This window comes from Lupinus angustifolius, chromosome LG20 (assembly GCF_001865875.1).
Source record: "Lupinus angustifolius cultivar Tanjil chromosome LG20, LupAngTanjil_v1.0, whole genome shotgun sequence".
NCBI lineage: Eukaryota > Viridiplantae > Streptophyta > Magnoliopsida > Fabales > Fabaceae > Lupinus > Lupinus angustifolius.
In genome coordinates, this window is record NC_032028.1 from 18,211,243 (window position 1) to 18,283,331 (window position 72,089).

Below are 72,089 nucleotides of genomic sequence, written 5' to 3' on the forward strand. Positions count from 1 at the left end.
ACATTCAACCTTAATAGATTCCAATTTTATAAAATAACATATGAGTAATGAGATCTTACGCAAATTGTTCATTCTTTCTCCTCCAATGTGCAAGTCCTTACATAGTGTTCTTGTGTTCCTCAATGATCAATGCAAGCTGCAAATACAGATAAAAAATGGCATCTCTAAACAAATTACAAAAGTTATGAAAAAGTACAAAATTAACAGAAATTGAGGAAAAAAAATTACCATTGTACGCAAACCATATGTTCTAAACTAGTGAACATATCCAAAAACCTAGAACGTCATAGCTGCATAACTTCACAACAAATAAAGATCACACTATTAGTGAAGAAAGAAAGAAATAAACTAAAATAAGATAACGATTTACCTTATGCTTGAAGAGAAAAATCAAAAATCGATAACTTGCTCGAAGAGAGAAACTAAAAACAAAAGAGAAAAAAATGTAACTTATGGAGAAGAAAAAAAGTAAGAGAAATAATAAACTGAGTGATATGTGTATTATTGTGTGAGGTTTTGTTTTTGAATTTGAAAAGATTCTCGCTCTATAAAACAAATGTTTAATAACTCTTATTAAAGAAGTGTTGTTAAATATATGAAGACCTTTAATCGTGCTTATTGAAGAAGTGTTGTTAAATATATGAAGTATGATCTTTAACAGCGCTTTATTTAATAAGCATTGTTAAAGATAACACATTTAACATCGTTTTCTTTAATAAGTGATGTTAAAGATAACACATTTAACAGCACTTATTGAAGAAGTGTTGTTAAATATATGAAATATGACATTTAACAGCGCTTGCTTCAATAAACACGGTTAAAGATAACACATTTAATAACGCTTGCTTCAATAAGCGCTGATAATTCTCTTCCGCCTTTAATTTAACAGCGTTCAACACATAAGCGTTTTTGAATGTACGTTGTTAAATATCGATTATGGCGTAGTGTCAATCTGACATCCAAAGAATGATATCATTTTCAGCTCTGCCAAAGTGGCTAACCAACAAATTGTGTAGACTATGAAAGTGAAATTATGACTGTTAGATTCAAGGAAAAAGTTATAATGTGATACTTTGAATAAGACTATAATCCATGACAATGTTTAGTGTAACTCTGCTCCAGACTAGTCACTAAACGCATTTATATGATTCTATTCACTTACTTTTCATGTAACTTCTTGTATATCAAATAACTTTTAATTTAATCAATTATTTGTTGATGATGTAAAAGTTTGATTTGCATTTTTAGATTTGTCTAAAATAAATACTCTTTTTTTTAAGAACATTTAGTCCTAGTAATTATCAAAGAAATTTATGTTTTTCTTTATTGTAGAAAACCTTATTTTATTGGTCATCTTTCAGCCACTAAATTTATATCGTCTACGAGATGAGTTTTTGTGTCAAAAATATTATTTAATAGTATATTTTGAAATAGAAATGATATTATATTATATTACATTATTAAACTATTCTTAATTTTTGGAGTTCATCTAAATTTAAAATTACATCTTTATGAATATTTAAATTTTGGTAGATGGTTTCAATGGTGATATCATTCTAATTATAATATTATTTTCTATGTTTACTTTTAGTTTGAATAATAATTTTATCATAAGTTATGTTAATGATATTATGTTATGGGAGGGATCCACTTACTTTAGGAGTAAGTGAAACAAACTACTCCAAATCTTAATAATTCATTCTAGAAATATCTAATAGTTTGAATTAGTGATTGAATCTTAACCATTAGATTTCTATTGAATGAATGATTAAGATGTTGAGTAATTTTTTCCACTTACTTTTGGAGTAAGTGGCTCCATTTTCTTATCTTATTTCGTAACCTTTTTGTCTTTTATGTTACTTATAGAACAATTATCTTATTATTTATATGTATTAATTACTATTATTATATTATATATTATAATATATTAGCTTACTATCTTATATATTATTATGTTGTATAATTATTATTATATTATTTTTCTAATTATATTTTCCATATTATATAAGTACCAAATATCTCGTGAACAAATTAAAAGTGGAGATGACAAAGGGGTGAAATGGATATGAGTAGTGTTTTCCTGTAATCATATGTAATATTTATAGCTACTCATGCGTGTAACGAGTCTACGCGGATATCTAACGAGTTTTTATGTTTTAATATATATTTATATATTTTGTAATAATCAATACACATATAAAATAATTATTACATGAATAATAAAATTTACATACATCCCAAAATATATTATTATATTTTTATCACTAAATTCATTATAAACTAATAATAAAATAGATAATATATAACTATAAAATAATATAAAAAGTATAATATATATAATATTTAATTAAAAAGTAATTTTATAAATATATGGGTACTCGCATATGGTTATCAAAATATTTGTTACCACCCATAAATTATTTTTATAAATACTTGTTGCAGATATTTTAACGACTCCCTAATTAAAAGCTACAACACCTACTAATTCTAAATTCTTATATCTCATTGCAAAGAAAAACTTTCACATTTCCTACGTTTTCTCTTCAAGATAATTACTTCACTTGCCTTCCTTCTTCATATATCTTCTTTATATATTACTCATACCTGATATAAATCCTATAAACCTTGGCCTAATCTCTCTCTTTTTTATACTCTTTATTCTCTGCTCATTATTTACTCTTAATCTCATGACTTAAAGTTCCATACAACAATCGTCCAACTAAACAACTAGGCACTCCAATCAATGGCTTCATTTTTTATATTACTTTGATTTTGTCTTCTTGAATACATGGCAACATAAAAACTACATTAGTCCAACTCTTTGGACAAAGTCAATAATACACCTTGTTTGCGTTCACCATGTAAGCTACCTTTTATGAGTTTTCTCTCCTAGTATAATACACCTTGTTTGCATTCACCAAGTAAGCTACCCTTATTTATTTTTCTTATTATTTTAATGTAGCTCAAATGTTGTGATATAAGGGTGAATTCAAATTTATTATTAATTTTTATATTGGTTATTTTTTTTAATAACTTTGAAATATTAGAATGCTTTTATATTTCAAACTAGTTTTCAAAATGATATTTTTTATGTCTGGGTTATAGTGTTTAAAGTATTTGAATTTGTTAGTATTGATTGTGGGTTGATTATTGTTTAATAAAATGATGACATGTGGGTCAAGTGGAAAAAAAAGTTCATTAATATCACAAGTGACATTTACTTGAGTAAGCATTATCACTTCATGAAACAAGAATCAAACCATAAACATTTCAAACAAACACATAGTTTAACACATCACATAAGAATGACATAAAACTGTTAATAATTGTAATCATTAGAGTTAGTTGAGTTAGTTTGTAGCTTCTAGATATAGCAAGTGGTTAAAGTTAGTTAATCTTGTTATAGAAAGTAGGATATTAGCTTGTGATAGTTTGAAGTATATGCATTATTCATTGATTCAATTTCTTTCAATCTTCTACCTCATTCTTCTTCACTTTCCTTCATCTTTCTTACTCAATTCTCCAACATTTGGCATCAAGAGCCTTGATAGGACCAACAAAGCTTTCCGCTGTAAGAAGAAAATGGCACAAACAATAGGGAATTATGTCACAACTCTTCCTGTGTTAGATGGCAAAAACTGGAGTAGATGGTGCATACAAGTGAAGGCAATACTTGGCTATCAAGATGTTGCTGACATCGTGGAAGAGGGGCTGCCAACCTTGGAAGAAGGAGCCACCGAAGCTCAAAGGAATGCACACAAACAGAACAAGAAACAAGACTGCAAGGCAATATGTCTTCTCCATCAAGTTGTAGACAATGCTCATTTTGAAAAGATTGCAGGATCTGCAACAACAAAGGAAGCATGGGATGTGCTAGAAAAGCACTATGCAGAAGCAGCTCAGCTAAAGAAATTTCGTCTACAAACCTTGAGAAGGCAGTATGAACTCATGTAGATGGAAGAAGGTGAAGGAATTGCTGATTTCTTCACAAGATTGATCACACACATCAATGTTATGAAAGCATGTGGTGAAAAGATGGAGGATACAATCATTGTAGAAAAAGTGCTAAGGTCAGTAACTCCAAGGTTTGATGATGTAGTGATAGCCATAGAAGAATCAGGAAGAGTGGAGAACATGAAGGTTGAGGAGCTTCAAGGATCACTTGAAGCTCATGAGCAGAGGCTTAATGAGAGGATAGCAGATAAATCCTCACATCAAGCTCTACAGGCACAAACTACAAGGAATGGANGGAGCATTTCTTGCTAGGAACTCAACCAAGAATCAACAAAAGTATGGTGAATAGAAGAGCAACTCGAAAAATTACTATACGAACAAGGTTGAGCAACCAGAACAATAAAAAAGGAATGACTACAAACATCTTAAAGGATTGAAGAAGAAGTTTGATAAGAAAAGGGTCAGATGCTTCAACTGTGACAAATTCGGGCACTACTCAAATGAGTGCCTAGCTCCTAGCAAGAATCAGAATCAGAGGAGGCAAGATTCAGAAGCACACCTTGCCAAAGAAGAGATTAATGAATCTGATGAGGAAGTTGTGCAGTTTATGATGACAACAGATTGCACAACAAGAAGAAGTGACACTTGGTACTTGGACTCTGGCTGCTCTAATCACATGACTGGGCATAAAGAGTGGCTTGTGCACTTTGATCCAAGCAAGAGAAGCAAGGTCAAATTTGCAGATAACAGAGTGGTGATCACTGAAGGAATGGGAGATATTCCTCTCAAATTGGAGAATGGCAAGAGAGCTTACATCACAGATGTGTTTCTTGTTCCTAAAATGAGGACATATCTCATAAGTCTAGGACAACTGCATGAAAAAGGCTTCACTATGAGGCTAAACAATGGAGTTATGGAGGTCCTAGACAACATGAAAAGAAGAATCCTACAAGCTCCTTTATCAAGCAACAGAACTTTCCAAATTCAGCTTGGAATTAGAGACTCTGAGTGTCTCAATGCAGAAGCAGCCTCAAATGAATATTTGCTCTGACATTTGAGATATGGTCATCTCAACTACAAAGATCTCAAACTGTTAAGCATCAAAGATTTGGTCATTGGGTTGCCAGAAATCAAGTCTTAAAACTTAGCATGTGACAGCTGCTTGATTAGCAAACAAACCAGGTCTACATTTGGTAAGCATACTCAAACAAGAGCCTTAGATATACTACATATTGTGTATTCTGATGTGTGTGGACCTTTTGAGGTCCCCTCACTAGGTGGAAACAAATACTTTGTGTCTTTTGTTGATGATTTCAGCAGGAAAATGTGGACTTATCTCATCAAGGCCAAAAGTGAAGTGTTTGAGAACCTGAAGAAGTTCAAAGCTCTAGCAGAAAAGCAATTATGGAAGCAACTAAGGATCCTTAGAACTGATGGAGGTGGTGAATTCACCTCAAGAGAGCTTGAATCTTTCTGTGAAGCACATGGCATGATTCATGAGGTTACTACCCCTTACACACCACAACACAATGGTGTAGTTGAGAGAACAAACAGAACTATCATGAATATGGTGAGATGCATGCTGAAATGCAAAAGCCTACCTCTTAATCTTTGGGGTGAAGCTATGATGACAGCAACATATGTTCTGAATAGATGTCCAACTAAAGCACTGATCAATCGAGTTCCAGAAGAGGCCTGGACTGGAAAGAAACAATCAGTAGGGCACCTAAGAGTGTTTGGATCAGTGTGTTATAAACACATTCCTGACCAATTAAGGAAGAAGTTGGATGATAAGAGTGAACTAATGATCCATGTTGGATACCACTCAACAGGGTCATACAAACTCTTGAATCCTATCACCAAGCAAATAAGCAGAGATGTCTACTTTGATGAGTTGAGCTCTTGGAATGAATCTCTAAAGAAATTTGAGCACAACATGATACTTACCCTGTTTCCTCTGCAAGAAGATCATGACACTGCAGAAGTCTTAGAACCTGAATCACATAATCAGGTGATCAGAGATGCTTAGTGCAGACCAACCAGAACAAGACATCTACCACTAAGGCTCAGTGAATTTGAAATGTTCTCAGATGATGTGATCACAGATGAAGGAGACCTAGTTCACTTGGCACTCCTAGGTGAGGTTGAGTCAATCAGTTTCAATGAGGCAGTCCAAAAAAGATGTTTGGTGTGATGCAATGAATGAAGAACTCAAGTCCATCAAAAGGAATGACACATGGGAAGAAGCAGAATTACCTGCTGGAAAGAAGCCTATTGCTGTGAAATGGGTGTACAAAGTCAAACTGAGACCAGATGGAAGCATTGCTAAGCACAAAGCAAGGCTTGTAGCAAAGGGTTTCATGCAAAAGGAAGGCTATGACTATGATGAAGTTTTTGCACCAGTTGCTAGGTTTGAAACAGTTAGACTTATTGTGGCCTTAGCAAGCTGGAATGATTGGAAACAATGGCAACTAGATGTCAATAGTGCCTTTCTCAATGGACTTCTAGAGGAAGAGGTATACATTACCCAACCCCCTGGATTTGAGACATCAGCAGATAGAACAAATGTGCTGAGATTGAAAAAGGCACTGTATGGACTGAAGCAAGCTCCAAGAGCTTGGAACAAGAGAATTGATTCATTCCTAACATCAATTGGCTTCACCAAATGCAGAGTAGAACATGGTGTTTATGTCAATCTGACTAGCACAGGTGAACTAACTCTAATTTGCCTTTATGTAGATGACTTGGTGATTACAGGAAGCAATGAGGCTGAGATCTTGAAGCTAAAAGGAGAACTCAAATCAGAATTTGAAATGACTGATCTAGGAGAGCTAGCCTACTTCCTTGGCATAGAGTTCCTCAAGACACCAAGAGGAATCATAATGCACCAGAGAAAGTATGTTGTTGATGTACTAGAAAGATTTAAGATGATGAATTTCAAGCCTGCATCAGTGCCAGTAGAAGGAAATCAGAAACCAAGTGAAGCAGAGCCTGAAATGCTTGCAGATGCAACTCTCTACAGACAGATGGTTGGATGTCTTAGATTTATCTGCCATAGCAGACCCGAAATAACCTATGGAGTAGGAGTGATAAGCAGGTACATGGCATGCCCTACTCAATCACACTTGGTAGCAGCAAAGAGGATCCTCAGATACTTAAAGGGAACACCAAACTATGGTGTTCTGTTTCCAAAGCAGAACCAGAAGAATGAATCAGGATTTGTTGGTTTTTCAGATTCTGATTGGTGTGGAGATAAAGAGGATAGGAGAAGCACCTCAGGGTATGTATTCACCATCTTTGGTGCACCTGTGTCATGGAATTCAAGGAAGCAAGATGTGGTTGCTCTCTCAACTTGTGAAGCAGAATACATTGCAGCCTGCAATGCCACATGCCAAGGTCTATGGCTGATACACTTGATGACATAATTGAGTTATGGAGAGTTTGAGGACTTCGAGCTAAGGGTGGACAATCAATCAGCCATAAACTTAGCAAAGAATCTTGTTAGCCATAGAAGGAGTAAACACATTGACACAATGTTCCACTTTCTAAGAGATCAAGTTGGAAAGGGAAGGGTTAAGATGGTGCATTGTTCAACAGATTTGCAAAAAGCTGATATTTGACAAAGGCTCTCAAGGTTGACAAGTTTAAGAGGTTTAGAGATATGTTGAATGTACATAGCTTTGGTGATAAGGTTGTGTAGTTGTTTTGTTGCTATATCTTGTAAAAGGGTAACTCTTTGATTAAGAGGGGTGTTAATAATTGTAATCATTAGAGTTAGTTGAGTTAGTTTGTAGCTTCTAGATATAGCAAGTGGTTAAAGTTAGTTAATCTTATTATAGAAAGTAGTATATTAGCTTGTGATAGTTTGAAGTATATGCATTATTCATTGATTCAATTTCTTTCAATCTTCTACCTCATTCTTCTTCACTTTACTTCTTCTTTCTTACTCAATTCTCCAACAAAAACGAAATCAACTTTTATAAAACCCAATTTTATCTATAGAAATATTGCAATCTTTCAAATTCTTAAATATAATCAACCTAAATAATAATAATAGTAATAATAATAACTTAACCTTACGTGGGTTATATATATATATTAAAATATTTGAAGTTTATTTAAAACCTAAGAAGCATTTTAGCCATGTTAAGGGAATAAGAAAATTAAATATAGGGAACTTACTTAGTTGGTGAAAATAAACAAGAGGTGGTATACTAGAACATAGAATTGAGGGGTGCTATTTTGTTGAGTATCGAAGAAGACAAAATATAAAATATATAAAAAGGGAGGGAAACCATTGTTTTGGAATTTATAATTGTTTATTTGGATGATTTTGTATAGAATTTTGATTTGTGGACTTGAGAGTAAGACTAAAGAGAGAAGAAACATTATAAAAGAATGAAAGATATTAGACTGATGTTTAAAGAAGAAACTGTGAGGTGGGAGTACTATATAAAATCTATAAATTATATGATAAAAAAATAAAGGAGGGAGCCTGAGATTATATATAAAAAATAAAGGTGGGAGTGCTATACATTGTAGTGATGAACTAAAAGTCATTAGCAAGAGAGGGTAATTTTCCGCTCCCTCTTCATATGTCGTGTAACGAATGATTACCAAAAATTAGGTGGAAACAAAATATTATAGAAAATTCTCTTTTGCACACTTTTGGAAGGTGTTGATCTTTTAATTAGAAATCTACATGCAAGAATCAATTACATATAAAAATGTATTAACAACTCATTAGCTCATACTAAAACAGCACATTAGCTAGATGCATAGACTTATTTTATACTTAAGACTGGTTTGTTTATTTTTTAAATTAGATTTTAATTCATTATAGAAGTGAAAAATATATTTTTTATTTTTATATCTAACAATAGTTTACCTTTCTTCTATGTATATTTATGTGCAATATAAAATTAAGATTTGCATTTAGTTGTATATATTTTAATTGTTTTAAGGAACAAAAATAACATATTGCTATTTCCTTAATAACTATTCGAAAAATGATTTGAGGAAAAAAAGTTAGTACTCATCACCTTTACTATTTCCTTAATATGATTATTTTTTGTACTTTTTATAATTTTAAAATTAACCAAGAAAATATTCAATATTTATTTAAATCTGGATTGGTTATTTACCATTAAACTAAATATTTATTATCTTTATTATTATTATTATTTCAATTAACCATTTATAAAACTATATATATTTATTATTTATTTTTAGTTCATTAAAAAATAAATTTTAACAAATAGAAGTGATCATAATCTATGAAAGATGATGAGAAGAAAAGAAGTGAAATCATGATCATTCTTCCGTCTTTGTTGTTGTTTATGTTGAATGATTAGCCATAAGTATAAAAAAGGGATTATTCTATTATTTGTTATTAAAAATATATTTTTTATAAACAAATTATCATGAGTTATTTAATAGAAAATATCAATAATTATTTTATCAACATTACAAATCATTATATTATTATTTTATTGGATACATTTAATAATATTTTTATTATTATTTATTATTTATTATTAAATAAATAAAAATAAAGTAAATAAGTATTAAGAAATGAATCATACACATATTTAAAGTGATAAATAAATAAATTTAATGAATAATGTAATAAAATATAAAAAGTAAAATATGTAAGATAGAGTAAAAAAGAATGGAAGAAAAGGACCTCATAAACAACATAATTAAAAGTCAAGATTGACACTGACCCACACACCAATGAAACATAAGATTGACAGTATGACCAATAGATGGCCAAAATCCACAAATCAATGTGAGACTAGACATTGGTGACTAAGTACGCATCTCATTATCTCTAATGTGCAATGGCTACAAGATTTTTGATAGAGAATTAGGTTAACTTTGATGAATGTGTAAGTAGAAAATTAGGTCTTTTGGTGTTTTCTCGTGTGTGCTTCAAATAGGGGCTATGAGGCAGTGTTGTTAAAACCGTACCGGTTATCAAACCGGTCAGGGTACTGGTATAATGGTACAGTGGTTCAACCAGTGGTTCTGTAATTAAATCGCATGCCGGTTAAACCGGACATACCTACTTATATTTATATATATATATAAACCTATAACAAAAAAAATTCCAAATAGGTAGCTCAAATTTATAATCAATATTTATAATTCACATAAATAACCAACTTTAAGTCTTTAACAAATTCAAAGTCTAAATTAAAAAACATATTTCAAACCAAAAGTATCACTTAACAACCGCAAAATATAAATAAATGACATAAGTTCACAACTCATTCTACAAAACAAATAAATTTGGAGTTTTAACATTTAACACCAATGAGTCAAAGTTGTCTCATATGAATATTATACTTTTCTACTAAATCCTATCTTCAGACGGTACTCTAGGATTACACAATTGTCACGTTAGGAACCAAAATGTGTAATATAAGTATGTCTTGGAAGTATGTGTCTTGAAGGGGTTGAAGAATGGTTGGAAAGATGTGTCACCTTGTAATGAATTTTTAAGTTTTTAAGTTTTTTTTTTTTAAAAAAAAAATATGTGCTTAAATCGGCCGATTTAGTAAAATACCGGTCGGTTCACCGGTTTTGACCGGTTTTTGACCAGTTTTGATACTTGGCCGGTTCAACACCTGTATCGTACCGGTTAGAGGCCCGGTTCACCGATTTTCCGGTTGAACCGGCCGGTACGATACGGTTTTAATAACTATGCTATGAGGTATATTTACTATTGAAAATATAGGGCATCGTGAAAGGAAATATGTCACTTTTAAAAAGAATATTAATTAGAATTAATAACTCTCTTTCAAAAAGTGATTGAATTTATTTATTTCTATATCAAAATAACTTTTGACAATTGATTGAATTTATTATTTTTTAAGTTGATACATAACTCTTAACAACTAATATAATTTATAATTTAAATCAACAAATAAATCTTAATAATCAATTGAATTAATTCATTTAAATCCATGATAACTATTAAAATAGGTAAAATGTATTCATTTAAAAAATCATTGACTTTTGTAAAATTAATTTTTGGTCATATTCCACTTTTGGGTGGATAAAATTATGTATTCAGAAATAAATAAATAAATATATATATATATACATTTAAAAATGTGAGAACCATAAATTAGATCTTACAATAATACATGAATGATTATGATTAAAAGTTATTGGTCAGATGATTGTTTCTTTTATTCTTGATTGTTTAAATAATATTTGATAGTCTATATTAATTATTTTTATATCTTATAATAATAATTGTTCTTACTTGGGTTACTTCCTATATATAATAATAATAATATAGTAGATATATAAAGTATAATTTTATCTATACTTCTATACTATATATAAAACCAAAACTTGAAATAACTACTACCATGGTGTAATTTTAATTTCCTATTTTGCCCTTAACACTTTTTAATTTCTACAAAAACTATATAATCATATATGACTACCGCTAACATATTAACATTCTCTCTCACCTTGAATACTTGACATTATATAGTACACCCAATAAAAAATACAGTATAAAATACATTCAATACAAAAAAGATAATCTAAATCTCTAAAACAAAATATATAAAACTTGAATACTTGACATTATAAAATTAGAATATGAGCCGGCATACACAAATTATTTGTCACTACTAGTAGTAATAATATCCATATATAGTTGGTGATAAAAGTATAAAAATAAGATAATACTTTGTCCACATAATTTATGATAAATTTAGTAAAAGTGAAAAGAAGATAATATTATTATATAAAATAATATCAAAAGTTATTATTCAATAAACCATTTACCAAAAGATAAATATTCTGTCAAAGATGATTATTATAAATCTACTTGTAAAGACTATAAAAAATATGAACAATATAATATAAATAAAGAAATAATATTTTAAATTCAAAATATATTTGTAAATAGTATGCATAAATCTATAATTATATAATTAATAATTATGTATAATTATATAATTATTAATTATGTATAATTATATGAAAGTGATATTTCTCATTTTTTAGACAGGAATAAGGTAACATATATATTAGAGTATTGTTCTCTGTTTCTCCTAATTTTAATTAAATTATATGATTCACCTCCTAAGTTATTCCGATTTCACCATGTTTAACATTTGTGGAGAAAAGTTTTTCATGATCCAACCCTTTTTCAATTAAGAATATGAACTAGGATCATTTGCAATTTCAGTGAATAGGTCTTCATATCATTACTTAAGATAGACAAGAAAAGAGGGTGCATTTTTAGTTTTTAATAATTTTCTGCTATATTTGAAAAATTAAAAGCAAAGGAATTAAGTGATAAATTAGCTAGTATAAAACTTTCCTTGCTATTATTAATACAAAAAAACTTATTTTTTTTTTGTAAATATTATATATTTCATTTAATTTAAAAATAAAAACTATATTTTTCGTTCTTTTCTTTAAAGGACCTAATTTTTTCCTTTTAATCCCTTCTCATTATTCTTGGACTACATTATAAAACAATATAATGATGTTACCCTAGTGAGATAGACACGTCAAGTCTTTGGAAGTCATTCTCGCACACAAATAGATACTTAAGAACAACATCTCCAACATGCCTTAGGTCCTTTTTAATAGTGTTCAACAATATTGTCCTACATTTGTGAACATCAATTTGACATCTAAGATTAACATCATCATTCAACTTTGATTTCTTGGAGTACAAAAGTGACAATTTTGATCTCCAATAAAAAACTAATGTTGTAATGACCACTAGATTGACTAATATTTTATAAGTTGGGATTAAATTTAAAATTTCTTATTTCCAAGAATTAAATCTACTTATTTACCAATCTTTGTACCAAATTGGTATTTTGATAGATACATTTCAAGGCACCATACCCTCCACGCTATACCTATCATTTAGGTCACATACATATCAATAGTCTGCCTTAACATGTATGTTGAAGTAACATACCATAACCATTATTTTGTTCATTAAAAGGGGAAACATTGATCTATAGTATTCATGGCAAGATTCCATTATCCAGGGATGATGGTGTTGTAGGAATATGGACCTTTTTCTCTGAATGATCCAAACCTTGACCATATTGCATATTTTAAGGGTTATTAAGCCTTCAATTTCCTCACAAAAAGTCTTTTTGGTTCAGTTTTGCTCCTCAAATATCAAGTGTCTTTAATTTCTTTGGGCCTCATAAACTGCATGATGCTTGTTTACTACCCACTATCAGCATGAGCCTGCTCATTTCCTTTTTAACTCCATATTTCGTAATCAATTTTTGAATTAGGACATTATTATAATCTATATCCAAATCTAGAGTCAGAAGTTTCAACTTGACAATGTCTTACATATATTTTTTTTATTAGGGGTCCAAAATAAATTTTAATACAAACTTATAAGATTTAAAGAATTCTAAAAGAAAGTTGTGTGAGAGATAAATTGATGTAGTAGTACTCCATGTTTGTTAAGAAGAAGAAATAGTACTACAGCCTAATCCTGGTTCAATGTCTTGAAACTTCTGAATATTATGGCAATATTCCCCCTCTTGTGGTTTTTTTTTAAATATGAATAATTGAAATATCCAAAAAATGGTTTGCATATTGTCATATTGAAGAATTGCCACCTCAATTTCTTGCATGTGGACTGGTTGAAATGGACAAAGGTCTCACATGATTTCCATCCCAAAAATAGGATTGAATTAGGGACCAATATATGTTATACAAAGAATGTGAATGCGGAATATCAACAAACAATGAGCCAAAATATAAAGACAATCCACAATAAGCAAACATGGCATGCACCACATCTACTTATAAGAAATTTAGATTACCTATAACTAATCTATATGACACTTTAAATAAATTTAAAATTGACTTCCATGTATCTTTGATGACAACTTGACAAAAACATTAAAACATTATGTATATGGGTCAATCTATTTATAAGGCCTCTAAATTATCCATAATAATTAACTGATGTATCACTTCAATGGTGCATCAATTTCATCTTTAATTTTTCTGCTACATTAATTATGTGTATTATTCGTTTCCAATTTCTTTTTTTGCACATAATCATATATCTAACTGTAAAGACCATAGGACTAGTAGTGGATTGATTAGAGACGGTAAAGACCAGTGTCCTGTGCATTATTCATTCATGTTAACAAACCAAGAGCCAAAGAGTGTCACGCACGTTGATTAAAATTGCATCCATGAGCACCAAAGTTGATTTTGCTTCCATTATCACGACCTTACAGATTATTCATTAGTGATATGAAATGAATTTGGTCCCCTCATTGGATGTTGGGGGTAATATGTGGATGATAAGTTCCATCCAAGATAAATTCTAACATTATCTTATATTCAGAATTGAGTAAATATCTATAAAGTGACAGTTTAAAGATTTATACACAGTTAGTATATTATCTACCATTCATTTGCATTATTTTTATTTAAAAGTCAACGATAATTAAAAATGAATAGTAAATGATACAATAACTATGAAAAAGTTTTATATTATTAGTGTATACATTTTTCTTTCCCTTTAAAATTTAGTTCTGTGATTTATTATGAATTTTTGTTTATGATTTATCTTGTTTAATGAGTTTAATTTGTTGTTGATTGACATTTGCATAACTTTAGATATGATGTGACTTATACCTGAGTCACTCCTAATCAACTTGCATTAGAAGTGAAGAGAATAAGTGAGCAATTAAATAGTAAAAAAGTAAAGATAAGATAATAATATAAGAGATTTGGTAATGAGGTTCAGTCAATTATGTCAATGTCTTTGGGAGTATTGAGAGACTATCACTATATATTAGAGAATTAGGATATGTATTTAGCTATTTTTTCTCCTTGTTACATTAGGTATACATAACATAAATATATAACCATCTTCCCCAACCCCTTTACATCAGCTCAAACCTATAACTTGTATTGTTGTTATCTAGAGAATATGAGTCATTGCACAATAATCTCCACCTTATCGAATATCATCAATCTCCATCTTCCGTCGTTGGGCTAGGGGCGCTCCATAGTCCAGCATTGGTGAATGTTCATTAAGCTCAGGCAATATCTGAACTTGTCCATGGTAACCGGCTTGGTTAACATATAAGCTATATTTTCTGAAGTATGGACCTTCTCTAATAGTATGTGCTTATAAGCTACCAATTCTCTGATCTTGTGAAATCTCACATCTATATGTTTGGTCCTAGCATGATACACCTTGTTCTTTGCCAAGAAGATAACAATCTAACTGTCACAATGCAGCGGAACTCCACCTGGTCAATGCCTAATTCATTTACCATCCCCATAAGCCATAGGGCTTCCTTAGAAGCTTCACCATTTGCCATATATTCTGCTTCAGTTGTGGACATAGCAACAACAGACTGAACTGATGATCTCTACATAATTGGTCCACCTGCAAGGATACAGACAAACCTTGTTGTGGACCTTCTATCATCCAAGTCTCCTGCATAGTCTGAATCAACATAACCAACAACTGAAGGCTTACTATGTTGGCTGCCAAACATGAAATTGAGACATGTAGTCCCCTTCAAATATCTGAAAAATTCATTTGACTCCTTCCCAATGTTGCTTCCCTGGTTTTGACATGTACTTACATACTTGACTAACTACTTGTGCCAAGTCCGGTCTAGTACAAACCATAGCATACATCAAGCAACTTACTATATTTGCATATGGAACGTTTGACATGTACTTCTTCTCTTAATCTGACTTTGGACACTAATATAGGGAAAGCTTGAAGTGATTTACCAATGGAATGCTTACTACTTTAGCATTGCTCATATCAAATCTCTCTAAGATCTTTTCAACATAGTTTTACTATGAGAGCCATAGTTTTCTAGCTCCCATGTGAATCTCCATCCCAAGAATCTTCCTAGAAGCCCCTAAATCTTTAATGTCAAACTCCTTACCTAACATGAATTTCAGCTCATTGATATCACTCAAATGATTAGCAGCAATCAACATATCATCAACATAAAGTAGAAGAAAAATAAAAGAACCATCATCAAGGCTTCTCACATAAACACAACAATCATACTCATAGCACTTGTAACCAAACTTCAACATATAAATGTCAACCCGCTTGTACCATTATCTGGGAGACTGCTTCAACCCATATAGAGACATCTTTAACTTGCAAACCAAGTGACTCTGTCTAGCTGCATTGAACCCTTCTAGTTGTGTCAAGTAAATTTTCTCCTCTAAATCACCATGGAGAAAGACAATCTTCACATCCATCTATTCTAAGTGCATATATCGGTTGGCTACCATGACAAATAATACCCTAATAGGAGTGTATCTCACCATTGAGGAGAAAATATCATTGTAGTTGATTCCTTCTACTGTGGATACCCTTTTGCTACAAGATGAGCCTTGAACTTTCCCGATTCTTTTTCTGATAGTGATGACTTCCTCTTGTACACCCACTCGTACCCAACTGCTAGGGGCCTTATCGAATATCATCAATCTCCATCTTCCGTCGTTGGGCTAGGGGCGCTCCATAGTCCAGCATTGGTGAATGTTCATTAAGCTCAGGCAATATCTGAACTTGTCCATGGTAACCGGCTTGGTTAACATATAAGCTATATTTTCTGAAGTATGGACCTTCTCTAATAGTATGTGCTTATAAGCTACCAATTCTCTGATCTTGTGAAATCTCACATCTATATGTTTGGTCCTAGCATGATACACCTTGTTCTTTGCCAAGAAGATAACAATCTAACTGTCACAATGCAGCGGAACTCCACCTGGTCAATGCCTAATTCATTTACCATCCCCATAAGCCATAGGGCTTCCTTAGAAGCTTCACCATTTGCCATATATTCTGCTTCAGTTGTGGACATAGCAACAACAGACTGAACTGATGATCTCTACATAATTGGTCCACCTGCAAGGATACAGACAAACCTTGTTGTGGACCTTCTATCATCCAAGTCTCCTGCATAGTCTGAATCAACATAACCAACAACTGAAGGCTTACTATGTTGGCTGCCAAACATGAAATTGAGACATGTAGTCCCCTTCAAATATCTGAAAAATTCATTTGACTCCTTCCCAATGTTGCTTCCCTGGTTTTGACATGTACTTACATACTTGACTAACTACTTGTGCCAAGTCCGGTCTAGTACAAACCATAGCATACATCAAGCAACTTACTATATTTGCATATGGAACGTTTGACATGTACTTCTTCTCTTAATCTGACTTTGGACACTAATATAGGGAAAGCTTGAAGTGATTTACCAATGGAATGCTTACTACTTTAGCATTGCTCATATCAAATCTCTCTAAGATCTTTTCAACATAGTTTTACTATGAGAGCCATAGTTTTCTAGCTCCCATGTGAATCTCCATCCCAAGAATCTTCCTAGAAGCCCCTAAATCTTTAATGTCAAACTCCTTACCTAACATGAATTTCAGCTCATTGATATCACTCAAATGATTAGAAGCAATCAACATATCATCACCATAAAGTAGAAGAAAAATAAAAGAACCATCATCAAGGCTTCTCACATAAACACAACAATCATACTCATAGCACTTGTAACCAAACTTCAACATATAAATGTCAACCCGCTTGTACCATTATCTGGGAGACTGCTTCAACCCATATAGAGACATCTTTAACTTGCAAACCAAGTGACTCTGTCTAGCTGCATTGAACCCTTCTAGTTGTGTCAAGTAAATTTTCTCCTCTAAATCACCATGGAGAAAGACAATCTTCACATCCATCTATTCTAAGTGCATATATCGGTTGGCTACCATGACAAATAATACCCTAATAGGAGTGTATCTCACCATTGAGGAGAAAATATCATTGTAGTTGATTCCTTCTACTGTGGATACCCTTTTGCTACAAGATGAGCCTTGAACTTTCCCGATTCTTTTTCTGATAGTGATGACTTCCTCTTGTACACCCACTCGTACCCAACTGCTAGGGGTGCAAGCGGTTCCGGTTTAAATCATGTAACTGATGGAACTCAACCAAACCACAAAATGTGGTTCGATATATGGTTTTAGAAATTTAAGAACCGTTGGAACCAAACTGAACCGCATATTAAAGAAATAGATACTAGGGAATGATATTCTATTATTGTTTAAATTCTTCAACCAATTTTTTAGCTTAAATTACCAAATTTTGTATGAATTGTAGTGTTATATATGTTACTAATTTTTTATTAAGTTAGTATTATATATGTATTAGTTACTAAATTGTTTCCTAGTGTCTTGATAATTTGGAACATATTTTCCAACTTTTGTGGTATTGAGTTTGAAATATCATATATCATATATTGTTATATGTATTATCAATTGTGAAATGTAAGGTTATAAATATAACTATTATATATTTTATTAATCATGAATTGTATTGTTATATATGTTATTAATAGATATATATGTTACTAATTATATTGTTGATTGTACTATTATATGTGATAATTCACTTTTTTCTCCATCAATTACATAATTGTTATAAATGTTACTAACAATCAATTATGAGATTCAATTTTTTTACACATTTATATATGATTCATAATTTTTTATAATCATAGTAGTAATGTTTTTCGTTTTATGGATAAACAATACCTCTTGTAATACATTTTGAATTTTCAATTGATGTAAGATTTTTTATAAAAAATAATTGGAAAAATTGTGGAACCGAACCGAACCATTCAAGAGCGGTTCAGTTCGGTTCTTATAGTTAAATTTGCAATTAATTGAACGAAACTGAACCATATGTTTTTGTTTGGTTCGGTCCCTAACATGCACCAAAAACCGAACCAAACCGAACTTTTATACCCCTACCACTGCACCCTTGTCTGGAGCCAATGAGATAAGCTCCCAAGTTTGGTTCTTGTATAAAGACTCAATCTCCTCCATCATGGAACTCATTCATTGTTCTTTCTCCTAGTTGTTTATAGTTTCTTGAAAGCTACATGGATCTCCTGAACTGATATGGAGAGCAACTGAAGCCATATCCTCAAAGTCATATCTCTCTAGAGGTTGGATAGGACATTTATCCTTATCTCTAACAAGTTGATATTCATGCACACCTGAACTCTTCACTTGAGAATCATCATGTTCTTGACTAGAACTAGTGCATGGTTCATTGCCTTTATTCACCTGAACAATTTCATTGCTCACTGGAATAATATTTGATCCCAAAGTCTCTCCATTGGGCACCTCTGTCAAAACTGACTGTTTCAGCATGAAATTTTCATCAAACATTGCATTTCTAATCAATGCCACTTTTATGGAAACTGGATCTCAGAACTTAAACCTCTTCACATTTTTGGTATATCCAATGAAGATACACCTTTTTGACTTGTGATCAAGTTTAGATCGTTCATCACTAGGGACATATACATAATTAGGACAACCAAATATGTGTAACATATTATAATTGTCTAGGTTACTTGTCCATACTTCTTCTACAACTTTAGCATCTAATGAAGCTCGTGGTGATCTATTGATGACATATCATATCATACTAAGTGTCTCAGCCCAAAATCCATTGGAAATTCTAGCATTCATTCTCATACATTTGGCCATCTATGTAGGATTTCTATTCATCCTCTCTAAAACAACATTCTACTAAGGAATCTTCTTCACTGAGAAGTGCCTCTATATGTCATGTTCCTCATAGAACTTCTGAAATTGTGAGTCTTTGTACTCTATACCATTGTTTGGCCTCAAATATTTGATTTTTCTACTAGTCTGGTTTTCTCCCTTTGTCTTCCAAACCTTGAACTTGGCAAAGACTTCTGACTTATGCTTCAAAATATATATCCAAACCTTGCGAGAAAAGTCATCAACGAAGGTAATAAAATACTTAGAACCTCCTAGGGATGGTTCTTGAGTGGGTCACCATACATCAGTGTGGATATAGTCTAGAATGCCCCGAGTCCTATGTTGGCCAGCCTTGAAACTAACTCTTGTTTGTTTTCCAAGTACACAATACTTGCACAAATCTAGCTTGCATTTGCTAGCTCCCCTCAACAGTTCTCTTTTGTACAGTTCTGTCATGCCACATACACTAATATGTCCCAAACGCATGTGCCATAAATTTGTAGCATCATGGTCGGAATTTACTGAAATCTCTTCAGCCATTCTAGCAACTCCACCTACAATTGCTCTATCTAAGAATTTGTAATTGTTCCCAGTAGTCCTCTTATCCTTCATCACAGTCAGAGCATCTTTACATACTCGAAGAATATCACTGTCCCCATCAGCTCTATAGCTAAATCTTTTGGCCTACAATTACTCCAAAGAAATCAAGTTCTTCTTCAAATTTGGTATGTGTCTAACCTCACATAACATCTTCACTACACCGTCATCCATCACAACTCTGATTTCTCTCATGCCAATAATTCCACATAATTTATTATTTCCGAGATACACGGAACCAAAATTGCCTACCCTATATGTGGTGAACCAATCTCTGTTTGGCGTCATATGGTGGGAACAACCAATGTCAAGTATCCACTCATCTACACTATGATTTGATGATACATATAGTATATTAACTTTATTGTTGTAACTAGAGTCATCTTTTTGTGCAACATTTGCAGATGTAGATACGTCATCTTCCCCACTGGCTAGCTAGAACTCCATTCATTGGGACAATCCTTTTTGTAATGCTCGGTTTGTTTGCACTTAAAGCACTCTACTAGTATTCTGCCCTCGAAATTTGTTCTTTTCCCTTTGGTAGAACATCCTCTACCTTGTCTCCTCCCACACACTTGGCTCCCTTTCACATATATACCATCACTCTAAGACCTTTCCCCTATATTATGTCTTCTTTGAGTGTGTGACAGAACTGCAGATGTGATCTCATCCAGTTTGATTGAGTCTTTTTTATACGTCAATATTGTCATCAAGTGTTCATAGGAATTTGGAAAAGAACACAATAATATTATTTTTTTGTCCTTATTATCAACCTTCACATCAAGTTTCTGCAAGTCATTGATCACTTGATTGAAATTGTTGAGATAATGTTGCAAATCAGAACCCACCTACATCTTCATGTCATAGAATCTCTATTTCAAATACAACTTATTTGTAAGATACTTGGACATGGATCACTTCTTCAATGTCTCTCATACATTTGTTGGTGACATCAGATCCATAACATGGTACATCACCTCATGTGATAGATAGAGCCATATGGTTTCCGCAACTTTCTCCTTCAACTCTTCCCAATCCACTTGATCCATACCATCTGATTTATTTTTGTGCAGCGCCTTTGATAAGACATTGTTGAGCCAACACATCCTTAACCCTCATTTGTCACAATCCGAAATTACAGGTTCTATCGAACTTCCCCATCTTGAATTTGACACTTGAGTTAAGAGTCATTTGATACCAATTGTTGGGAACAAGCGAACAATCAAATAGTAAAAAATATAGAGATAAGAGAATAACACAAAGGATTTGGTACGAGGTTCAACCAATTGTGTCTACGTCAAATTGAAAATACATGAGCAAACAAATTGAAAATATAAATACATGAGCAAACAAATTGAAACTCGTAACTACTTCCTAGTAACATATATAGAAATTATGTAATTTACAAAGAAGAACATGAATGATCCTATATATAACAGTACGATCTACGATTAGTAACTTATAACAATTTAATAATACAAATAGCAACTAGTAACATATATAAGAGTAATATATCACAATAAAATTCATAATTTAGTAGCATATATAACATTAACATATATAACAACTAGAGAGTTATCTGTACATTTGCACGGGTAGTATTTTTTATCGTATGGTTAAGAATATACATATTACATGTGGATTGTCTCTCTAAGTATAAGAAAGAACTTAAAATTTTCTTATTTTGAAATTTATATATCGTTCAAAATTCAATGTCCTTCATTGTTCAACTTGACAAAGTTTAAATATATACAATATCATAGTGTGGAAGAACTTAATTTTATGATATGGAAAATCAAAAATTGCAAATGAGTTTAAAAATTGGCGAGTTAATAGGTTGAATGTTTGACCCTCATTAGCATCACATATATTAATAGAATTAAAATTGTTGTGTTCTTTTTCATCACCTAATATTATTAAGTTTAAAAATACTTACATCAACAACTTAATAACTGATTGAATTGGATTATAAATATTTTTACTTGGAATTAAACTCAAAACATGCTCATTTATTTGATCAATAATTTCAATAGTTGATTCAATTATTTTCCTTGTTTATAAAAACTTTTCTTTTTTTAGTGATTTTGTAGATTTGGATAAGTATTTTGAACTATGACATCTAGTGGATTATCAAAATTAACAAATATATATGTCATTAGATAGGGAATGACGTAGTTATGAGAATTGTAAAGAAAATAATAATAATATAACATTAACTAATACAGACTAATGTTAATATATTTTTTATTGAAGCAATTATGTACAATTAATAATTTTTTATTACAATATTTTAAAATTTTAACATTGTCTTGATTATATGTTTTCATCCTTGCAATTTTTACACAAGAATATTTTAATGATATGCAATGAATGATAGATGACAAATAAGATGATTAAATGATATTAATTGAAAATATTTTAAAATCTATTTAAATGTATAATTACTACATATTTCATTTACTATATTTAAAATACATTTTCAAAGTTTCATAACAACTTTAATACATAATTTTAAACTAGAAACTAAATCATCATAATTAATGCCAATAATTTCTTAATTATAGGAAAAGAAGCATTTGGGAACTATCAACATTTATTTTTAATTAGTATTAAAAATGATTAATTTTATGAAATAAATTAAATATCATCAAATTTCGTTATTAATTGTAATATCATAGTTCATTCTATTAATAATTTTGAATTCCTCATATTAACGCACTTTAATGATATTAAATGAGAATGTTTCAAGATCTATTTAAAAATAGAATATAAATTTAAAAAATTTATATTCTATTTTTGTAACTGATACAAAGATTTTAACTATTATATTTCTTCATGAGTTTTGAATCATATGTTATAATTCTACCAATTTATATACACAATGAGAATTACTTAAAATTTGAAAATCATAAATAATTTAAAAAATATATATTTCCTATTGTTATTGTTACTATTATAATATTGCAATTGTAAAATATAATTATAAATTCTTTATATACTCCTTAATTATATTATATATTCCATAATTGTTACAAAGATTTCTTATATATTCCTTAATTTAGTTGTTCTTTGTAATAGGTCTTGGTTTATGTTGTTAATTGATTTTTTTCATTTTGTAACTGATCCACAAATTTAGATACTATTTCTGTAACTCATACAAAAAATTCTAACTATTATATTTCTTATAATTATACCAATTTATATTCATAATGAGCATTGTTTAAAATTTGTAAATTATATATAATTTAAACAAAATATAATTCAAATCAATTGGTTATCACAATCAAAATTTATTAGTTACATTTCTGCAAATTTATCTTCATAAGGAGGAATGCCTAAAATTTAGAAACCATAAATAATTTAAATAAAATGTAAATCAAATAAAAACAAAGATATTATTCTTCTGCATATATGGAGATGCTAAAAAATATAGAAGCAAAGAATAAAGATATTATATTGTGTTGTTGATAGCCCAAATAATACAAATTTCTAAGCAAATAATAAAATAAGGTAATAATGTTTAAATAAAATTTCCAAAAGCACAAATATTGAGCCAAAATGAATGTGTTAAACAAACTATATATTAAAAATCATCGAATAGAGAAAATAAAATACAAAATCCACAAGTGAGTGAATAACTAACCATGAAACAAAAAATGAAGGTATCAATAACTAACTATGATTCTTATCTTATTTCAGACACGATAAGGTCTAGGTGCTTGTGAAATATGCAAAACAAAAAAATTAAAATGGCGATTCTTTAAATAAAAAATGTATAAGTAAAATAAGAGATGCATGGAGAGAAAATTAACCTGCAGAAAAAATTTAAGGTAGAACCAAACTACAAAGAAAGAGAAAAACTGATAAAAGTAAGATAAGATGAGGAGATAAATATATTAATAACAAAAATAAATATAAGTGAATGTATATATAAACAGAGATTAAGTACATATCAAAGGTTTTGAAGGTTTGGTATTCCTTGAGGAAGTTACCATTGCTTAACATACGCTAAGGAAGATAAATGTTGGAAGAATAGATCTACAAAATAATAAGATCAGTGAGAACACATCTACAAAATAAGGAAATCAATGAAAAATAACCAAAAAATCAATGATAAAAATAAGAACAGTGTTAGGTATCAGTGGCGGAATACACCTAGAAGGGGGGTTGAATAGGTGTGGCGGAACTCAATTTCCACTTTTCTGGTTTTTACACACTTGCTGAAAAATGCCCTGTTAATCGATTAACAACTGATCTTAATCGATTAACCAGTAACAGAAACAGAATGATCAAAACAGCAACTTGCACAGTTATTAACCAGCACACAAACATATATATAACATATACTTTCATGCAAGATTAACAAGAACATAGCAAGGAACAAGCATGCAAAATATTAGTTCCAGATTCGCATTAAAACAACTTGAAACATAAAAGAGAAAATGATAGAAAAGATTGCACAGAGATTTTATCGTGGTTCGTTTTGTTGTCCACTGCAAAACTACATCCAGTCCTCCCCTCTGATTTGGGAGATTTTCCTTCTTCACTATGGAACATAATGTACGTTACATACAAGCTTCCAATTACAAAACTTGAACGCTCCCTTCTTAGAACCCAAAGAACTATGTTACCCTTGGTTTGACCTTTCCCAAAACCGCCTCCCAAGAAAACCTTTCTTATGCGATTCGGCCCCAGCCAAGGTATCACTCTCTATCCCAAGATCTCCAAGTCTTTGTGTGAAGAACACCTTACCTAACTGCGGCTAGGATTTTCCCAATCCTTTTACAATAATGCTTTGAGTTATGAATGAGTACATAATACTCGGATATTACAATGAAAAACAAAGCCTAAAACCCACCTTCTTAATAGATTCTAACAATGATGATCTATATCTTTTTCTTTGTGTTTTTCTCTCTCTTTATTCATAGCCGTTTATGCAATTAAGCCAGTATTTATACAAAACAGAATTTGGCTCTCAAAAACGGTTTTTCAGTTATGCTGTTAAAACAGCAGAAAAACACTCACATTAACCAGTGTATTTTTAATACATAATTAAATGGTAAACTACTTATGTGATATATGCTCATGCAATACATGATTTCCAAAATATAATACATTTAATGCATAAAATCAATGTATATAAATGCATGAACCTAATTATCATATATTTCTAGATGATGTCTCATTTTAGTGGATTAATTACTTTATTAAGTCTTGTTAGACTCACACCTAGGTTTACCTAACCTAGACTCAATATCTATGGCAAGCATCTTAGACTTCTAAAAAGGTAATAAAGAATAATAGCATAAGTCTAATAAGACACCACTTGAGCCTTCGGCATGTTGATTGTTGAGCCATCTTCAAGCTTTAGCTAATTCCTTGTCTTCATCAAAACATAGGCAAACGTTGCTAATGCAATCCTTGACGCTTTGCACTCTCAAACAGATCTACAAAATAAACAAAACGATCAATGAAAAATGTACTTTAAACATCAGATTTACAAAATAAGAATAGATCTACACAACAAATAAAAAAATGCACTTTAAAGATGATGATTGGAAGAGTAAGAAAATGACCATAATGAAAAGACATAATGAAATAAAAGAATGAAATGAAAGAATGATATGAAACCAAATAAAAATAAGATTGTTGAGAGAGAAAGATTGTTGGAAGAGAAAGAGAAAGTCATGGATCTCAATAACATTCAAATGCAATTTAAGGTGTAATCATAAAAAATGTAATAATTATTTATTAAATTATTGCTATAATCAAGCAAGAGCAAATATAGTATGAAAATGTACATATGATTACCATGAAACCATTTAGGAGGGAAAAATGAAGGAAAAGATGACATGTGGCAAATGATAAGGTGATAAGAGTGCTTTGTTATATAGGTAATAGATTTATGTTATATGTTATTTTCAAACTCAGTATCATTTGAATATAGGTTCTACATCATCAAGACAGTGGGATAGTAATATATATAATAATTTAATACACACAGTTGGTAATCAAGCCACAAATTTGGCCGTAGAATTCAAACAAAAAAAACAGCATTCCCATATTTCTTTCATATACATTTCAGTTCAAACATTCCTAATTTCCAAAACCATTAACCAGATTTAAACAGTTCCTTAAAAAAATCAAACTAAGCCATAAAACCGAATTAAACCACGTTTTATGGTTTGATTTGGTTCAATCCCACTAATTTCATGATTTAAATGTCAAGGGGACAAAAGGTCGTAGTTTAGTGGAACGTAATTAGTAAGACCTTTGTGTCAATGAAATTAATACTTTTTTTGCGAGTTGGTTTTTTAGGATAAGAGATGAAAAAAGAAAATCATGGGAGCCATATAATACAATGTGAGATGATTCTCAAATTTTTTATTCTCTTTCTTCCTCTAAAAGTAAACATACAAACAAATCATCTACTTGTATAAGTTAGGAGTGAGCAGAACTTGACCCTACCCGCTCAGACGTTATGGCTCGATCATGATCGGACCCAAATAGGATCAGGTCTCTTCGGGTCTAGGGCCGAGTTTGAGTTCAAAAATTAGACTAGGTCAATATTTAGTGATAGGTATGGGACAAATGTAACATGTCATATCTTGTCTCATGGTCACTTACTCATTATGTTTATATGTGTCTCTATTCAATTGTGTACAAAGTAATGACACACATTTAGTCGAAAGTATAATTGATTCTTTAATTTTATATATCAAATTACATATTCATTATATAAGTAATACTGAGGAGACTTTATCTAAAATGAGTATGTAATATATTTAATTAGGTTTATGTTCGCATTCAAAGGCTGATCCAATCAACATTTAAGATCTGGTTAGCTTTGGGTTTAGAGCCAAATACAGGTTCAAGAAAATGATCCGACAAACATTTAACATTAGATAAGGGAGAAGTCTAACCCGATCTAATCCGACTCATGTTCACCCCGAATATAAGTACAATGATGAGAGGGAATAGAAGTAGCTCCCAAGGTGGTGCAGCAATAATTAGACATGTACCTGCTGGCATGACCGAATCACCACAGGTCACGTGGCTACATGAGAAAACTGGAAAGAAGCCATGTCCACGTGCCCTGACGTGTAATGCCAAAAGTGTTGTGTTTGCAATTATGATTTGCAAATTCCAATCCATATATCATATGAAACTCACTTTTCAATCTCACTTTTTTCTTTATGATAACATTGAAACTAGTAAACTCTAGTTAACATCACATACTCACATATGCTAGTTGCTACTATTAATAAGAATATGTCTTAAGATTTATGGATAGAGGAAAGATAGAATAACTATGAGGTTGGGGGGAAGTTAAATTATTTTCAATTCAAAATATGACACACACTTATGTTACATTTGGGTAGAAAAATATAATAGAAGGTTTTGTTCAATGTTGAAGAAAGGGTATCCGTATCTGAGTTGTTTGGTTCCACATCATAATTAGACATGTATTGGCCTTGAATGATGATAGAATCTGGGTTGTTTGGTTCCATACTAACTATCAAATAAGAGTAAAGATTTTTACATGTTTGGTGTGGCAAACAAGTATAGGAAAAATAGTTTTATCACCTCGGTAGGGAATTGCCAAATTATAGCATTTCAAATGTTTATTGTTTTAAGTTCAAATTTGTTTTGGGTTGTTTGACACAAACACTTCAAATATAATGTATGAATTAAATGTAGTTGGGGTTGAAGTTCACACCTACTCTTAGTTTCATACTTGATCATTTGTTTCATACCATTTAGAAGGCCATATGAATTTATAAATCTAATCTATGAATTTATAAATGTAGTATGACTAATGTCTTAGTCAATTAGTCACTTATCCAAGAAAGCCTTATGTCTAATAATTTCGATATATAAGGATAAGAAATACGACTTACAAAATCATGCTCCTCTAGTGATTCATGAATGCAAGTTGAGTTCAAATGCAACACCTCAAATGTAGTAGCCGACAATGTTTTGGTCTATAGTAGCACTTTATCCAAAATAGATCTATGCCTAGTAATTATAATGATAAATTCAGTTTTATGAACATTCAAGTATATCTGTATGTATAGTAATACATACTATTCAGTTTGAGAGTTGCAAAATCATAATTTAGTTCTTTGTCTAGATACCAAAAAGTGAAATGCATATAATGACAAATAACACAAGTTTATATTTAGCAAATGCACTATTTATTGAGTAATGTAGATCTAGAATAATACAAAGAGTAACTTAAGCAAATATTCTCATTTCATGCCAAGAGTTGATCAATACAAAATGCAAGCAATAAGTAAAGACAAAACTCAAATGAAATCAAACTTCATGGATTAAAATTGAATCAACTATTTACATCAAGATCATGCTGCATTCAACCTCAACTAAAAGATGCTTAACTACTCATATCCATACAATGTAAGTATGATAGAGATAATACACTCATGGAGTTGCAGAACCACACACAATTGAGTAACGATTATCGCTTACAATGCGTACACTTAGTTTCAATGAAAAAAGTTCTAAACTATCTAAAATTTAGCTTAAAGGAATATTAAAATTCGAAGAAGTAAGTAGTGTCTTCAATGGAGTAAAGGTAATTGAGGCCAAGAAAATTGTATAAGATATGTACGACGATTGATATCTCATTCTGAGTAGGACATTATTGATATGCCATTTTCCAATGATACATAGCCAACACTCCACCTATGCTGCCTCTACCACCCCTTGTACTGACTTCTGAGTTGAGTTGAAGATGATAACATTCATAGCAAGCGAGATAGACCAAATTGTTGCTAACCATTTGATATTCGAGAACTTCCTACATTTTTTAATTGACATATATCCATGTGAATAGTAAAATTATTTTTTTGGTTTTAGAGATAGTATGATGCAAAGATCCAACCAATTGTATATTAGTTGCCAAACTAATTAAATAGGTAAACCTGCAAGAAGAGAAGATGTATTGAGAAGATTCAAGATGACCATAATTACCCTTCTAAGTAATGTTTCCATAATTGGTAGCCTGTCATGAAAGAGTCTCAATATGAAAGTGGTGACCTACAGAGGAGCCTTCGAGGTCTAATGGAGATTGAAATTAATGCTTTGAGTGTGTTCCCCTCGGTATGCCTACTTATAAGCTTATTTGATTGAATAAAGACGTGACTTGTCATGAACCAATACCCACTAGTCTGTTGTATATATTTCTGTATTGCGTAATTTTATAGGTCCTGCAAAAGAGAATTGATTAGTTCAAATTCCCAACTAAGAAATTGTCTCCGTCTAATTAGATTACATTCTCATTTCTCATCCAACCATCTTAGGTCACTTATAAGAGTATCCTTATAAACAATGAATGACATATAATTTTTTTTAAGACAAGTTTGATATAATCTCACTCCAAACTCATCAGATATTCTGCTTTCTTAATTATATTACAAAGTACAAACAATGAAGAGATGGAAGTGTTGGTTTTATTTAAATCTTAGTTTTTGATGGTTAAATTTTTTGGATTTTACCTTTTTCCTTGACCACTAATTTTTTCATGGGCCACCCATTAAAAGTAATAGAAAATATACCTAGTACCTACTATTCTCTACTTGGAATTTGGAAGTAAAAGTGAGGTAGACATTTTTGCCCTAACTAACAGCCACTATCAAGTATCAAAGCTAGCGTGCCCTTTTGTGCTGGTTACCATGAAATAAGGAGAAGAATCACACTGTAAAAAGTAATTGAAAGTAATAATTTTTTTATATACATCATTTATTATTCATGTTAATTATTATAAATAATTAGATAAAAATAATAAAAATTAGTGAATATTAATTATAAAAAAAATTATATTATCAATGAATATTAAACTCTTATCCTATAAGTTTAATATGAATATGCTCACAATATAATAATTTTTATAATATTAGTATATTTTATCACGATTGTATTTTTTGATAATTTGTCTATACCATATTAGTTATATCAACTCATGAATAAAATTAATATAAATAATCAGAGATAAAAACTATGGAATTTATATATATATATATATATATATTCATAATATTCAGTGTATATAACATAGATATTAAACTCTTATCATGTCATATTTATTTATAAGAAATATAATATTTATTTATTATCAATATAATTTTTTTATATATTCATTATATTATTTATTATTAATTTAAATTATTTTTATCGGTGAATAACCATTAAAATTGAATAGCGAATATATAAACTTATAGATTCTATTTTATATATTTTTTTTCTCTTTATAAAAAGCTTACAAAGATCTGACATTTTCACTCCAACGCCCCTCACGCCGTCGGAGAAGCTAAAAGCGCGTAAGCACTGGGCCCCACGTCATCCAATGAAGTCTCTGAAAATCGGTGTCGACGTCACGCGCCAGAAACTCGGTGTGGTTGTAAAATTGCCGCCAGTAACAGTGTCCCCAAATAAAGTTATCATTATTATTTTCTTTTCTTTTTTAAATTAAGAGGCTTCCATGTACATATAAAAAATAAATAAAAGATAACGAACAACGTGCGTGGAACAAAGTGAGGGAATTTCTATTCATTTCAGTTTTATTTGTGGAAAGAGTCATAAAACCCTATTTTATCATTCTAATCGACCCAATCTTTTGTTTTTTATTTTCTAACCAGAGAAATGAGAATCTAATCAATAATTGAGTATTAATTTCTTAGTATTGTAGGTGTAAATATACTCGTTCCGACTCAAATATGAGTCAAAATGTAACATTACAAGCAGTTTATAATTGTTCGTTAACATCATTTAATGTTTTTAATTTCTTTTGAAAGACTAAAATGTAATTGTTTAATTTTGAGAACGATATTTGTTAGGAGTGATAATTAAGAATTCTGAAATGAATTAGCTTTTTATAAAAAAATGTGAAAAATACTTTTGTAATGCAAAAAAAAATCTGTGTTGAAATTTTCATAAAATGTATGTCATGTTACTTATTGTAATGATCTTTTAAAACTCAAGAATACATTACAAATAAACTTTGTCAAAAAATAAATGCTTTAGACTTTTCTTCATGATTGAATCTGAAGTTAGCTATCTAATATCAACAACCATTCCAATATTGTTGGTCATTTCTATTTAAAAATTAAATTAACTTGTAATTTTAATTTTTTTAGGTGTAATTTTTAACTTATATTTTTCTGTATCTTTTTTGTGCACTTTATAAATAAAACCTTTCTTCTAGTCACAAGTTACATTCTTCTTGGAACTTAGCTTATGTTATGTTATGTCATTTCTCTCTCTCTAACTAAAACTCTATAGAGAGAGAGAGAGAAGAATTCACATGAATTGAGTTGTGATTGAATGATAAATCTCTCTCACCCTTTTTCCCTTCTCTTTCCATTCTCATTCCCTCTTTCTTTATCTTCTTCCCACCAATTGTTACATTGGAAATCTCTTAAAGACTCAATAATTCTCATTTCATTTGTCCTTTACTGAGTTGTTTCAATATATGTCACCAAATTTATTCACTTTTAATTTAATCTTATTTTTCAATGATGCAAGCAATTTTAGTAAACTAGATTTGTGTTTGATCTTGTGTGTGTTTTGTGTTCAAAGCAATTGTGGGGTTTTCTTAAATTTTTTGTTTTGTGTGTGTTCATTAATTAATTATTATAAAGTTCAGATTTTTAGTGTTTTTATGTGATTGATTAATCATGGGTTGTGCAAGTTCAAAGCAAAAGAGATGCAGCCATTGCCATTCTCACTTTTCCTCTGTACCAAGAAGCAATTCAATGCATGTTCTTCATCCACCACAAAGCAAAGATGATAGTTACCATTTTGTGGCACTCACATCAACCACTTTAGGTTCATTGGATGAGACATCACACCACAACAACTATGGCAACAATGGTTTCATCAAGGTCAGTGATAATGACTGCTTTTTAAGGACACAAAACCATTATGAGAATAAGAATGATTTTAGTGTTGATGTTGCTGAAGAAGCGAAAGCATGGTCTAATATGATTGAGCAAAAGTTACCAAAATCTATTGTTCCAAGGACTCCAATCACAACACCACCTTGTGAGCCTGAGACTATTAACACATGGGAACTCATGGAAGGACTTGAAGATTCAAGCCCTTTAAGATCACCAATAAACTTTAGGAGTTTCTCTTTTGATGTTGATAGAAATAGTAACCATGTTATTGTTGAAGTTGATCCACATAAGTGTAGTTTCATAGAGAATGGATCAAATATCAAGCATGAAGTTTCAGTTTTTGATGATCATGTGGTTTCCTCATTGTTGCAAAAGGCGTTGAAGGAGAAACAAGAGAGCTTGGCTGTTAAGGGGTTCTCGTTTGAGGAAATGAAAATCAATGGTGATGATGGTGTTTGTGTTATGGATTTTAAGGCTGTTAGCCCGTGTCGGAAGGAAAGGGATAAGGATAAGGTAGTGTTGTATTTCACAAGCCTGCGTGGGGTGCGAAAGACTTATGAGGATTGCTGTCATGTGAGGATGATTCTGAAAGGATTGGGAGTGAAGGTCGACGAGAGAGATGTCTCGATGGATTCGGGGTTCAAGGAGGAGCTCAGAGATTTACTTGGTGAGGAATTCGGTAAGGGAGTATTATTGCCGAGGGTGTTTGTTGGGAGAAACTATATTGGTGGAGCAGGGGAAATTCATAAACTGCACGAGGATGGGAAACTCGAGAAGTTGTTTGCTTGTTGCGAAAAGATTGATGACAATGATGCTCTATGTGAAGCCTGTGGGGATATAAGGTTTGTGCCTTGTGAAACTTGCAATGGAAGTTGTAAAATCTACTACGAAGACGACGAAGAAGAAAATGAAGAAGAAGATGGTGAGGTGGGCGAATACGGATTCCAGCGTTGTCCCGATTGCAATGAAAATGGACTAATCCGATGCCCGATATGCTGCTACTAGTTCCCTCTTCCATGGTGACAATTTAATTTAAATATAACAAAGGTACTTGAATCAGTTTTTGATTTGTGTCTTCTTGGTACTTTGTTCATAGTGAGGGTTTTTGTTGTACAGTGAAGTTTTTGGTGTGCTCAATCATATTAGAGAACAGCAAGAGAAAGAGTGAATAACATGTTCTGATCAGTTCATTTTTGCACAATTAGTGCAGTTTAATGCATACTGTATACTTTTCATTTTTCTTTCTCAGAAAACAATGAAGCCTTGTACACAACTTCAGTTCTTGCAAAACTAACAAATGCATAAAGTTTAATAATATCATTGTCTGTTTCCTCATTTAGCCTACGCACCACATATCCGATTCGGCATACCATGTACATGTGTCAGGTTTCTTATAAAAAAGGTCTTGTAATAATAATATAAAAAATGACGAACCAAAGCCGCGTACCATGTAACTATGATAGCATTTACATTATTTCAATTCATAATTTGTTTAATCTCCTTTACACAATTTCAAAACTGTACTATAATCTTTTGAATCTGATTACAATGAGGTCTTGACTCTTGAGGACTTGAATGCTTCCTAGGCCTAGTAGAGTTGAACCTCCATATTGCACTATGGTGCTGGTGTTTCTGAGTTCAATGCAACAACTACCATGTTTGTGAATCTTGTTAGCTATCAAATGTTTGCCTCTCTGCCCTAAGGACTTCACATATATTTTCAGATGATTGTATGCAGTACCTAGGCTGAGCAAGGGTCGGGTTGACACGAGTTAAGGTTTATCCTTACTCGACACTAAATATTGGAGGGTCATTTTTTTGAACCCGGTCTGATCCTAGACTCGAAGCTAACCCGACCCTAAATAGCGATCGGGTCAGCCTTTAAACCTGACGTGACCCTAGACCCGATTAAATATAATGCATACTCAGTTTATATAAAGACTTCTCAATATTATTTATTATTATGAATATGTAGTTTGACATATAAAATGATATATGTATATATATTATTAATTATATAGATATTATGAAAAAATTAAAGAAGAAATGATATTTTAGATCAAAAGGTATCATTACTCTTTACACATTTGAGTAGAAACATGATGAGTGAGTGACCATGGGACGGGTAGGGTCATGTTTGGTCCTTACTCGACCTTAAATATTGACCGGGTATATTTTTTGAACCTGAATTCGGCCCTAGATTCAATCAGACCCGATCCTATTCGAATTCGTCATGATCGGATCATGTCAGGTAAGCAGGTAGGGTCTCACCCCTAACTGTATCATACCACATATTCACTGCTAGTTTGTTACTAATTATGGTTTTCAATCAATTGGTGACTGCAATTGCAGCTGCATCAACCAGATTTTCGTACTATTTTTGTAATTGCGGCAAACACAATGTAACCATGACCGACAACAAAACCACATTATAAAATTATGATTGAAAAACTCAGGATAGTTGATAATAACACATGGTTTTGGTTCAACTTAGGCTTAGAGACCTTGTGACTTTGTCAAATCACGTTTCTTTGGAGTGAAGAATACTGAATAATAATCCGTGACTGTTGTTATAATTTCAACCCAAATAAGACCATTACTCCTGGAACCTACACACAACAGTTCAAAACTCAAAAGCTCACAAGTATTTCTTTTATTGAGTGAAAGCGGTTCAAAAAAGTAGAAGCTTTAATTTAGTTATTTACTAGCTCTATTTAATCTTGATCTTTTATGATTCTTTTACATATCCTCAACAACCATCTACTTCTAATTTATTGCAATTTGAGCCTTCTGAATTGAAGGTTATAAATTGCACTAACCATTGGCATAAGATAAGGATTTATTGTTTTAAACCATGTCTCATACTAATAAAAACATGTGTTAATTAAAAAGTTAATTGTTCATTATTTTTTTTTATGTTTTTGTTTCAATATCATTAATCCGAGACATAATTTGGATACAGTAGGGACAACAGATCCTTCATTACTGAACACAATTATAGTATTATGTCCACAAGTGCAGGAATAGCCGATTTAGCACTTCTCATGAGATTTTATAGATAAATGCAAAATTTATGGCTAACTGATATTCCTTGAGTAAAGATTTTATTCATTTTATGTATAATGAAATATTATATTTGTCATTGAAAATACTCGAAAAAATAAGTATTTGTTTTTCCATTAATGAAGAATGTACTTATTCATATTCGGTTCAGTTATTATATTTCTTCTTCTTGGTGATGGGGCAAAACAGATTGCCAATTTTGACTTTAGGTACTAACACATGATACACTTCTAAAACTTCTAAAGGGGCACCCTGAAAGTTTGAAAATAAATTTTCTACACTATATGATAATTAAATGACGGTGGCTAAGTTGAGACACCTATTTATGTGAAAATGACCTATGGATTCAAAGAATTTAGAATTCCATGTGGTGCCATTTAGAAAAGGATGTAACATTATGAATAATCTAATGATACAAATGATTTATGCCAAAGAAGCTAACTTTTTCTCCACCAACTTATCTCCCTTTTTAATCATGTTCATGTGTTCATGTAGTGAATGGGGCCTATAGGGTACAAGTTCCTTCATTTCTCATCCTATCAAAATCGTAGTATATTTTTTTTTTACACAACATGAACTTGTGCTTATAAGATAATGAGCAAATAAAAATAGATTCTTATTTGATTTTCAATCTAAAATGCATCATGAAGTTGGTTGATTTCTGCAGGCGAAACATTCAAATAAATTAAGTATTATGTTATGCAAAAAAATCAGCATAAATAAATTAAAAATATTTCAAATTGTATAGTAATTTCAAATAAAAATTAAATATTTTTTGCTCTATTAATTTACAATAAAATAATATCCGTATCAACACTATAGGATGAACATCACACATTTTTAACACTAAAAAATTACAATTGCTCTGTAAATTATATAAATATTTTGAGGGTAATATTTATAAATTGTTAGTGTAAAGATTTATACACATACACTACCTCATCACCATTCATTTGCATTTTTATTACGAGTCAATCATGATTAACATGAATAGTGAATGATGTAATGAGAATGTAAAAAACTCTTATACTGTAATCATCTTTTTTCTCAAATATTTTTCTTCATATTTTACATAAAAACTCAACGGTTTTACATCAATTATAAGTTTCTTCTTCAAAAATGCATTGACAGTTAATGCATGACAAAGGTTGTGGAAAATGCCATGGAAAATAAAATGGTGAGCTTTATGTTAAAAAAAGAAAAGAATTAATGTTCTTTTGACATGTTCCTCCAAAGAAAAAGCACATAACCGTGTTGTAGTTATAGCTGTTAAAGTCTGTTTCTAAATTCTAATATATTAGAAAGAAAGTAACAAGTACACGGCTTTGTTAGTCAACATATAGATTGCAATTAACTGGCACGCATGTGTATACAAAAGAGAGCCTATTCTTATATTTATTCATAGTACTTTATTAAATCATTACCCCTACTAAGCATAATATGTCACTTGTACATTAGGAAATAAAATATAATTTGATTTAATTATCCAATAACTAAACTTTCTATCAAATGTCATCTTATCATCGAACATATACTAACAAGTGCAATTGCTAGGAGTTAATGCATCATAATTAATTTTAACAAACACATTTAACGGTGTACATGTTGTTAATTGCTAGGCGGAAATTTGGCTATAAATTCTATAGTGTTCCATATGGTGATAGGGGTGAGTGGGTAGGGTAGGTGAGCAGTAACAAACTCTACCCACTTACTCGATATGGTTCGATCATTAGGGATGTAAGTGGTTCCGGTTTAAACCGCAAAATATAGTTTGGTTTCGTGGTTTAGTTCGGTTATTTTTTTAAGGAACCATTTATGTTCGGCTCGGTTTATGATTTTAGAAATTTAGGAACTGTTGGAACCAAACCAAACTGCATATTAAATAAATAGTTACTATGGAATGATGTTTTATTGTTGTTTAAATTCTTCAACCAATTTTGTGGTTTAAATTATCAATTTTGTGTGATTGTAATGTTATATATGTTACAAATTATTATTATGTTAATATTATATCTGTTATTCCTTACTAAATTGTTTTCCAGAGTCTTGAGGATTTGGAACATATATTCTAACTTTTGTGGTATTGAGTTTGAAACTAACATATATCATATATTGTTATATGTATTACTAATTGTGAATTGTAAGATTATATATGTAACTATTATTATATTTTACTAATTGATATATATATATATATATATATATATATACCATTATGAGTTTCAATTTTTTTCTCATCTATATATGATTCACTATTTTTTCGATAATAATAATAATAGTATTAGTTTTTTTTTCCTTTTATGGACAAACAAAATCTCTTATAATACATTTTGAACTTAAGATGTTTTATAAGAAAATAATTGGAATAACCATGAAATCGAACTGAACCATTCAAGAGCGGTTCAATTAGGTTCGGTTCATATACTTAAATTTGCGGTTAATTGAGCTGAATCGAACCATGTGTTTGTGTTCAGTTCGGTCACTAAAATGCATCAAAAATCGAACTGAACTTTTACACATCTACCGATCATGATCAGATCCGAATATGGTTATGTCTCATTGGATCTAGAGCCGATTCACGTTCAAAAATTAGATTCAACTAATATTTAGGGTCGGGTATGAGATAAGCATGACCTGGCCTGACTCGGCTCATGATCACTCACTCATCATGTTTATATGTCTCTATTCAATTGTATATAGAGTAATGACATCTCTTTAATCGAAAGTATCATTGACTCTATAATTTTTTCATGATATATACATGATTAATACTACATATACATATATCATTTTATATATCAAGTTATATATCCATAATGATAAGTAATATTGATAGGATTTTATCTAAAATAAGTATGCATTATATTTAATTGAGTTGATGGTCGGGTTCGGGTCAAAGACTGACCCGATCAACATTTAGGGGTTAGCTTCAGGTCTAGGAATGAGTCCGAGTTCAAAAAATGACCTAACCAACATTTATAGTTGTGTAAGGGATAAATCTTACTCTGTCCAACCGACACATGCTCACCCATAGTATTCCATATATTAAGTCTTACTTAATTCTAAGTAAATCTAAGAACTTTTTTTTACAAGATGGTTTTATGTTCATTGATTCAACTTGTGTTATGTAGCAAACATTGTCGATTTGCATACATTTAGCAACATTTTTTTGTAACATATGTAAGAATATTTTGATATTAATTATGATATCAATGGAAATAATCTTCATTAATATTGTTTATTAAGCAAACGATTTCATACCAAATATAATGTACATTTAATTTCTGAAATCAATCAATTACCATTAATTTTAATATTGCACATTGATGGTTATGTGACTATTAATTCAAACGTTTTGGGATCCCTAAACTTACTCACACATTCAGAAAATCAGCACCATCTAAGGGTGAGGGAAAGAGCTTAGAAGAACCTTGAAATCACTCTCCGGAGTCGGAGTCCGAAGCTTGCTAGAAAAAGCAATAATGGCAGGAGGTAACTATAACCTTTTTGCTTCAGCTTTTCGTGTTCGTATGGCTTAAAGAACTCTTTTAGATCATTTCTAGTTCTAACATTTTGTACTCAGAGCATCTAACTGATTTACCTTTGTCTTGTTTATAAATTTTATCACTTTAATTTACATTGTTTATAAATTTCTTTTTGGTTCTTCGTTGGGGGACAATGTTTTTTCCATGTGTTACACCAAAATACTAGTATTCTTTTCATGATTGATTATACATGGTCTAATAAATTCACTCCACATGATATTTTATTAAATTTTTGTATATTTAATTAGGATAAAATACCAAATTATATTTCCTAATCAACCCACATGTATTAGGGAACAAAATGTATTTTGATAGTTTTATCATCATTGCGTGAATATAATGGAATTAGAACTTTAGCCTACATGCAAGTTTTATGTATCTATATCATTGGAAACATGATTTATATTGGTAAAACATGATATAGTTATTTTCTTCAAAACAAATTTATTAAGCATGTTGTTCATATTTTTTTATTTGCAGTTAGTCAACCTGTTAGTTTCTCTGACGTGAAAGTTGATGTTCCCAAACTCAGGGGTGATAATTTTAAGGTGTGGAAGGAAGGAGTTCTCCTTCATTTGGGATGGATGAACATTGATTATGCCATAAGAAAGCCGGAACCACCTGTAAACACCAAGGTGTGTACCCTAGATCAAGTAGATCTATATGAAAAGTGGGAGAGATCTAATCGCCTCTGCTTTATGTTCATAAAGACCAAAGTATCTACTAGGATTAAGGGTTCTATCGAGCAGTATGACAATGTTCGTCTCTTAATGAATGCAATAGACGATCAATTTGTCACTTCAGACAAGGCTTTGATAAGTACCTTTATCATGCAATTTTCATCCATGAAGCATACCATTTTGGGATGTGTGTGTGATCATATCATGCGCATGTGGGATATTGCAGCTTAATTGAAGGCCTTGGAAGTTGATATGTCAGAATTTTTTTTGGTTCACTTCATTTTGTGCACTCTGCCCCAATAGTATAGCCCTTTTATGATTTCTTATAACACACATAAGGATAAATGGTGAATTAATAAACTTCTGACCATGTGTGTTCAAGAAGAGGGAAGACTGGCTATGGAAGAGGGTGAGAAAGTGAACCTGACCTTCTTTGAAAGGAAGAAGAAAGGTCGTGTCAAATTTAAAGGCAAGATCTTTGTCAAACCGGACATTAAGAAAGACTCAAAGTGTTTCTTTTGCAAAAAGAAAGCATACATGAAAAAACAATGCTCTAAGTTCAAAAATTGGCTTGACAAGAAAGATATACAACTTTTGTTTATATGTTATGAATGTAATCTAACAAATGTTGGTCATAATACTTTGTGGATTGACTCTAGTTCTACAATCCATGTCTCAAATACCTTGCAGGATATGCAAAACCTTCAGAAGCCAGTGGGAAATGAGAATTTCATACGTCCAGGAGGGAGATGAGTTCACCGTGGAGGCTATTGGTTAATGTGATTTGGTGTTAAGCAATGGCTTTATTTTATATTTGGAAAAGACATTTTACATTCCTAATTTTTTGAGGAATTTAATTTCAGTTTCAAGACTTGTGTCTTATGGTATGGATTTTACTTTTGGATAATGGTTTTACACTATTTAATAAATCCGAAGTTAGTGGTCATGATACATTGTCTTATGGTCTTTATTTAATTACATTACAAAATAACATTGCTTATAACTCCATGAATGTTATTGTTGGATCAAAACATTGTATTATGAATGAAAGTTTCTCTTTATAGTGGCACCAGAGATTGGAACATATCTCCGTTTTGAGAATAAAAAGGTTAGCCAATGAAGGAATACTTATTGCTCTTGATTTTTCTGATTTTGAGACTTGTGGATTGCATTAAGGGAAATAAAACCAATAAGTCTCAAAAGGGTGCAAAGAGGAGTATTGATTTGTTGGAAATCATACATACATATATTTGTTATCCTGATATGGATGCAAGTAATCCAAAATGTTTTATCACCTTCATAGATGATTTCTCACGATTTATGTAACTCCATTTACTTCGTTCTAAAGACGAAGCTTTAGACTCCTTTAATGTTTTCAAGGTTGAAGTAGAGAAACAATATGGTAAACAAATTAAAATAGTGAGATCAAATAGAGGTGATGAGTATTATGGAAGATACACTAAGAATGGACAAGTACCTAGTCCATTTGTGAAGTTTCTTCAAGAACATGGGATTGTTTCCCAATACACTATGCTTGGTAATTCAGACCATAATGGTGTACCAGAAAGAAGAAACCAAACTTTAATGGACATGGTGAGAAGTATGATGAATAACAAAAACTTCCTCAATTATTATAGACTGAAGCACTAAAGACATGTGTGTATATATTGAACCGAGTTCCATTCAAGGCTCTTTTAAAGACCCCTTTTGTGGTATTCAAAAGACAGAAACCCAATTTGCGACATATACGCGTTTGGGGATGCCCGACTGAGGTTATAATCTATAGTTCATAATAATAAAAAATAGATCTTAAGAGTATTAGTGGGTATTTCATTGGATATGCCAAAAATTCCAAGGGATATAGATTATATTTTCCGTCTCATAATACCAGGATCGTGGAATCAAGAAATGCAAAATTTATCGAGGATGACTTGATTAGTGGGAGTGACTAGCTGCATGACTCAATCTCTGTGTTGGATTACAATGAAACTCAACCTTCTAGTTCAAGTGATAGACTGATTGTTATAGATACACCTCAAATTCAAACGTATGTAAGACAACCGGTTATTGAAGTTCCACATATAAATGATATTGATCCTTTAGATCAAGTTGTTAATCAAAACAATGTTAAACAACCAATTGAACAATTGGTTGAACAACAAGTTCCTCAAGAAAACGATGTAACATTAAGAAGATCTACTTGAGTGAGGATACCAACAATTCCTAGTATTTATGATGTATACTTGTAAGAAATGGAATGCACCGTTGGATCTGAGAATGATCCTGAAACGTTTTCACAAGCTGTAAGTTCTAAAGAATCTAACTTATTACACAAGGCCATGATTGAAGAGATGAACTCTATGACAATTAATAAAGTCTGAGATCTCGTCGAGTTGTCTGATGGTTTAAAAGCCATTGGGTGTAAATGGGTTTTTAAAACAAAGAAAGACTTACAAGGCAACATCGAGAGACATAAAGCAAGACTTGTAGCCACAGGGTTTAGTCAAAGAGAAGGAATCAATTACATAGACACATTTTCTCCTGTATCAAAGAAAAAATCTCTCTACACGATTACGGCATTAGTAGCTCACTTTGATTTTGAGCTACATCAAATGGATATGAAAACGACATTCGCTAACAAAGATATAGAGGAGAAGGTTTATATGAAACAACTTGAAGGATTCTCCTTTAGAGATGGTTAGAATTTAGTATGCAAACTCTATAAATCAATTTACGGTTTGAAACAAGCCCTCGCCAATAGTATTTAAAGTTCCATGATATCGTCACATCATTCGGTTTTGAAGAGAACGTCATGGATCAATGTATATACCAAAATATTAGTTGGAGTAAGGTATGTTTCCTTGTTTTATATGTGGACAATATTTTGTTAGTGTAAATACCCAATTTTGATCGGGGGTAATTTAATCAATAAAAAAATAATTTTTGAAGTAAAGATAAGGCAGGAAAATTTTGAAAAGAAGTTGGGCCCCTTTGGCCCAACCAGATTAGGGTTTCCAACCCTAATCCCACCCCCTTATATAAGCCTAACTTAGCAACTAAGTGAAACCTAATCTGAAAATTGAAAAGGAAGCACAAACCTTGTTTTAAAAAAGAAGATAGAAAGGAGATGAAAGGAGAAATATGAGCACTAACAAGCAAAAGAGTTCTCACCCAAATATTCACTACCTTCAAGCTCTCTTCTAGGTTCATTCACTTTTCTTCTTCTTCTTCATTGTAATGTATTTATTAGTTTTACCATTGAATGTGTTACTTTTTACATTTAATTTATTTTTCCAGCTATTATTTTTTGAAGCGGGGCTGCTTGACGGTGTTGGCTCAGCCTTAAGCCATCGTTGCAGCCCACTGTGGTAATGGGGAAGGACTGGACAGCAGCCATGGAGGGCTGTCTATCCCTAGCCGCGCCCAAAGGGGCTGGATCGCCCTGTCCAGCGGTCGTCCTTACAGCTGGCTGCACCGTCGCCGCCCTGGATGGGCGGCGGTGCACCACCGCGGCCGGCGGCCAAGTTACCGCAGTCGCTGCCCCTTCCGGCCACCAACCACCTATGTTGTCTCCATAACAATACAAACCCTAAACCCCAATTTAATTTTACCCTAACCCTAATCCCCAAATTGATTTTAAAACTTAATCCCCAAGTTGATCTTAAAACCTAATACCCAAATTGATTTTAAAACCTAATCCCAAATTAATTTTACCCTAACCCTAACCCTCAAATTTATTTGTAACCCTAACCCTCCCTAATTCCTTTTATTATTTACCCAATTTATATTCCTTTAATTTAATTGAATTCTGTTTTTTTAATCTTTATTTCTTTTATTATTATTATATTTTAATTTTATTTAATTATTTACTGTTTGCAATTTCGTTTTATTTATTCATTTTGTTTATTTAGTAGTATAGATATATTTATATATGTATGAATGTAAATAAACAAAAATATTTTTAAAATAATATGAAGTAGTTTAACTATAGGTCTTGTGTCTTGTCGCGCTACTTCATGTCGTCTATAATGAGGTAAAGTAACCTCACTATATGCCTTGTGTCTCGTCGTGTTACCTTATCTTCTAAAATAAATTTTCAAATAAGTTTAAATGTGACGTGTAAAATGCAATAAATAAAAAATATTTTTAAAATAATATGAAGTAATTCCACTATAGGTTGAGTGTCTTGTCGCGTTACTTCATGTTATTTAAAATGAGGTAAAGTAACCTCACTATAAGCCTTGTGCCTTATCGTGTTACTTTATCTTCTAAAATAAATTTTCAAATAAGTTTAAAGGTGACGTGTACAATGCAATAAAGAAAAAACATTTTTAAAAAGTAATGTCAAATAGTTCCAATATATGTCGAGTTCCTTGTCGCACTACTTCATGTCGCCTAAAATGAGGTAAGATAACCCCACTATAGACCTTGTGTCTTGTTGTGTTACCTTATCTTGTAAAAAAAAATCTTCAAACAATTTTAAAAGTAACATAAAGTAGTTCCACTATAGGCTGATGGCCTTGTCGAGCTACTTTATATCGTCTAAGGCAAGGTGAGGTGGCTTCACTATGTGACTAGTACCTTGTCGCACCACCTTGCCTTTTTAATTTTTATATGAATAAAATAAAAATAAAAATATATCGACTAATGAACTATTTTCTGAAAGAACTATGTAGCCTAGATTTCTCTATTGCAGTTAGAGATACATATGAGGAGATATTATTAATATTTTGAGTGAATATTCACTTTATTAATCTAGGTACCATTTTTTTAAACGGACGGTATGAGGTGCCTAACACATTCCCCATCTGTAACCAACTCCCGAACAAATTTTTATATGTGAGTGAATCAATCTTATTCTCAAAAATTGGTTTTTCATGTTTTCTCTTTAAAAAAAACCTCGATGAAGACTCCATTACTTTTATTTGCACATCTATCGTCGCACCCACGAAGATAGGGTAGCGACAATTAACAAATAATGATAATGAAATGCTATATGAGGTGAAACAATTCCTTTGAAATGAAAGATATGGGTGAGGCATCTTATGTCATTGCCATTAAGATCCATAGGAAAAGATCACGAGACATTTTAGGTTTATCCCAAGAGACCTATATCAACAAAATTCTAGAGATATTTCATATGAAAGATTGTTCACCGAGTGTAGCACCTATTGTGAAGGGTGACAAATTCAGTTGGGATCAATGTCTAAAGAATGACCTTGAACAAGATCGAATGAAGGATATTCCATATGCTTCAGCTGTAGGAAGCCTTATGTATACTCGGGTTTGTACCAGACCTAACATTGCATATGTTGTTGGAGTATTATGTAGATATCAGAGTAACTCAGGTCTTGACCATTTGAAAGCTGCAAAGAAGGTTTTGAGATACCTTCAAGGAACACAGAACTACATGCTTATGTTCAGATGGAGTGGTGAATTGGAGGAGGTTGGCTACTCTAATGCTGACTTTGATGGTTGTATGGATTCAAGAAAATCCACTTCAGGATATGTTTTTATGCTAGCTAATGGAGCCGTGTCTTGAAGCAACTTCAAGCATACATTGATTGCTACTTCCACAATGCAGGTTGAGTTTGTATCGTGTTCTGAAGCTACATCTAATGATGTTTGGTTGAACAGATTCATATATGAGCTTAGAGTTGTTGACTCTATTTCTAGGCCACTAAAGTTTTACTATGACAATTCAGCATATGTTTTCATGGCTAAGAATAAAAAAAGTGAAAGTCAAAGTAAGCACATTGACATTAAGTATCTAGCCATAACAGAACGTGTTAAGGATGGTAAAGTGGCCATCCAACACATTAGCACTACTTTGATGATTGCAGATCCTTTAACTAAAGGCATGTTACCAAAAAAATTCAAGGTTCATGTAGAAAACATGGGACTTGGTTCTATGATGTAATTGTTGTTGTATGAGTATATTATTTTTCAATAAACTCTCATTCACTTAGATATTTTCTCATATAGTTGAGCACTTTCATTTTAGTTTATTGAGAAATATAGTTTGCATTGACCCATAATAAACATATGGTTTATTCACTAAAGAATAAAGACAATTAGTACAGACTTAATATGTTGTAACACATGGAAGATAATACTCACTCATAGAGAACTTATCGTCATGATTCATACATTTTGTTTCTGTTATGTTGAATGCTTCGTTATATGGACTAAGTGGGAGAATGTAAGAATATTTCCATATTAATTATGATATCAATGAAAATAATCTTCATTATTTCCATATTAATTATGATATTAATGAAAATAATCTCCATTAATAAGGTTCATTAAGTAAACGGTTTCAGATCAAATATAACATACATTTAATTGCCGGAAATAATCAATTACCATTAATTGTAATATTATTCATTGATGGTTATGTGGCTATCAATTCAAACGTTTTGTGGTCCTTAAGCTTACTCACACATTTAGAAAATCAACACCATCTAAGGGTGAGAACTAAGGGTGGCAATATGGGCCTGCCTGCCCTGGCTCTGCCCGTACCGTCTTTGACGCGCCAAAATATGGCTCGGCCTGACCCTTATTGCTAAAAGGTCTCAAAATACTAGCCCAACCCATATTTGGCAAGGCTGGTAGGCCGGCGGGTTGGTCCGTTATTTTTTCAAAACATACATTTATAACCAACTCAATCACAATTTTAGAAATAAATAATCATCACGCCTCGTAAATATCTTTTAAAACAAAAAATCACAAATCAAAATTCACAATCTCACAATAACATAATCCATCTTATTTTAAAATTTGTAATTTCTAAATAAAAAGCTAGCATAGTCTTCAACTTTTACACTCCTAGTTCATAATAAAGCCTCTAATTCCTAAGTTTTAAACATATCACTACCAATGTCTTCCAAAAACTTTTCTTCTTCATCGTCTACATTATCATTAGAGCAAATAAATGATAATTACATTATTGATCATGGGTTCATGAAATTTTCATAGGCACATTCTTGTTGATAAAATTTAATGTATTTAAATGATAATTACATTCTTGATCATTGGTTTCATAAAAAAATGAAAATGATTAGAACAAATAATTTGATCTTGGGTTGCCATGAAGAGGTACCACTAAGGGTGGCAATATGAGTCAGCCCGCCCTAGCCAGCCAAAATATGGGTTGGTCCGACCAGACCCTTATTGATAAAAAAGGCTCAAATCCCCAACCCGACCTGCTAAAAATGGCAGGCCAAACGGGCTGGCCCGTTGGACCAAACTCAAATTGTCATCCCTAGTGAGAGTAAGAGCTTAGAAGAGCCTTGGAATCACTCTTCAGAGTCTTAGTCCGAAGCTTGCTAGAAAACGCAACACTGGCGATAGGTAACTCTATCATTTTTGCTTCCATTTTTCGTGTTCGTATGGTTTAGAACTCTTTTAAATCGTGTCTAATTCTAACAATATAAGCTATTGATTTTATTGAATATTATGCACCAAACACATATCCCCACTTTCACTAAAACATAAAATGCTTTGACACTCATCACCTTCACCCTCCCCCTCACTTTAATACAGCAAACCTCACTCAATCTGCAGTGTCGTCACACAAAATTCAAAAGTTATATCCTTTTTCCTAGAGTTCATTACTACTCCAACACTATCGTATATAGTCATTTTACTACACTTTTTCAATAAAACAATGTTATATTTAAGGATTCTATAATGCTTTCTTGAAAAAGTGTTATTAAGTTCCCCATTTGAAGTGAAGTAAGTTTAATCTTCTACTATATTCATATAGACAACATTTGTAAGCATTGTTGAATTGTTATTTTAAGCATCAATAGAAAATTTGGCATAATAAGCCTATTAAAAATTTCGAATTGGTTTTGCTAATTACTATTATATATTTTAATGGGCTTATTAATGTAAATCTTATAGTTACTAATTCGTTTTATAGTATTATTACTTTAGTGATTACTGAAAAATTCCTTTAATTATAGCAACTAATTTATATTTAACTCAAATAAGGAAATAAAATTGAATTTAGAACGATTGAGAAATTAACAAGAATAATTATGAAAGTATTAAAAATGATTGAAATCTAATTTGGGGAGAGTTCTCAAGATAAGGGTTACCGCCGTTACACTCGCAAATCCTTGTTTTGCTCCTTTTTATGAGCTTTAAGTTGTAAGGATGAATTGCTCTTTGATATATGTCATTATCTCTCGAGGTCAAACACGTGTACTCAATTGAAGTTGCACCTACTCTCGTGGTACGGTTATCAATCAAATCCTTTACTTGGATCTTTCTATCCAATCGCTTCGTATCAACCCAAGGTGAATTCTAGAAACCCCCGAGAATCCGTAGACTGCTATCGTGAATTAGGATTCTAGTTTGAATAGCTGAATGGTCATATAGTTGGGTTCACCCCTCGGTCCTTCCCCAATGTATACAAGAGGTGTAATTTGTTGGTCAAACAATTCACACAAATATAACTCAGTGTAATGATTCAAATCACAACACTCAATGAAATAGAAGTAAGAACAAATGTTTATTGAATGTAAAAATGAATAGCCCCAATCGAGACACAAAGGGAATTACTCACTCATATTAGAGAAGAGAATACCAAATTCTAAATTAGAGAACTGTAATGTAGTGTATAAAGTGTAAAGTGTTTTTATCCTTGAGGGAGAACCTTTAGTTATCCTAATTACAAAATATTGGGCTAAGCCCAATAAAACAAATCTAAAAAATAGGAATATAATATAACATCTATGTCTTCTTTTGGCCATTCAATTGGGCTTCCCATAATCTCAACACTGAATTCCATATTCTTGCACTCAATTTCTACTCTTTTTGGCTTTAATCCATCCAAACTACACAACATAACCAAAAACACCCGCTCAACCCGAACAAAGAGAAATAAAAGCTAAAAACAATCATAAAGTCCTAATTATGTCCTAAAATGCAAGTTAAATACAATGCAAATGTAGCATAATTTCACACTCATTAAATCCCCTCAAGCTTATCTCTTTTTTTTCCTCAAGCAAATATTATGTCTAACTTTCACAATCATTTATGAATGATGATATAGAAACCATGACCCAAAATAGCAAGCAATATCATGTTAGTTTTGAAACAATCCAAACATCACGACAAGATAATCATAAACAAATTTAATTTAAGCTACATCTTTGAGTCATAACAAATGCATGAATTAGGATCACTATTCTCTCATCACTCTCATGTGTTTAAATGTCATAGTGTTTCGCTCATTGTATTGGCTTGATTATAGACCAAATGACCATAGGCTTGATTATAGACCATAGGCTTGATTATAGACCAAATGACCACTAATTGTATTTGAATGCATTCAAAAACTAAGAGGTCTTTAATTGGTTGTAATGGGGCCAAGGTGAATGATTTAAGGTGAGATTGCCAAAGAAATGATAATTTAAAAGACTTACCAGTGTTTCCAAAAATACTTAAACTTTTTAAGCATCTAATTGAAGCATTGAGATTCTCTTAATAGGCATTACTTTATCATATGATCTTTTTTCAATCAACCTTTCTCCTTACAACACATTTTTTTAGTCCCTTCTCTTTTAGTATAATTTGTATTTCTTCTTCTTCTTCTTCTTTTTTCTTTCTTTTTTTCTTTTTTTGTTGTTGAGATTTTCTAAAAGAGAAGGAATGAAATTTATTTATTTATTTTATTTTTCACCTTTTATGGATTCTTTCATCATACATGACATTTTCACCTTTCTCATTGCTTCAACCAAATATCATAAATTACCCCAAACTCTCATTTGAGTAACTATGAAAAATCATTAAAGTTCAGGCTCAAAAGTGGGCAACTAATGAGTTTTCAATTTTTATAGCAAGCGATTGAAGGTCAAAAGAAAAAGTCCTACTTTCCTCTATTATTTTAATGCAAAGAAAGAGACTTCAATCTTGAAACAGTCACAAATCAAGTTCTTGAATATACAATCATAGAAAATTATGCATTCATGAAAGAAAAAAGGGTTTAATGTAATTGTCAATTCAAATCAGAACCCTTATTGTGTTTGGGCCAAGTTTCTCATATTTGGTACATTCAACAGAAGTTATGAAACAAAGACCTTTATTTAACCAAATTTAAATCACAATTTTCAAATCTAATGTCTTTCATATTCTTATTCTATCAATAATTTTTTCTTCAATGGAGGTCACAGATCAACAATCATCATTCATGCATACTTTTTCATTTAAAGCAGATAGAAAACATATAGAACAAAGCAGTGGATAGATGATATATGAACATATGATAATGCATGATAATATGAATATTCAACCTAAAAATTTAAAATCAATATGGTATACATGACATGAATGAACTATCTAAATACAAAACTCCCTCACGCTTAGAAATTTACATTGTCCTCAATGTAAAAACCTAAACAATAAGAGAAAGAAAAATAAATCTCACGGGTTAGAAAGGAAGTGTTCTTAACTCTTGTGTCAATTATAAGTGGTTGACTTTATTGTGTAGTGGAAGTACTTGCAAAAGAAGAGAAAAAGGTCTCAAATGACCCATATGTCCTAGATGGACTAGGTACAAAAATCATATTTGAATAGGCATTGTCATGTTAGCACTTTTCGATGTATTTTTTTATTTTTTATTTTATTTTTATTTTTTAGAGTTTATGACTTTTTGTGGCCGATACTATATACATCTCCTTACAAAGGCTCCAAACTCAGGGAGACACTAAAGTCGATACTAAAACACTAAAATTAATGAATTAAAAAAATGTACCTCTAGCGTGGGTTGCCTCTTACGAAGCGCTCGTTTAACGTCATTAGCTTGACGGTTGATCCTTGTAGCTCATGTAGGATCCAAGAGGGCAATGTCTGTTTGTTTCTCCAATCGCTCATCTGCTAGATAATGCTTCAAACGTTGACCATTTACCTTGAAGTTTCCCTTTTCCTCATTCCATATCTCAATCGTTCCATAAGGATAGACCTTGGTGACTCTGGACAGACCTGACCATCTAGACTTTAGCTTCCCTGAAAAGATTCTCAATCTGGAGTTGAATAAGAGAACTAGTTCCCCTACTCGGAATTCTCTGCGGAGTATATGTTTGTCATGCCATATTTTTGTTATTTCTTTGTAAGTGCCAACATTCTCATAAGCATCCAACCGCAGTTCTTCCAACTCTTGCAGTTGGAATTTTCTCTTTCCTCCAACAACTTTCAGATCAAAGTTTAGCAATTTGAATGCCCAATATACCTTATGCTCTAGTTTCATTGGAAGATGGCAGGGCTTACCATATATCAATCTGAATGGTGACATACCAATAGGTGTTTTATATGCAGTACGATAAGCCCATAAAGCATCATCAAGCTTTGATGACCAATTTTTCCTGCTCCTAGACATTGTCTTCTCCAATATGCTCTTAATCTTACGATTTGATACATCCACTTGACCACTTGTTTGAGGGTGGTAAGGGGTACAAACTCAATGAGAAGCACCATACTTCTTCAAGAGGTTTTCAAAATGTCTTTAAATGAAGTGTGAGCCTCCATCACAAATAACCAGTCTCAGGACCCCAAACCTTAGAAATATGATATTGATAAACCGTTTCATGACCGGTTTAGCATCATTGTGTGGAGATGAAATTGCCTCCACCACTTAGAAATATAATCGACTGCCACAGGATATTGCTTTTTTACTGTTTGAAGTAGGAAAATGTCTCATATAGTCAACTCCCCATACATCAAATATCTCCACCTCAAGGATGAGGTTCATTGGCATTTCATGCCATTTTGATATGTTCCCTATCCTTTGGCAAGAATCACATGCGAGAACAAAACTCATTGCATATCTGAATATGTGTGGCCAAAAGAAACCAGATTGGAATACCTTTGCTATTGTTTTTGAAGTACTGGCATGGCCTCCATAAGAGGCAGAGTGGCAACAACTCAAGATCTTTGACACTTCTTCTTCTATAACACATCTTCTGTAAATACCATCAACACAGACTCGGTAGTGGTAAAGATCATCTCAAATACACTTCTTCAGATCTGAGAAGAATTTCTTTTTATGTTGCGGTGTCATTTCAGGTGGAAGAATCTTGCTGACCAAATAGTTTACAAAGTCAGCATACCAAGGTGCCTCTACAATGTCAAGGTGAAGGATTTTCTCATTAGGAAAGGAATCATCAATAGGTATGTCTTCCTCCCCTCCACTTGGATGTTCAAGCCGAGATAAGTGATCTACAACTGGATTATCTGTCTCATTCCTGTCAACAATCTCAAGATCAAATTCTTGCAAAAAGAGAATCCATCGGAGGAGATGTGGTTTAGCTTATTTCTTACTCATCAAGTATCTCAGGGTTGGATGATCAGTATGGATTATAACTTTAGAACCTTATGAGAACCTCTTCAGGAGATCCTTTTTGAAACAATCTATCTTGTTTGGTGTAATGAACCCACAGTTTTAGTGGTTTTTTTTGAAGATGTAATTTAGGCCGAAAGGAAATACTTTAGGATAAACGAAGATGGTAAAGGAATGAAGGTGAATGGCGCCACAACAATGATATTGATAAGTCGGGTGATATTCGCCACAAGAACGTGGTTCTTGATAAGAATTTCTAATCTTGGTTCAGCCAAGAAGTTAGGAAAAGATGACACTCTCACACAAAGGAAGAATCCTTAATTTTTACTCAAAATCAAACTTTTTCTTATTCACCCATCCGAGGTTACGTTTATAGGACATAATCCATGGTTGGTCACATTGTTCCAACCGAAATATCCAAAGTATATTTCCTTATGGGAACTCCTAAAAGATTCAAATTACAAATAAATGAAAAACTTTGAATTCTATGAAAATCCTTAATTGATTTGTAAGGAACCAAGCATTTAGCCTAGGATTCCCTATTTCTTTTATGAAGAATTCGGCCACCCTTGAAGTTGTGGTCCACACGAGTTTAATGGAGGTCTTGAGTTCCATGCAAAGCTTTAACCAAGTGCAGAATTCGGTTACCCTTAAATGCTTTGGTCTTCATGAGTTAATGTGTGTTTTGAATGCATTGCACGAAAAACATCTTCTTGAGTTAATCATGCTTGACTTGATTAATGGTCTTGCACGAAAACTTCAAAGAATAATCACTCTTGAAGTGATTTAATTGTCGACACAAATAATCTTCATGAATTTAATCTCTTGCACGAAAACATTTCAAGAATTAATCATGTTTGACTAGAAGTTAAGTCTTGCACGAATTACTCCATACAATTAACCATATTTGACTTGACTTGCACGAAATGCCCAAGCTGTCTTTAATGGTGTTGACTTTATTTAATGCTCTTCAAAGACTTCATTTATTCTGAAATTCAAATAGCAAAAGACAAATTAAATGCTTCATGAACCATCTTAGGACATAATAAGTATGTCCTAGTCATGCTTAGAACATGGACGTGCCCACTAAAAAGGTTGGGAATTATTTTCCCTACTTTGCCCTTGTCATGGGACCACCAATGCCTCTTAGTTCATCATTATCCAATTTTGGCTCATTTGGGTTCACATCAGAACCTACTAGGTAGGACCTAAATTTTTCAAAGGCAAACACAACAGGTAGTAGCTCTTTCTATACGGTGGCATAGTTGGCTTGAGCTCCATCAAGTATTTTGCTTGCATAATAGATTGCATGCATCTTCTTGTCCTTATTTTGGCCCAACACTACTCCCATGACATAGTCACTAACATCACACATCACTGCAAAGGGAAGATTCTACTCCACTGATTGCAATGTTGGTGCAGTGACCAATGCCTCATTCAACATGCAAAACAATTCTAGACAAACAACACCAAAATCAAATGCAGTATTTTTCATTAAAAGGTTAGAAAAGAGTTTCGCAATTTTTGAAAAATCTTTTATGAATCTGCGCTAAAATCCTGCATGGCCTTAGAGACTCATAACATCTTTTATGTTAATTGGTGGTGACATATTTTCTATTTACTACAATTTTTTGCCCTGTTCACTTCTATCCTTTTTCCTAAAATTAAATGCCCCAAAGCAATACCCTCGCACACCATTAAGTGACATTTTACCCAATTTAATACAAGATTCACTTCCTCATATCTCTGCAATATTTTTGTCAAATTTGTTAAACAATCATCAAATGAAAGTCCATAAACATAAGAATCATTCATAAAAACTTCCATTATGTTTTCTATAAAATCAGAAAATATTGCAGTCATGCATCTTTCAAAAGTGGTTGGGGCATTACATTGCCGAAAAGACATTCTCCTATAGGAAAAGGTGTCATAAGGACATGCGAAAGTAGTTTTCTGTTGGTCTTCATGGTGAATGGGGATTTGATGAAATCTTGAGTACCCATCTAAATAGCAGAAATATTCATGTGTAGCAAGCCTTTGAAGTATTTGATCAATGATTGGGAGAGGGAAGTGATCTTTCCTAGTAGTTGTGTTTAATCTTATATAATCAATGCATATTCTCCAACCTGTGACTGTTCTAGTTGGTATTAATTCATTTTTCTCATTTTTCGCAATAGTCAATCCTCCCTTTTTAGGAATCACATGAACTGGGCTCACCTATTCACTATCAGATATAGGATATATTACCCGAACATCTAAAAGTTTCAGCACTTCTTTCTTAACCACTTCTTTCATATTAGGATTTAGTCTCCTTTGATTTTCAATTGAAGTTTTATGGTTAGGTTCCATGAAAATTCTATGCATGCAAAAATAAGGGTTTATGCCATTTATATCATCTAATGTGTATCTTATTACCTTCCTATGCATTTTCAGGACCCTTAGCAATTTTTCAGTTTCCAATTTATTTAATTTAGCATTAACAACAAATGGATAAGATGAATTAGGTCCAAGAAATTCGTACCTGAGGGGAGTGTTTTTAATTAAATTTTAGGTGTTTTCCCTTCCTCTCAATCTTCAGATTTGGGCATTACCTTCAAGGTCTCATCTTGCGAGTTATGAGGAAATGTTGGACTTGCATTCAGAAATTCAATAACCTTAGCCACTTCCTTATCAATCTCCGAAGTGTCAACATCTACTATGCATCTCTCTAAGGAATCCTTAGATTGCACTCTTTTATTCTTTACATCAATTATAGCACTAGCAGTAGCCAAAAAGGGTCTACCTAGTATAATTGGGATTTGTGAATTCTCTTCCATCTCTAGTATTACAAAATCTGCTAGAATGAAAAATTTCTCAACTTTGATAGTAACATCCTCTAAGATGCCTATAGAGAATTTAACTGACTTATCCGCTAATTGAAGTGATATAGTAGTAGGTTTTAGTTCACCCACTTCCAATTTTTTGCACACGAATAAAGGCATGAGACTCACACTTCCCCCAAATCACATAAGGCATGATCAAAACTAGTATTTTCAATTAAACATGGGATAGAAAAACTACCAGGATCTTTTAATTTAGGAGGTAATTTATTTTGAATTAAAGGACTAAACTCCTCAATTAAAGCAATTGTTTCATAATCCTCTGTCTTCTTTTTTAGATAAAATATCCTTAAGAAATTTTGTGTATGCATGCATCTCCTACAATGTCTCAATGAAGGGTAAGTTGATATATAATTTCTTAAGAATATCCAAAAAAATTCCAAATATCTTTTCTAATTTTGCCTTTCCTAATCTTTGGGGAAGAGGAACTGGTGGTACATATGGTGGTGAAGCTACATACTTAGACACCTTCTTCAAAATTTTGCTCCCCTTCAAGGACTTGTGTCTCAGTATGTTCCTCTTCCACTTGTGTCTTTTTCCTAATTTGAGGAATATTAGTTAGCTCTTTTCCACTCCTTAATTTGGCAGCTTTAGAATGTTCATTATTTAGATTTTTTTTCTGGATGTCCTACAAATATCCTCGTTTACCTATTAGGTTTACTAGCTTGTTGGGAAATTTGTGTTTCCAGCATTTTACCATGGATGGTCAGGTTTTCTATTTTAGAATTCAAGTCATTGAGCATGTTTGAAAAACTTTTATTAATCATGACTTGATCTTCATGAAATTTATTTTGGTTAGCAAGCAATTTTTCCCGACCTTCCATTAATGTTTTAAGAGTAAGGTCAATAGGACAAGATTGTATCTGTGAAAACCTTGTTGGAGGTTTCCTGTTACCTGGCCCATCCTAGTATTGATGATTTAGAGTGTTGTTGCTCCTCCAAGAAAGGTTGGGATTGTTCTATCTGTATGGTGGGTTGAATTGTTGCCTCCTCCTCTCCTTGTAGTCATAGTAGTTGCACAATTCAGGTTGTTCATTGACCAATGCTCTATGTTCAGGTTCACTGAAGTGTTTGCATTTAGACCACTCATGACCTTTTGCTCGACATCCCTCACAAGTTGCAGTAGACCTAATAACATTAGCATGGTATTTTTCTAGCTTTCCAAACTATTGAGAAAGGTTCTCCAACGTGGAAATTACCTTCTCCATCTGATTACCTGAATATTATGCACCAGAGTCTCTTCTTGGATGATGTCTCCTTTCATTTACCCATTGGTGATGATTAGAAACTATATTCTCTATGATCTTTGAAGCATCATCAATTCCTTTGCACATAAAGGCACCACCTGCTGAAGAGTCCAACAATTATTGTGATGGAAAGTCTAGCTCACTGTAGAAGTTATGAACTAGCATCCAAGGTGGAATACCATGATGAGGGAAAGCTTCAGTCAACTCATTTAATCTTTCCCAAGCTTCAGCAATGGACTCCCCATCCTTTTGACTGAAGTTCTGGATGAGGTGCCTATAGTGCACAGTTTTGGAAGGAGGAAAGTATTTGTTGAGAAAAGCCTCCTCCAAAGTTTGCCATGGTGCTTCAATTTTAGTATTTTGATTCCTTAGCCACGTCTTAGCTCTGTCTCTAAGGGAATATGGAAACATGCGAAGATGAATGGCATCTTCAGAAGCATGAATTAATTGAGAATTAAAGAAATTTTAACACAATCCCCGGTAACGATGCCAAAAACTTGATAGGGCAAATCGCAAGTACACAATTATATCGTCAAATAATAAAATATTGATCCCACGAGGACTGGAAATTCCTTTAATCATAGCAATTAATTTATATTTAACTCAAATAAGGAAATAAAATTGAATTTAGAATGACTGAGAAATTAACAAGAATAATTATGAAAGTATTACAAAAGATTGAAATCTAATTTAGGGAGAGTTTCCAAGATAAGGGTTACCACTTTTACACTTGCAAATCCTTATTTTGCTCCTTTTTATGAACTGTAAGTTGTGATGATGAATTGCTCTTTGATATATGTCATCCTCTCGAGCTCCGACACATGTACTCAATTGAAGTCTCACCTACTCTCGTGGTATGATTATCAATCAAATCTTTTCCTTGGATCTTTCTATCCAATCTCTTCGTAGCAACCCAATGTGAATTCCAGAAACGCCCGAGAATCCTAAGACTACTCTCGTGAATTAGGATTCTACTTTAAATAACTGAATGGTCAAATAGTTCGGTTCACCTCTTGGTCCTTCCCCCAATGTATCTAAGAGGTGCAATTTGTTGGTTAGACAACTCACACAAATAAAACTCAGTTTAATGATTCAATGAAATAGAAGTAAGAACAAGTGTTTATTAAATGTAAAAGGGCATAGCCCCAATCCTAGAAACAAAGGAAATTACTCACTCCTAATGGAGAAGAGAGTACCAAATTCTAAATTAGAGAACTGTAATGTAAAATGTAAAGTGTAAAATGTTTTCATCCTTGAGGGAGAACCCTTATTTATCATAATTACAAAATATTGGGCTAAGCCCAACAAAACAACTCTAAAAATTAGGAATATAATATAACATTTATGACTTCTTTTGGCCCTTCAATTGATCTTCGTATAACCTCAACACTGAATTTTATCTTCTTGCATCCAATCTCTACTCTATTTTTTTTGCTTTACTCCATCCAAACTGCACAACATTGCCAAAAACACCCGCTCAACCCAAACAAAGAGAAATAAAATCTAAAAACAATCCTAAATTTCTAATTATATCCTAAAATACAAGTTATATATAATGCAAATGTAACATAATTTCACACTCGTTAGTGATAAACTATTGTAATTGGTGTTAAGTCTTGTTGGATGACTACAATGTTGTAAATTTTCGCACCTTAGTAATAGTTTGGGGGAAATGTCAAAATTTTCTTGAAATTTAAAATTCTTAAATTAATATTTTATTTAAACTCTTTATTGAGTTTTACATTATTAGAAAGACGTGATGAAAGGGATGAAAAGGAAAATCATGTCTACAAATCCAAAAACTGCTGAGGTTTGTCTCAATTAGAGGCACAATGAAAGGTATCAAGGTCCTTTTCTTTATAAAACTTACACAAATATGGTCATATTTTCTCATTGACGTGTACCAAAACTGAAGACCAATGAGTCAAATAATAAATAAAAAACAAGTAATTTAGAAGTGCACCGTGTTGTGAAAATTGAATCGTACCGACTGGTTCAACTAGAGGTGACAATATGGGTTAGTGTCGTTTGGTCTTATCCGGCCTGACCCTTATTGCTAAAAGGGCTCAAAATGCTAGCCCAACTCATATTTGACAGGGCTAGCAGATTGGCGGGACCCGTTTTTTATTTTCATAACACATTTATAACAAACTCAATAATAATTTCAAAAATAAATAATCATCACGTATCATAAATGTCTTTTAAAACAAAAAATCACAAATCAAATTCCACAATCTCACAAAAACATAACATCTTTTATTTTAAAACTTGTAAGTTCTAAATAACAAGCTAGTACAGTCTTAATCTTTTAGACTCGTAGTTCATAATAAAACATCTAACTCATAAGTTTTAAACATTAAATACTCTGTTGGAAGAAGATGCATCCATTTTCTATTACTGCCACCATCAACGTCTTTCAAATTTTTTTATTCTTCATCATCTATATTATCATTAGAACAAATAAAAGATGATTAGATTCTTGATCATGAGTTGATAAAATTTTCATAGACATATTCTTATTGATGAAATTTAATGTATTTAAATGGTAATTACATTTTTGATCCTTGTTTTCATAACAAAATGAAAATCATTAAAATAAATAATTTGATCCTAGGTTGCCATGAAGAGGTACTGCTAAAGGTGGCAATACGGGTCAGCCCGATCCGACCCGCCTTTGGCCCGCCAAAATATGGGCTGACCCGACCTGACCTTAATTGCTTGAAGGGCTCAAATCCATATCCCTAGGTTCAACTAGTTACCTATCCCAATACTAGCACGATACAATGATTATACCGATCATATAATCATACTCTCAAAATCAATCAAACTAATTATAATGACCAATTTTAATTGAATTTTACTGGTCATACTAGCCAATTTTCATTTAAAATTAAATTTTAATGATAATAACTTAATTTTTAGGATGACAAACATAACAAATGCATTTGCTTGTACTCTCAAAGCATTGTCTACCACCAAGTAACATATTGTTTTTTAAACAAACGGAATAAATAAAAGTAGTTATTGTTTTCTTTATTAATTTTTAACATTAATATTAGTATAATGAGAATAAAGTATCTCCTGGTATGAGATAAATTATTTCCTCCAACAATTAAAATCATGACATGTGTCATATTTAACTGTTTTCTACAAAAATATTTCTAAAACTAAATAAAACAAAACATGTGTCATACTTTTAGTGGCTGAAGGAGATAAGTTATTTTCTGATATGATAAGATATTTTATTTACTAGAATAATATATATGTATATCTATTTTCATTGGTGATCAGTTGAACTGATATATCACTGTACCAGTTCACTAACTGGTTTAATGATCAATATAATATTAATAACAATGAGTGAGATTTAATCATGCAAAATTGTTATTATTTAGGTAAAAAATGAATTGTATAGGCCGGTATGGAGATTCAGTAGATGGGTTATAAAGATAATAAATAAAAATTAATTTGCAATAGGAATCGGTTGGAGACATCTATAAAGGATAGAAATGTGGTTAGCAAGGAATCAATTGCACCATTAAAATATTAAGAAGTAGTAGTTCACATGATATTATGTCGAATATTGTAGACTAATATTTTTATGGTAGCAACTGTATGACTTGAAAACAGATTTAATGCTACAAATCTACTTGCACCTGAAATTAGTTATATTGTCTCATCTAAGAAGCATGTCAAGGAATGAATATCCATTTTGAACCTACATTTTGAAGGTATTTAATTAAGTGATTGTGCTATGCACAATGCATGGTGTGTCACCTTTCTTGATATGTTTGTAGATATTAGTTTGGTTTTAGTCAAATACAGGGAGGCTATACCTACATATTTAAGAAACTAATGTTGCAAAATATATTAGAGAAAATGAAAATAATTTTAGTGTTTGTGATTTAGAGGAATACATAATGAGTTATGTACCAAGACAGTAAGGTTATAATAATAGAAGATTGTAACTACTCCTAACAAATGAAACTAAATTGCTAACATTTTTTTTATTCATTGCTGACTATGCTAACTACTATATTAATAACTTTCACAAATCAATTAACATGTAACTGTATATGACAACAATGAACTTAATATTGACAACTAGAAACTTATTACCATGTGCTCTGATTTATAACAGGATACACAAATAACTGCATACCAGAGGTCCTCTACTACAAATTTTAATGAAAAGTTATACTCAAGATAATTAAAATTGAGATTCAATTTGGGAGGGGCGTTGAAGACCATAATAAACGTAGGATGGCATAACTCATAATATGCTATTTACTAATATTTTTTTTGGTTTGCTATGGGTATCCTCACGCATGAGGCAATTATGCCCGAGCCTGGAACATCCATATATATATGGGGCTAACTCTCCCAGCGAATATTTTTTCATCCATATGACTCGAACCCGAAACCTTGCTTAAAGAGAATCAAACATGTATCACTTGACCCAACATCCGTTGGTACTATTTACTAATATATATATTACCATCCAAAAAAACTAATTAATATATATATATATATATATATATTAATTCATATACATGTATATAAAATGCTAGATAATTATATATACACAGTGAATGGTATAGTAAATTGGCCTTGGCCCTTGTTAAAGTTATTTTCACCTCTTTAATGGATTGGTCATTGCCCATGAGGTTAAGTATGGGCAAATTTACTAATGTAGTGGGAATATGGCATTCACCGAAACTGGTAAAAATGTTACTTAAAAAGTTAATATAATAAATATACAAACATAATAATATACATTTGTACATTAAATATAGAAATATAAATATACCTGATTAACGCGCATACGGTTAAACATTGCACGTATGATATTAACAGCATGTTGTCCAAAGATGTTGGTTGTGATTAAATGTTGTGACCACCTATTATTAATCATTGTTAGTTAGTCAAAAAATTTGAATAAATTTTCTTAATTAAAAATTTATATGTAATGATAAAATTAATATATACTTTTTCACTAATGGAAAATAAGGTTTTGTTGGGTCACGCAGTCTTGGTGCAAGATTTTCAATGCGATCATATGCTCATGATTGAACGAGTAGTAGACATCCTCCAATCTCTATTTGATCACTAATTATTCCTGCACGACATAGTCCTCGATAAAACAAGCCAATACAGTTGAGCCCCAACTGTATTGGAATGTCTTCGTTAAGTCCTCAAGCAAGAGGAGATACATAAGGTGGACTCGGTTACCTGATGTATCTGGCATGAGAAATCCCTCGATCATTCTCAGAATAAATGCTCTAGTGTGTTGTTCAATAACAACTTCATTAGCATTCTCAGGAAGATCACGAAATGTTATCTCAAGCCAAGTAAGTTTTACTCTCTGCCCCATTAATTCATTAACTACTGGAACAACACCCAACAACCGGATGGAAAGTGCTTCCCAATCCGTACTTGTCACCTCGGTAACAACTTCTCCTTCTATCGGAATGCCAAGTTGGTAAGCCACATCCTCAAGAGTGACGATGGCCTCTCCACATGGAAAGTGAAAAGTATGTTTTTTCGGCCTACATCTCTTGATCAAGGCTAATAGTAGATGATTGTTGATTTCTACTGCTCCAAGTGTTAACAAGTTACCAAAAGCAGTGTTGCGGATAACTTGCAAAACTGGTTCAGAAGGTAGTGATTGTCAGAAACAAGATCTAAGTCGAAAAGCACATTCAATACCATTCCAGACATTGTTTGATATATGATCATTTTGCATTGTAAGTAGTGAAGTGTCAATTGGCTCTGGATTAAGATACTCCATTAGAAATTTTGTATATGTGAAGATAGCGGGAGCAAAGTGTGAAGTAGGTGGAAAGAAGTTTGAAGAATGTGTGAAGATTGGATGTGAGTTAGTGAATCATATATTGCCAATATTTATAGTGATTATTCAAGTGTAACCACATTGGCAATTCAATTCAATTTCATTGACTGAAATTTGAATTCCAGTGACTGAAATTTGCATTTCAATTGCCATCCAAAATCGTGGAAATAAATCGTGGAAATAATAAATATTGTAAACAAATCGGCTATACCAATGCCGATTTTTGTGTATAAAATAAATAATACAAAATCGGCTATATCAATGCCGATTTTTGTGTATAAAATAAATACAAAATTGGCTATATCAATGCCGATTTATGTGTATAAAATAAATAATACAAAATCGGCTATATCAATGCAATTTTATGTGTATAAAATAAATACAAAATCGGCTATACGAATACCGATTTTTGTGTATAAAAAATATTGTAAAGAAATCGGCTATAACAATGCCGTTTTTTGAGTGTGTATAATATTTAAAGAAATTGGCTAAGGTATTGCCGATTTATGTTTATGTGACAATTTACCCAGAAATTCATTTTGCACTTTAGACACTGTTTATTATTCAATGTTTATTATTACACGTAATGACAAGGGAATTCACTTTGAATAACCTCTCCATCTCTCATGCAATTCACTTTTACCAGGGAATCTCTCCATTTGCTATTTCTATTGTATTGTCATTCACTCACATTGTCATTCACTTTCTTGCATTGCATTGTATAGTCATTCACTATCTAGCATTGCATTGTTTTGTCATTCATTATCTTGCATTGCCTTTGTCTTATTATAAACTAGTCATTCTTTATCAGATGCAATTCACTTTTACCATGGAATCTCTCCATTGCATTGTATTGTCATTCTTCATCACGTGAACAAACCCATCAATTCTCATTGCATTTGTCTTATTATAAACTACTCATTCTTCATCTATTCTTCATTGCATCACGTGAACAAACCCATCTATTCTCTTGTTCAATTAATTTTACTAATAACTCGCATATGGTTATAAAATAAAATTAAAGATTAGAAAATGTAAAGAATTACATAATAAAAATAAAGATTACAAAATAAATTAGTCATTATGGAAAGATTGTATAGAACTATCACCAAGTTCTCTAGATCTTAGTAGACATGTCTTCCTATTATGCCCCTCAGTTCTACATCATCCACATTTTTTAATTTGTTCAATAGGAACTTCATCCATCTCATTATGAATGCGTGTAGTTTTAGGTCTTCCACTTTTGTTCCTTCGCATTACAAGATTGGGAATGAATATTGGACCAGAATAAGGGGCCAATATTCTTCATTACCAATCGGATGAAAGTGACATCCATACAATCTAAAGCCAGTGAAGCGCATGTTGTGATCACATGAGAGCATGGCAATCTTAATGATTGAAATTCCTCACAATCACACCAACTATCGGCTAGTTTAACAGTGTAAACCCTCACTTGACGACCACCAGATCTAGATACAACTTCAACTTCCGAGACTTCGATCTCCCGTGAAAAATTACGAACTACTTCACATGTGGATTGTCGCTGATTTTCTTTAATCACTTTTATCAACTCTTCGCAATATATATACCCTGCTCTAATCATGTTAGTAGCTTCATCCCGATGTTAAATGAACCATTCATTTAGCCTATAGTAGGTTGCTCTCACAAGGGTTGTGATAGGAAGAGCCCTATATCCTTTCAGAACATCATTAATGCATTCTGCAAGATTCGTGGTCATGTGGCCAAAACGTCTACCTTCGTCATATGCTTGACTCCACTTTTGTTTTGGAATCTGGTCCAACCATGCACCAGCCCAGGATGTTTTTGCCGCAATAAATTCAACATCCGCTCAAACTGTGGTCGCATCAACTTATACCCTAAAAAATAAATACAAGAAAATATATCAATCCAGAACATCAAAAAAATATATAAATTACAAATATAACTAATACATACTCATTTGTACGACTTTATCTTTTAGATCAGAATCTCGGAATTCCTTATTGAAGTTACTAGCAAGATGACGAATACAATAAACTGACTGTTCACTAGACCATCCTGTGAACTCGCTCCAGAGTGCAGCTAACAAACCTGTTCCCCTATCTGATATGATACAAAGGTTTGGTTGAGGGGTAACATAAGTCTTAAGATTGTAAAAAAAGCACTCCTAAGCTTCTTTCATATCTCCTTCAACAATGGCAAAGGCAACTGGAAATATTCGTCTGTTTCTATCTTGTGAATTCGCTATAAGCAATGTTCCAGTATATTTCTCAGTTAAAAATGTTCGACCCACTTGTATAATTGGTTTGCAATATGCAAACCCATCAATGCATGGTTTGAAAGCCCAAAACACTCTATCCAAAATGAATCGAATAGAGTCTTCCATACCATCTCTAATATGGTGACGTGCTTGATATTTCATAATTGTACCGGGAGAGAAATATTGTACAACATTCATCCAACGTGGTAACTCATTGTATGATCCCTCCCAATCACCAAATTTTTGGTCAATGCCATTTGTTTTGCAGTCCAAGCCTTTATATATGTCACTGTATAACCAAAACGACTAACAACCTCCTTAACTAGTGCCTTAATTGGTATACTCGGATTCGTTGATACCAAATTAACAACAAGGTCTGAAATAAATGATGAATTTAATTTTCTATGATCTTGGGAAACCAACATAGATACGCAACTGTGTGTTCCATTAATTTTCTTAATCTCCCATAACTCACACTTAATGTTAAAATAAGCGCGAATTCACCACTCACATCCAGCACAAAACTGTGTACATTTCCCAACATATCTATCTAGTCTAGACTCATCAACAACATAATCAAATGAATTTTGAATATGAAATTCTCTAATAGCATGTATTGTGGCTTCTTTAGATTCAAATTGCATCCCAACAAATAAATCATTGTTATTATTATTCATTAAACCACTTGTATGACCAAAATCACGACCAGCTTCAGAATTTGTGTTACGAAAAAAATGATGATGGAGAACTATATGTCATCCTAGAAGATGAACCAACATCGACCTCCTCCTCATCACTACATATTTCAATGTCTTCTTCATCACTAAAATCGCTAACAATATCTCTTAGAATAGTCATCTACAATAAACAAAATAATAATATTAGAAAATTTAACAACTAAATGTACTACAGTTCATAAAATATAATAGTTATACTAACCTCTAAGCAAGTATCAATCTATACGAGAAGAAAAGCTCTGAGACAAGTATAAAAGACTATTGGGAAAAAGTTTTAAGAGAAATGTATTTAGGAGAAGAAGCTTGAGAACATTTAAGTTTTTAGGAGAAGAAGATGGAAGTGTTGGATGATTATATAGGGCTAGAATAAAAATATCGGAAATAAAAATTCCTATCTCGTTAAAAACTCCTACCCCATTCACGACTTAGGTGAATATTTAAAAAAAAGAAAACTCCTTTTTGAGTGACGATTTTTAAAAAAAATATTTAACAAATATATAAAACTCCATCTGTATTAACGATTTACACATATATAAAAAAAAACCTAGCACTCCTATGGCATTGACGAGTTATAAATAATTAGGGCAAAGTATATATTAAACAAATATGTAAAACTCCATCCACATTAACGATTTCCAAAGGAAATCTTAAAAAAAAAGCTTCACCCTTGTTGCCGAGTTATGTGGGTCAAAGAGAAAAAAATAAAGGAAATTGTGCATGTGGTTGCCGATTTACACAAAAATACACTACTTTTGTAATAAGTACAAAACTTACACTATTATGGTAAATTTCTGATCAAAGTACACTACATAAGTAAATTTGCCATTAAGTATGTTCACTTATTCTGAAGAGTTCGACCCGCGTGTTCCAAGCATAGTTCACATCGATTATCAACACCACTTATCATGTCAGGCTTCACTCATGTTCAAGGAGAAAGGAGTGAGTTTAGGGTTTTAATCAACACATTCCGCAAACATGGTCACAGACCAAAACAGGTCGAAGAGAGAATCCATATGCTCATCAATTCTACTATTTCTACACTCTAGCACGTCGATTTCACATGATTAAATAGAATTCGAGTACAAGTTGAGATCGAGTACATGCTATTTCTTGAAGATCTTAAAATCGGGTGATCCCACATATAAGTAGAAAATTTTAATTACCATATTCAAGCTACATTGATTATATTCCCTCTATCCTTTTCCGAAATCAGGTTTCTTTGTCCTAAAATATAAATCACTTTATAATATTATAGTAGCGTTCCATAATATATATCAGGTATAACCCTTTATAATCTCACTCTATATTTATTAATCCATGCCTATTCCAATAAACTTTCAACTTCTTCCTAAATGAATGGAAAATTAATTTTGAAATACTATATATTTTTGAAAATATTGAAAGTAATAACTATTTTTAATTATTATTTTAATTTGTGTGAACTAATTATACATATCTTATATATGGGTTTGAATAGATTCCAATATATTAAACCCAATTCAATGAAGATTGGGAAGATGCATATCAAGATATCCTAGGACTATTAATATCTACTTATGTAGAATAAAAAAATAATTGACCACAAAATGTTGAACTATGTAGATAGGAGTATCACTTGTTCTCCTATTTTATTTATCTCTTAATTAATAAAGATTTCATTGCTCACGAAAAAACCACATATGTAAAACAAAAGTTTTCATTTGTAATTTCACCATTTTTATCATAAATCAGCAGCAATTTTAGCTTCACAAGTTTGTTGGGCCATCAGGGAGAGTCCAAAACATTGGGGGTAGGCCGGAAATTACGTTTTGACCCATAAGTTCCACTACAATCCAAACCAATCTACACTTAAAGAATCCTTATTTGACAAAAACCATAAATACTATCTCTGGCATTTGCATGCATACCAACTCCATAAAACTTAAATCAACACTGCATAATGGATGCCAACTAAATTTTGATTTAGTAGTATAAAGTTTTATTAGATCTTCAAACAAACTCAAAAATAAAAAATTTGATACATGTGAACAACACTCACATACTCATATTAATTTTTTTATCTATACAATAAGGAGACACCCTTAGTTATTATATAAAAAAACCATACACCATGCAACCATTGTCTCGGAATTTGTTTAGTAATAAAGAAATGGAAAGGAATGGAAGAAACCATGTCCCACCCTCAAAATTTGGGCTGAGCCAATGGATTGGAATATTTTTCATTTCATCTACTATTTAACTAGCAAACATACCCTTACATTGTATATCGATTCTAATTTTTCCAAAATTCACATTATTCATATTACTGTTCTTCATTATTTACATAATCACTTCTCCGCACCTGTTTTAAAATTTAAATTTGATGTAATTTAGGCTTTGTTTGAGAGTGAGGTTTTAGAGGAGAAGGGAAGTGAAGAGATGGCTTTAGAAAGTCTTCCCCTTATTTGAGAGTTGGATGAAGGAGAGTGGAAGATTTTGGAGGATTTCTTAAACCCTCCAAAGTCCTCCATGTGTTTATTTTTAAAGTCCCAAATTTAGGGGGTTTTGGAGATAAAAATGTTAAAATAGCTAAATATTTTTAGTAATATTATATAATTATACGATATTGTTCATTTTTTACTGTTAATTACATTTTTTAAGGAAAAATAAAAAATATTCTTATATTATCATTAGTTTACACTCCTCATCTAAATTTTATATTCTCAAACAAGGAAAAAAATTTCATTCCTTACTCCCCTTCCTAACCATTCGATCTCTCTCCTTCCATTTCCCTCATAACTCTCAACCAAAGTGTTAAATTTATTTATCTGGTTTGGCCTAACATCTCACATTGTTCTAATTAAACTTTTCACGGGCTGGTATTAATAATAAGAAATTTTTAATTAATAACATTTTTCATAATATAAAATTCATTTATATTAATGTTGTATTATTTTCAATAGTAAAGTTATACAAATAATATTTAAATTTATACTTCTCATATCAATATATCAAGTTGACTTAGTTTTGAGATTATTATCACGTTAACTTTAGATCTAAATATTCGGATGAGTTAAACTCATCTATGAATACCTCATAAACAACATAGAGCCAAAATTACAATTAAATATATGTAAACAAAGCTGAATTCCTGTGAGCAATATTTGTTAAGAAAAACAGTCATGCTCGTGAAAGAAATTAATTCTTTACCCAAAAAGTAAGAGAATATCATTGGTACTTTGGTAGTATAAAAAAACAAAGCTGAACTCCGTGAGCTCCTTGAGTTGCAAGATTTACAATCAAGTGGAAAAATGCAACTAAAATGCATCAATTTCTTGGTAATACGTCAGGATTCATGAATTTCTGAAGAGTTTACAACGACCACTAAGTGCCTCACTCATATATCATTTTCCAACTGCAGAGAAAATCAACCATAACCATATATGTTTGGATTATATTGTCACACAATTAGATATTGGTAGAAATGTTAAGTCACTTTCTTTTGTTGTAGGCCTAGCAACATTTGCAGGGACTTGAAGAAAACCTTCATGCAACTTGCAGCGTGAAGTCAGATTTTAATTTGTTAGCTACCTATGTAGCCCAGTTTCTGTTAAAAGTGTTGCTCCATTACTGACAATATGTGAAGTAGGGTTCAATGGCTATTCAACCACCCAATAATTTTGGCCTATTCACAAGTACATTTCTTTATCTACTATAGGCCAGTTATTAATTAATTTAGAATCAATTATATGTTTTTTAATTAAGGGTGCTTCCCATTTTATGGGTAACGAATTAATTATTTTAGAATATATGAATTGTCACTTACAACAAGTATCGATCATATGAATCAAATATTTAAATTTAATTTTTTTATTTTTATTTTCAATCTCGTAAAACGATACATGATCATCATAATTCATATAATTTAAATTATTGTAGTTTTAGTTTATGTCGTTAATTAGAGTATGTTAATTGTTGATGTGTTAAAAACCTAATTCAAAATTCAATTAGATTTTATAGAAACTTAATTTAAAATATTAACACATTACCAAGACCAAAATTAAAATAAACAACTTTACAAGCATGTCAACTATTTTTTTTAAAGGACTAAAACAAAACAAAAAACTCATACTTCATAAATCATTAGGCTTAGCCTATCATAATTACTTAAATCATTATTTGTCATGTGTGTCAAAATATTCTTAAAGGAAGCAATTATATGATCAAATGTATTCCCCATGTAAAATGATGATTTGATGCTTACTACAGACCAAGTCTACCTTCAAATTACTCTCCATGTTAAGGAGTTCTTAGATAATTAAACATGATGTGAAATATGTACAAGAGCAAATAAACACTGCCCCTTGTATAAGTATGAACTGTGAAGTACTCTTGAGGCATTTGTATATACTCTCAATAACCGACACATGCACGTTGCAAAAAATCTAAACCTTTGACTTATGATGCGTTTGGGTGCACTGTCAAATCAAGCACTTGGTCAATAATTTCTACATTTTTAATCAACTAAATTGAGCTCATTATCCTAACTTTTGGCAAGATTATTGAGTAGGATCACAACCACGAATCTAGAGTACGTATCTTAGATTGCAAGTTGTTAGTTATCTTGCCTAAAGCTATTGATTAACGCATGTTCCTAAACAAACGGTTGCATTCTCTGTATTAAGGTCCACTCTCATCTCTCCTTTAATGATCATACGCCTAGATCACTTATAAGAATATCATGACACATACATAGATTATGGTGACAAAAATACTCATTCATTCATGGATATCCATAAAAACATTTATAATGAGTATCCATAATGATAATTTATAGATGGGAACGAGTACTACGGTACCCACCTTGTACGCACTTACATAATTTTTTTAATTATATATATACATATAATTTAAGATTATATATTTTGTTTTATTATTGTTTTATAATAAATTTTAGTGATTAGACTATAATCATAAATTTATCATATATTATAATTTATGTAATAATTATTTTTATATATTAATTATTACAAATATATAAATATATACTTAAAATTAAAAAATTCATTGATTATCTACGGATAGCCACTACCAGCAAATAGTACAAGCATAAGCACAAATAAGCACTACTCATGTCCGCCCAACCCTATTACTATTCATAACTTAGATTATATATCTTGCTATATCTATTCAAAAGAGCATTGTTCCCTAAGAAATTGTCTTGCCAAAATATGGTATTTGTACAATCACTAACTTTCCTTACTACACCATTTCAACACTAATTCGTTGTGTTCATACCTTTAACGATAAGTTTCCCTGTCTCTGTACCACAAGGAACTTTTCGTTGAAAGCATTAAAGCCCCTTCCTTTGAAAAATCAGTGAAGATATACTCGTACTTAGACCTCCACACTTGTTGAGGTTTCTCTTATAAAAGAGGTAATGAAATAAAAATTGAGTAAGAATTCTAGCACTGTTCTACTCATGTTAGTTTTTTTTAACCTTCATATTAGTTTAGAAGTGTTGGTTATTTTATTAGAACCCATTAACTATTTCAACTCTAAGATATTGATTGAGAAACATGTTTGCCTTGTAATATTAGGTTATATATTCAAATCTTGAATCCAATCTTTTTATTTGTGATGAAAAAACTACATATATTTATCAATTTTAAATCTCACTAGATTGACTATCTTATATATTGGACCGTCCATTCATAAGCCTAAGGAGTTATATCAATATAACTAAGGTAAAGTTTTGTTAACCGACAAATTGGTATATAAATAACCAAACAGTGTCACAAATAAGTATAAAAATGAGTTGTCGAATCTACAAGGACTTGATAAGATCTACCCTTTCAACAAATAATCACTATTCTGAGTTGGTTTTCAAAGAGGTTGTTCGATTGTTTTGTACTAACTAGGTTTAAATTAACTATGGGATAAAATTATTAGAATTTAAATATGTGATTGAACTTTCACTACGCCAGAGTTGTCGTTCAACAATGCTTATTTTAGATGTATAACAGCGCTTTCATGTGCTTTCTGTTTGACCGCAGTAGTATACAAAGAAACAACATTATACAAATTACAAACAATCAAAATTATACAAAGACTACTTGCATCTATTTTTTCATTTTCTTTGATTTTTTTGTCTTTTAGGGTCATCCATGTCTGGAGGAACATATTGATTTACCCAAAGCCCTTCATTGTGATCATTTCTTGTAAATAAATCATCATCCGTAGTTGGTCCGCTCTCACACGACTAATATGTCCCAAAAAAGGATCATCTTCATCAATATCTTCATATTCTTGGTCATCAATATTATTGACGATTATTTTGTTAGTTAAAAGAACAATGGACTATTTCATATCAGCTAGATCACTAACATAGAATACTTGTTGAGCAAATGACTTGTCTTTATATACTGGCTTATTAAGATCCACTTGTATGAACCCTAACTCATCAACTCATAAGCCATTGTTGTTATCAACCCACATACAATAAAAAACCGGCATACTAAACATTGTATAATCCAATTCCCATATGCGTTCAATCACTCAAAGTATGACATGTTCGCATATATTGGGTTTCTATCTTATGCACTTGACATGTGTAAAGTTCGAGCAACAAGAGTCACACCACTATTTTGCATTTTACTTTGATCATCTTGTTTTTTGTATAACATGTGAACTCATTAATCAGGTAACCAGTGTAGGATAAGACATGAATGAAAGTGCAAAGTGTCAAGAATTGCACTAGCAATGTTTTGTCTATGTTTTGATGAAGACAAGGAATTAATTAAAGCTTGAATATGGCTCAACAATCAACATGCCTAGAACTCATTGGTCATATCTAGGCTGGGTTATATTAATAGAGTTATATTTCTAACTAGTCTGGGATGGGTGCTTTAGTTAGTGAGTTTGGGTTAGGTAAATCTAGATGCAAGTTTCACAAGCCATTAATATCGTCATATCATATTCATGAGGCATATCATCTAGTTTATTATATATTCATGCATTAATCATACATGTTATACGTGCATATTAGGCATAATAAAATTGCTAAAACATGTATAGGAGTCAAACATAACATATAAGTAGTTTATCATTTAATCATGTATTAAAATACATTAATTAATCTATTAACCCCAATGCTTAAACGATTAACATGTATGTTATGCTATAACTGTTTTCTGTTTTAACTGCGTAACTGAAAATAACGGTTTGAATAATCAAATATGTTTAGTATAAGTTCTGGAAAATTGCAGAAACGTGTAGTATTGCATATTATTGTTTAGGAACTATTAGAGATCATGTTGTTAAGAGAGATGCATGTGTGAGAAAGAGAGATTAACATGCTTAGTTGATATTTTTCATAGTGTATTGCATGTTGTTTTCATGTACTTAATCTCACCAATTCT

General features: G+C 31.8%; 5 protein-coding genes across 5 annotated transcripts; 3 read left to right on the forward strand and 2 right to left on the reverse strand.

Moving 5' to 3' along the window:
• LOC109336701 (uncharacterized protein At5g39865-like) lies at positions 31,408-33,399 on the forward strand. The gene has a single exon (XM_019573456.1). The coding sequence runs from the start codon at positions 31,860-31,862 to the stop codon at positions 33,084-33,086; it is 1,227 nt and encodes a 408-aa protein (XP_019429001.1). The 5' UTR covers positions 31,408-31,859; the 3' UTR covers positions 33,087-33,399.
• LOC109335521 lies at positions 38,627-39,600 on the forward strand. The gene is made up of 2 exons (XM_019571655.1): positions 38,627-38,636; positions 39,170-39,600. Exons 1-2 carry the CDS (start codon positions 38,627-38,629, stop codon positions 39,598-39,600), a joined length of 441 nt encoding a protein of 146 aa, XP_019427200.1.
• On the forward strand, positions 41,622-42,947 carry LOC109335522. The gene is made up of 3 exons (XM_019571656.1): positions 41,622-41,672; positions 41,814-42,026; positions 42,729-42,947. Exons 1-3 carry the CDS (start codon positions 41,622-41,624, stop codon positions 42,945-42,947), a joined length of 483 nt encoding a protein of 160 aa, XP_019427201.1.
• LOC109335523 lies at positions 50,204-50,755 on the reverse strand. The gene has a single exon (XM_019571657.1). The coding sequence runs from the start codon at positions 50,753-50,755 to the stop codon at positions 50,204-50,206; it is 552 nt and encodes a 183-aa protein (XP_019427202.1).
• On the reverse strand, positions 54,283-54,696 carry LOC109335524. The gene has a single exon (XM_019571658.1). It carries the CDS (start codon positions 54,694-54,696, stop codon positions 54,283-54,285), a length of 414 nt encoding a protein of 137 aa, XP_019427203.1.

What these genes read in the sequence shown, in the direction of transcription:
- LOC109335524 (XM_019571658.1), bottom strand. Translation starts at nt 54,696, where the DNA reads ATGCCTTTATTCGTGTGCAAAAAATTGGAAGTGGGTGAACTAAAACCT.
- LOC109335522 (XM_019571656.1), top strand. Translation starts at nt 41,622, where the DNA reads ATGGAATGCACCGTTGGATCTGAGAATGATCCTGAAACGTTTTCACAA. An exon ending in CTGAAACGTTTTCACAAGCT is followed by an intron (nt 41,673 to 41,813) that starts GTAAGTTCTAAA and finishes TTTAAAACAAAG; the next exon opens with AAAGACTTACAAGGCAACAT. An exon ending in ACAAAGATATAGAGGAGAAG is followed by an intron (nt 42,027 to 42,728) that starts GTTTATATGAAA and finishes CCATCGTTGCAG; the next exon opens with CCCACTGTGGTAATGGGGAA.
- LOC109336701 (XM_019573456.1), top strand. Translation starts at nt 31,860, where the DNA reads ATGGGTTGTGCAAGTTCAAAGCAAAAGAGATGCAGCCATTGCCATTCT.
- LOC109335523 (XM_019571657.1), bottom strand. Translation starts at nt 50,755, where the DNA reads ATGTCTAGGAGCAGGAAAAATTGGTCATCAAAGCTTGATGATGCTTTA.